Below are 72,089 nucleotides of genomic sequence, written 5' to 3'. Positions count from 1 at the left end.
GTAGTCTATTTTGGGAAGGAGCTTCCCAATTTCGCCAACCAGCCAGGCAGTTCTCCAGCTTTTGCTAATCCTTTCCGCTGGTTGTTGCTGCTGGAGCTTCCTAACCATGTCAATTACCAGCTTCAAGTCCCCCTCAATTTGGAGACTTTTGAAGTTGACCCATAGAGCTATTTCTAGGCCCCGCTTCAGGGCATGCAGCTCGGCTTCATTATTTGAAGCTTCCCCGCAGTCCATCGCGAAGGTTCTTAGAGTGTTACCCTCAGCGTCTCTAAATATTTCTCCAATGCCGGCCTCGCCTGGGTTGTGCTTTGCAGTGCCATCGAAGTTTAATGTTATTAAACCTTGTGGGGGGTGCCTGTACTGGTTGCTTTCGGCCACTGCTTTGGCCAGTTCTTTTCGAGAGCCTCCTCTGGTGACCATAATCTGTCTGACCTCTAGTTTATTCAGGATTGTTTCTTCCGTAGTCAAAACCTGCCAATCTTCATCCTTCCAGCTTTCCGATAGGATTGTTTCCTAAGTGTTTCTAATGAATTGCTCCCAAATTGCTGCGGGGGTTCGGGTTTCTAATTTGAATATGGCCCCATTCTGAGATTTCTAGATATTCTAGAGGAGGAATCCGGCGGAAAGGAGCCATGCACGGTTGACCACCGGGTTCATGTAAGGCTTTTTCAGCCAATTAAGAATGGTGCTTACGATGTTTTGTTGGTTTCTGTGTTGGCGCTCAAACAATTTGCGATGGTTTTCCCACAGGGAGGAGCTGACGGAGCAGCAGTTCATCAAATGTTCCATGGTTTCCTCTTGGGAGCGACATAGGGCGTAGCAGGATGGGCCTTGGCTTCCCTTCCGTAGAATCTGGTCCCAGGTGAGCGCTCTACCGTGTAGAATGGTCCAAATGAAAAAAGAGATTTTAGGCCAGTGCTTGATTTCCCAAAGGTTTTTCCATTGATTTGTTTCTGGTTGATGATTTTGGTTGTTGTTAAGGTGGTAGGCTTCTGCTATTGTGAAATTTCCTTGAATGCGTTTGCCCCATCTGAGAATGTCAGACCCTATTTTCCTTGCTATTTTCCGAGAAGCCATCTCTGTATAGTAGTCTTGCCATCTGTCAGTTTCTGGCGCTCCTTCCTAGTCCTCTTTAAATTTCCAATTGTGCCAGTATCTAGCCTCGTCAGGCTTCCAGAAGTTTCCGACAGTTGAAGCCCCAGCCTGGGACGAGAAGGCAAGGATGACATGGAGGTTGTCTTTTTGTATGAGACGGTCTCGTTGCTGCCAGGATTCCTCCCAGAATCTGGCTTTGTCCCCTGCCCGAATTTCCCAGAAACTATGCTCCCTTATCAGGTCCTTGCTACCTCTCGCCAGGTTCCAGATTGCAGAGCCTCTGGTCTCTGTCGTGCTTCTCAGTCTTTCTTCGATTTCCCCTGCCACGTCGTATTTTCTTTCCCATAGCACCTTCCATAGGTCAGGGCCACCCTGAAGCCACCTCCACCAGAGCTTCGCACCCATAACTTGGTTGAGGACGAAGGGGTCGCGGAGTCCTAGACCGCCATCTTTAGGGCGTCGGCAAAGCCACTCCCATGAGATAAGGGCCCACTTTCTTGTTTTGCTGGTCCCCTGCCAGAGGAATTTTTTGAACAGGGAGACCAGCTTTTGGCTTGTAGTCTTTGGAATTGCTTGGCACAAGAGCTGGTAGTTTGGAATGGCCTACAGAACAACATTCAATAAGGTTATCCAACTTGGAGCATTCAGCGAGCGGTGGGTTCAGTTCTCCATTTTATTTCGGATTTTCTTTATTAGAAGATTCCAGTTGGCCAACGGGAATTGGTGCTCATGTAGCATGATACCCAGGTATTTGGATGGGAAGGATCTCTTATTGAAGCCTAGAGTACGATCCAGGAATCTTTGGGCTGCCAAGGAGGTGTTAAAGAAAAACACTTCCGATTTATCTTTATTGATCTCCATTCTGTAGGCTTTGCTGAATTGAGATAAGGATTTGATAATTCTTTGGGCCTACTTTAGAGTGGCTTGACCGTAAAACATCATGTCATCTACAAATTGCTGGTGGGAGACCGAAATGTCTTCTCCGTAGATTCGGAGGCCTTTTATCTATTCCTTGGAAACCTGAGCCTTAACCAATCTGCCTAGGCCTTCTCCGACTAGGATGAAGAGGAAGGGAGACAGGGGGTCTCCCTGCCTTAGCCCATGAGAGGGAGTGAAAGCTTCAGAGGGGGAGTCGTTTAGGAGAATTGACATGACAGGAGAGCTAACCATGGATAGGATCCATTTTATCAATCTTTGATCAAATCCATAGGCTTTTAGGATACCTGGCAGGTAGTTCCAGCTGAGCCGATCAAACGCCTTGCCTAGGTCAAGTTTGATAAGCATGCCTGGGGCACGGGAGCTTTTAAGGGAATGGATCACTTCCTGGGAAACTATGATGCCATCTGTTATCTGTCGTCCTTTGACAATGCCAGTTTGCTCCGGGGTAATGAGATCCAGTAGGATCGGCTTGAGCCTGTTGACCATGATAGTTGCAAGGATTTTTTAGACAACGTTACATAGGGAGATGGGCCTGAAACCCTATAGTTCATCTGAGCAGCCATACTTTGGTATCAACGCCAGGAAGGTGGCATTCAAGCCTTGGTGCATGCGCTTGGAGCACCTGGATTCCTCCACAAGATTAAGTAGATCATTTCCCATGAAGCTCCAAGTCGCCTGATAAAATTTGATGGTGAAGCCATCGGGCCCCGGGGCCTTATTTTTAGCCATTTTGTTTACCGTTTCCTCCAGTTCATCCTTGGTTATTACCCTGAGAAGGGCCAGGTTTTGATCTCTGGAGACTTTCTTAGGAATATGGTGGCTGATTTTGTCTATTTCCTTGGATCTGTTGATATTTGGTTTGGAGAGAATACCTTTGAAGTGCTCCACCAAGAGGTGTTCTATTTCATCCTGCTGAGTCACTCTGTTTCCCTCCTTGTCTTTCAAGGAGAAGATTCTGTTGCATTGGTGATGGTTCATCATGGCTTTGTGGAAGAATTTGGAGTTTTTGTCTCCTTATTTGAGCCATTGGATTCAGGATTTCTACTTCCAAAGGATTTCCTCCTGTTTTTGCCTTTCCTCTAATTGAGTGATTACTCTGCTTTCCTCCTCTGCCAGATCCTGACTTCGACCTTCCAAGATGATTTGCTGCTAGATTCTTTCCATTATGGACTGGAGTTTGCCCTGCTCCTATTGGATATTGCCAAATTCTTCATTGTTCCACTTTTTTATTTTGCTTTTAATTTCTTTGAGCCTTAGATGAAATGAGTGCATTTTGCTGCGGCCCTCCTTTCCACTTTTTCTGTCCTGCCACTAGCCTCTTACTTTTTCTAGGAATTCAGGGGCTCTGAGCCAAAAGGACTAGAACCGAAAGGGTCTCTTTTTGTTCTAATTATTTAAGGCTATTTCCAACTTTATTGGCCAAGGGTCTGACCCTGTTGAGGGTAGGATAGAGGCTTCATAGAAGATATCCATCCTAATTATGTGCTCTGAGATGAGGAATCTGTCTAGTCTTGAAGCAATCTATTTCGCCCCGCCTCTTCTGTTATTCCATGTGAATTTCCCATTTATGGTTGGGATGTCAACCACTCTTAATTCTATCTGCACTTCTCTAAATCTTTCCATTTCTGGGTCTTCCCTGCTTATTCCACCTTTTTTCTCTTCTCGAGAAGCGATTAAGTTGAAGTCTCCTGCCAGGATCCATCTCTGCTCCTGGTGCAAACTTCGAAGCTTAGTCAGCTGATTGAGGAACAAGTCTCTGTCTGCACGGGTGTGGGGACCATATACAACCGAGATTACCACCCATTCACTTTGTCCTATTATTCTGAATCTCCCAGTGAGGATTCTTGGCATTCCTATCCACCAGTCGACGAGGACTTCAGCTAGGTTCCAGAGAATAGTTATCCCTCCTGCACTTCCTTTGGGGTCTATAGTGACATGTTCGTATCTTGGTTTTATTTTATTGATAATTTCATCCATTTTCTGGCCTGGGATTTTGGTTTCTTGGAGAAGCATAATCTGAGGTTTGTCTTTTTTGAGTCGTGCTGCCAGATATCTCTATATTCCTTTGCTATTTAAGCCTCTGATATTCCACGATGTCAAAATCATTGGTTAACTTGGGAGAGGGTTTGGAACACAACTGATAGCGGGACTACTTTTCCAGTATTGACTAACATTTCTCCCATGAGTTGTATGGAGTCCTTAATGTTTCTTCTTCCTCTTTTTTTCCCCCCCTTTATTTTGTCCATTCTGATCTAGTCTGCTTTCCTTTTGAGTCTCTTGGTTTTCTTCTGTTGAGGCTTTGCATTTTTCTAGTTTGGATTTGTATTGTTGGAAGGTTTTAGTATACAGATTTTTTTGTTCTTCGAGAATAAACCTCTCATCCAAGTTCTTCCATTCATGTAGCAAGTTTTCCAACACTTCCTCTTGTTGTCTTAGGTCCTCCCTACTGGACTCTTGGTCTATCTCCATCTGATCAGTTTGTTCATCTATTTCCTTATCCTGTTTTGGTGTCTCACTCGGGGCTTTTCTTTTAGCTAGATTTCTTTCGCAGTTTTCACTGCAGTCAGAACCTTTATCCTCCTGATTTTCCATGAGTTGATATTCCTCATCTTCCTCTACCTGTAGTATAGCAAAACTGTTTGGTTTCACTATGTCGGGTTGTTTGCCTTTCTCACCTCTTGGAATTTCTCCTAGTCCGGCTCTCTCTTTTTTTTGGGGCTCTCTGTTTTCTTCTTCCTCCCTGGTTATTGGACATTCCTTTGCTAGATGGCCGTGGATATGGCACCTGCGACACCTAAATAGGATGTGTTCATAGTCTATGTTCTGCTGCCAAATGTCTTCATGATATTCAAGCTCTATGGTGTCAGGGATGGGGTTTGCTAGGTTCGTGTAGGCACAGATCCTAGCATACGAGGTGTATCTACCTTTTTTTGTAGTTTCTACTATTTTCACGAAGCTTCCTATTGAGTTGCTTATTCCTTCTAGGTCCTAGAAGTCTATGGGGAGCCCAAATAAGCAGACCTAGACAGGATCAGCCAGAAAGGTTTCTTTGTCAGGGTTATAGCAATCTTCCTAGAAGCGCATGAACAGACCAACATTATTATAAAAATACGGGCCATTATCAAATACCTTTTCTCTATCTTTCAGGTTAAAGAAGATTACCGTAAAGAAGCCTTTCGCTCCCAGCTTGAGCTCGATGTGGCCTTGGGGCTGCCATTTCTGCTGTATCCACTTGGTGAGGTCTCTTTCCGACGGTCCGACTCTGACAAACTTGCAGATAAGGGCATGGTCCCTCATGTAACTTCGGTACTTTTCTAGCTTGTTCGTTGGGATCACATATCTGGGTTTCTCTGATGTACATGGCCGACACTTTCCTCTGCACCCTGATTGCCAGGCAGCTCCTAGCACCGGGCCCGTGTTCTTCCGTTCCTCTGACTCCTAGCTACTATGTCCGTCTCCTGTCGCCGTATCTCAGTAGGAGGGGATCTCTCCCCTCCTGACATCTACTGTCATACCTTTGTTGCTTTGGCCGCTGTCAGTTGTTTCTGGACTGGTCTGTGTCGGTTTTCTACACTTCCTTCACGACTTCCTTAGGTTTTCACCGCCTTGCCGCCATGAGGGTTTGAGTTGCAGAGTGCCCCGAGTAACAAAACTTCACCATAATGCTAATTAGATTGTCAAAATTATATGATATTGTTTTATGGATTTAGAAAAGAGTTTCTATTGTAAAAATAGTTAATTACAGTCGACTAAATAGTGCCTGGTATTGTTTTAAACTTCAACTCCCTGGCATCCAAAGAAGTTATATCTACTACAGATGAACCTAGTAAATAGAAAACGGAGTATAATATTATACCCAGAAATGATTTGCAAGGCTCATATTTATGCTTCATTAATAAAACTGAAATTTATATGAAGGAAATTGTATCCAAAGAAGTTAAAACTGAAATTTATATGAAAGAAATTGTATCCAAAGAAGTTATATCTATTGCAGATGAACCCAGTAAATCTATTTGCAAGACTGATATTTATACTTCGTTAATAAAACTGAAATTTATATGAAAGAAAGAAAGTACTTTAGTTATATGGCATAAATACATAATTTATATATATATATAATTTTGTATTTAAAATAAGTTTATTAAGTTGAGGAGTTTATTTTACAATTAACGCTATTTATTCTTAATCAAAATTGAATTAAAATTTTATACATGTCTATTAAAATAAAAATTATAAAAAATTTAAAAATAAATAAATAAATAATGTTGATTCATAAAAAATTAGCTAGAAAAATCTTTCCCTGCTTATATTAAATCCATATTTAAAATAAATCTAGAATAACATATAAACATCCCATAAACTTCACATTACGATTTAGACTTTCAGGTATACCCAAAACTTCCGATGGGAGATGATCAGATCAAAAAACGTGTTAACTATAACATCTTTGCAAAGGAGAAATGCTAAGAAACAGATTCTGGATATTTATTTTTATGTAAGAAACAACGTAACTCCAAGCATGATTTCCGGGATCACAGATCCCAATACAAAGATTCAAATGTATGTGACACGGAGGATAAAAGCACGACAATTCTTACAGACGAAAAGCAAAAGCGAACATATTTAGTCAATACTTTCTTACGAAATCTAATCTCTTCTTGAAAATTTCTGGAAATGATCACAATGTGTTTAAAGAATCGTTAGCCTGCACTTGTTAGAAAAATGAGGAATTTAATTTTCAGTGACAGAATTCAGCGGAGGGCTATGACTCTAGCGAAGTTACTTTCGAGGACACCGTGAAGTTATTTTACAAACTTGGATTTCAAAGAGCTACTCTAGAGATTTAATAAATACACAGAATTTATTTATGGCTAAAATAAAGTAAAATAAAATAAAAGCTTCACAAATAAAACTTAAGATTGATTTCTAAATTTCGCAAATACATTCACATGAGATTATGACTTATTCACCAAGTAAAAACTAAGGTTTATACTGATTTACATTCAGGCAGAATATAACTGCCCACCAAAAATTCTCCACCATTTTCTCCTCAGACACTTATGCTCATTTTTTCAACTTTCTTACTCTCTAACATATCAAAATGAATTTTACATTCATATTTAACTCAACATACAATTTTACACTTAATTCATGACAGAGCAAAAATAATTAATATGATGTTGTTAAGTATGATCAAAATAGCGCAGATGTTTCTTGAGTGTGAGCAATAGTCATTGAATGAATGCTTGTCCATATTTATTTACCAAACTACATTAACTGTTTTAAATGTCTTTGCTGAGTTTCGGAATCGTTCACACCTCGCTTCAATCTTTCCATCTTCCAACAGAGACGGAAACTGCAAAAATACGTCTCACAAGTATGGCTGCTGTCAGGTTTTTTATTGCGGTGATTGGGATTATTATTTCCAACACTCCCCCTTAATCACAATTGTCATCATTGAAAATTTCCAAACTGTTTCTGAGATAAACAAAACTTTCACCTGCCAATAACTTTGTGAAAATATCAGTAAATTGTTCCTGTGACCTGCAACACAATTTCATCATTGTTAATCAACTCTCTAATAAAAAGGTATTTAGCATCAATATGCTTGGTCCTTTTGTGGAAGACACAAAATTGTTTGGCAATGCAATTGTTGAGGTGTTGTCACAGAAAATAGTTGTTGCTCCCTCTTGGTCATGACAAAGATCTCTCAACATCCTTCTCATCCAAACTTCAAAACACGTTGTTTTTGTTGTTGTGACATATTTAGCTTCTATTGTTGACAATGACATTATTAGCTACTTCTTGGAGGTCCATGAAATGACTCTGGAACCCAAATGAAAAGCATATCCTTATGTGCTCTTTCTGTCATCAACACCGTCTGCCCAATCACTGTCAGTGTAACCAAGCAGCCTAAAATCACTTGTTGTTGTGTACAAAATGTCATACTATTTTATCCCACTGACATATCTTAGAATCATTTTCGCTGCTTGCCAATGTGTCTCCTTGGGTGTCTCCATGAAACTTTGACACCAAAATTACTACATACATTATATCCAGCCTAGTGGCGGTCAAATACATCAAGTTGCCTATCATGCTTTTGTATAATGTTGAATTGACATTGTTGTTGCAATCTTCTTTGCTCAACTTCAACCCTATGACAGTTGGTGTGGACTTGTTGTTTTGCATTTTAAACCTCTCCAAAATTTCTACCACATACTTTGCTTAAGAGATAAAAATGTCATTTTCTGTTTGCTTCACTTCTATGCCCAAAAAATGTCTTAACAATCTCAAGTCAGTGATTTCAAATTCACTCTTCATGCCTTGTTTGGAATCAGCGGTGAGGAAATCATCACTGCCTGTAAAAATCAAATCATCTATATATAAGACGACAATGAGAATCTTACCTTCACTCTCTTTGATGTAGAGAGTAGGCTTACCATCACATTTTTCAAAACCATTGTCCAACAAGTAGGCATCTATCCTGTTGTACCATGCGCATAGTTCTTGCTTTAATCGATAAAGAGCTTTCCTCAACTGATACACTTTGTCTTCTTGGCCTTCAACCTCATAACCAAGAAGTTATGCAACATACACTTCCTCTTTCATAAATCCATTCAAGAACGTTGATTTTGCGTCCATCTCATATACTATCCATTTATGCTACGCGGAAATCGCCACAACTGCACGCACTGTCTCCATCCACGTGACTGGTGCGAACGTCTCCGCATAATCTCTTCCATGTTGCTACTTATATCCTTTGACAACTAGTCTTGCTTTGTGCCTTTCAATCTTTCCCTCAATGTTTCTTTTGGTCTTATAGACACACTTGACTCCAATGACATGTTTTCCTTTCGAAAGGCTCACTAACTCCCATGTGTCATTCCTTTCTACTACTTCTATTTCTTCCTCCATTGACGCAACCCATTTTTCTTCTTTGACTGCATCTTCAAAATGGATTGGGTCATCTACATGACAAAATAATGCAAATAAGAAATTCATACCTGCACTACTATTAACTTCATCTTGCTCATAAATTTCATTTAAATTTCTGAACTTTGGTCTTCTTGTGCTTGCTGAAGATGGGCTTGACATGTCACTTGGTGTCGTGGTTCATGGTGTGCTTGGAGAAGCACTTTCTTGGTTGCGCGAAACTATCCTATTATTTGTTGATGGCGTTGCTTGTTGCCTGCTTTGCTGCACTTGAATAGGAGTAGAGGGAGTCATTGTTAAAGAGTTCCTTGTTGCTGTTAATTCCTCTTTGTCCTCATGTGGTATGTATGCTTTGACATTAACTGTCTTTTCTAAACTTCCATCCCATGCTTCCTCTTCTATGAACTACACCTCTGTTGATTATGACCTTCTTGTTTGATGGATTATAGAGATTGTAGGACTTGGATTCATCACTGTATCCAACAAATATGCATTCCTCCCCCTTGTTGTCCAACTTCTTCCTCGACTCATCTGGGACATGTGCATAGGCCACACATCGAAAAACTCTCATGTGGGTGACACTATGTTTTCTTCCACTCCATGCCTCTTCAGGAACCATGTTTTGGATGCTTTTGGTTGGACATCTATTCAAAATATATGTTGCACATGCGACAGCTTTAGCCCAATAGTCATTTGGCAAATGCTTTACCTTCAACATACTCCTCGCCATCTCCATAACGGTCCTATTCTTCCTTTCTACCACACCATTTTGCTTAGATGTATACCTTGTTGTAAACTGCTTGTGAATTCCATGCTCCCTACAAAAATGAAGGAAATCATTTGAGATGTATTCTCCACCTCTGTCAGTCTTGAGGATTTTTATGTAGTGTCCACTTTTCTTTTCAACAAGAGCCTTGTATTGGTGAAAGCGCTCAAACACTTCAATTTTTTGTTTTAGGAGAAAGACCCATGTCTTCCTTTTGTAGTCATCTACGAAGGTCAATACATAATGGGTGCCACCAATTGATGGTATCTACATAAATCTGAGTGGACAATATCCAAAGGTGCCTTTTCCCTTACTGATTTTCCTACTGAAAATGTCTCTCTATGTTGCTTGCCCAAGATACATCCTTCACATACATTGTCTGGTTTTCTATGAGTGGTAAACCCTTCACCATGCCTTTCCTATGTAGCAAATTCAAACATCCAAAGTTGAGATGTCCAAATCTCAAATGCCATAACCAGTTTTCATCTTTTACCTCTGCATGAAAGTTTACTTGTATGACAGTTGCCTCTTTTCTTCCATCTTCTTGTGAGTTCATAGATAGTTGTGCTTATGCACCTTCTTTCTGAAAATTTGAAATTATTTTTAGGGAAAACATTCTATTGTTTATCATCTGAACCTTTGCAATCGACTGTCTACTTGGAGGCCTATCCAAAATTGTGCACACATCATTTTTGAAGAAAACATTGTAGCTTTTTTGCATGAGCTGTCGAACGCTCATGATATTATGCTTCAGATCGGGGACAAAGTAAACATCTGAGATGTATTTCTTCTCCCACTTCTTTGTTAGGATATTAATTCTTCATTTTCCCATGACAGAGACTTTGCTATCAGTCCACAATGTCACTTAAGATTTCACACTCTCATCTAGATTAGAAAATATTTCTATGTTTCCTTACATGTCATTGCTACACCATGAATATAGATACCACTATGTTTTTCTTGGGCTACATTACAAGCTAAAAACATGCTATCATGGTTCTAATTTTCTCTTGTTAAATTTACAGTTGGTTTGTTACTAATGTCATATTGCTTCTTTCTACATTCAATTGCATAATGACCATAGTTCTTATAGTAATGACATTAGACTTGAGATTTAACATACCTTTGACCTTGTGCTTGATTTTCATTTGCGCCTTGAATTGGATTTTGATTTTTGCCTCTTCCACTTGAGCTTGAAGGGCTGCTTCTTCAACCTCTATGTGGGCTTCTTCCTCTTCCTCTATCATATGATCTTCCGCTACCTCGACCTTGATCAAATTATACTTGTGTCTTGAAGGCATGCTCCAATGAGAAGCTTGATGCTCTATTCTTTCTATGTTCATGAGAAATTAGTGATGCATTAAGCTCATCCATTAAGAATTGTGAGAGATCCTTTGTCTCTTTTATGGCCACAACAATGGCCTCAAACCTTGCTGGCAAAATTCTCAAAACATTCTCAATTATTCTTCTTTCCTCAAGTGTCTCACCATGAGACCTGATTTGAGTAAACATCCCACTTATTAGTGTAAAAAACAAGTCTATATTTTCGGACTCTTTCATACAAAGTGTTTCAAAATCTCTCCTCAACATTTACAGCTTTGTTGTCTTGACTTTTGCTATGACTTGGTAGGCTATCTGGAGGGTGTCCCATGCTTGCTTGGACTTCGTTGTTGCTGCAACCCTTAGAAAAATACTTTTGTGAACTACTTGGAAAATATAAAACAGGGCTTTTGAATCCTTCTTCTTGTTGTCCCTTAACAAATATTTTTCTTGTTGAGATAAGGCATTGTATGATGTTGCATCTGTTAGTTCTTGAAAACCATTCTCCACCAAATCTCAAATGTCTTGAGAACAAAATAGGGTCTTCATTGTAATAGCCCAATAATCATAATTTTTGCCATTAAACTGAGGTATTTGAGGATTAGTCAAGCTTATGCTTGATGTTTCTATTTAGCCTAAAAAGAACTTTCTACCTGTTGATAAATATGCTAAAAACAATATTCCCTCAAAACAATTCTTACTGCTACTAAAAACACTTGTTTTTACACTAACAATATTCAACTCGCTCTGATAGCATGTTAGAAAAATGAGGAATTTAATTTTTGTGGAGGGGCAGAGGGCTATGACTCTCAGGAAGCTACTTTTACGCAACTAGCTTCTCACACCTTGGAGCTGATTTCCCGCAATTACCTTCGCACATCGCAAAGCTATTTCACAAACTTGGATTTCGCAGACTTTGATTTGACGGAGCTATTCCAGAGACTTAATAAATACACAGAATTTACTTATGGCAAAAGAAAGTAAGAACTTGGAGCATCACAAATAAAACTTAGAATTGATTTCTAAATCTAAATACATTCACATGAGAGTGGGGCTCATTCATTAAATAAAAACTAATATTTATATTGATTTACATGCACCCGGAATAACACATAGTAAAACACAGTAACTATGTTTTCATGCCCCCACCAAAAATTTCTCCACCATTTTCTCATATTGATTTACATTCACGCGGAATAACAAAGAGTAAAACTATTTTCACGGGACCACAAAAAATTGCTCCACCATTTTCTCCTTGGAGACTTGCACTCTTTTTTTCATTTCTCTTACTCTCTAACATATCAAAATGAATTTTACATTCATATTTAACTCAATATACAATTTTACATTTAATTCTTGATAGAGCAAAAATAATTAATATGATGTTGAATGCTTTCCTGTATCTATTTACCAAAGTACATTAACTATTTTAAATGTTTTTGCTAAGTTTCGAAATGGTTCATGCCTGGCTTCTGTCCTTCAATCTTCAAACAGAGACACAACATGCAAAAATACGTCTGACAAGTATGGTTGTTGTCACGTTGTTTATTGTGGTGGTTGGGATTATTATTTCGAACACTCCCCCTTAATCACAATTTCCGCCATTGACAATTCCCAAACAGTTTCTAAGATAAACAAAACTTTCACTTGCCAATGACTTTGTGAAAATATCAGCAAATTGTTCCTATGACCTGCAGTACTACAACACAATTTCATCATTGTTAATCAACTCTCTAATAAAATGATATTTAGCATCAATATGCTTGGTCCTTTTATGGAAGACAGAATTTTTTGACAATGCAATTGTTGAGGTGTTGTCACAGAAAATAGTTGTCGCTACCACTTGGTCATGACAAAGATCCCTCAACATCCTTCTCATCCAAACTGCCTAACACGTTGCTGCTTTTGTTGTGACATATTCATGTTCTGCTGTTGAAAGTGACACTATTGGTTGCTTCTTGGAGGCCTATGAAATGGCTCTAGAACCCAAATGAGAAACGTATCCTGACGTGCTCTTTCTATCATCGACACTGCCTGCCCAATCACTATTAGTGTAACCAACCAGCTTGAAATCACTTGTTTCTATGTACAAAACACCATATTGTTTTATCCCATTGACGTACCTTATAATCCTTTTCGTTTCTTGCCAATGTGTCTCCTTGGGTGTCTCCATGAACTTTGACACCAAACTTACTGCATACATCATATCTGGCCTAGTGGCTGTCGAATACATCAAGTTTCTTATCATGTTTTTGTATAATGTTGGATTGACATTGTTGCTGCAATATTCTTTGCTCAACTTCAACCATATGACAGTTGGAGTTGGTGTAGACTTGTTGTTCTGCATTTTAAACCCCTCCAAAATTTATGCCACATACTTTTCTTAAGAGATAAAAATGTCATTTTCTATTTGCTTCACTTCTATGCCCAAAAAATATCTTAACAATCTCAAGTCAGTGATTTCAAATTCACTCTTCATGACTTGTTTGGAATCAATGGTGAGGAAATCATCACTGCCTGTAAAAATAAAATCATCTACATATAAGAAGACAATGAAAATCTTACCTTCGCTCTCTTTGATGTAGAGAGTAGGCTCACCGTCACATTTGTCGAAACCAATGTCCAACAAATACACATCTATTCTGTTGTACCATGCGCGTGGTGCTTGCTTTAATCCATAAAGAGCTTTCCTCAACTGATACACTTTGTCTTCTTGACCTTCAACCTCATAACGAGGCATTTGTGCAACATACACTTCCTCTTTCAGTACTCCATTCAAAAACGTTGATTTTACGTCCATCTAAAACACTATCCATTTATGTTGCGCGGTAATCGCCACAACTGCACACATTGTTTCTGTTAAACACACACATGGTAGAAAGAGTATGAAAGATAAAACATGAGAGTACATTTTTTATTAACAAATGATATACATTTATATTACAAGGCGTGACCATTAGGTTCCACATCCCAAGGTCTCTTGGACTTCCTTGGTCTATTCTGCTTCCACACTAACCCATAGAGGATTAGGTGTCCAACATTCCCCCCCTTAGTCAAAAGGGTTATGCATGAGTCCAAGAAGAGAGTTGTAATACAAAATGTGCAAAAATGCATGGCAACACTAGGCTGAATGTGCTCTCTGAAATGTTGGTATAAATGGCGGTGGTTTAAGGATGACCTCCAACACTGGAACACTTAGTGCAGTTCCCAGAACTCTTCCAAGTCTGGCATGAAGCTCAAGTCTTCTGGTATAGGAAATGCTCCTGATGTTTTGAACAGGGAAACCTTCAACTAATAAAGGGAGGTCTCACCTCGCATAAAAGGAGAACCTCAACCTGAAAAGGGAGGTATCAACCTAAGGGTTTAAGGATGACCAACAACTCTAGAATGCTTAATGCAATTCCTGGAACTCTTCCAAAACTAGCAAGAAGATGAAGTCTTCTGCTAGAGGAAGTGTCCCCAATTCTATTCTTGGAATTCTTCTAAAACTGGCAAGAAGTTGAAGTCTTCTGCTAGAGGAAGTGTCCCAGATTACCAACTGAAGGCATGCTCAGGGACATCTTTGTCTCTGGCTACAACTCTGAATCTGGTATGGTAGGTTGTGGCTCAGGCTCACTTGATGTGGCTTTGAAGCAGATGACCAAAATTTCCTCCCATGTCAGATACAAGGAGAGATGATGGAGAAAAATCAACAATAAGACTATTCAGTACTCTAGAACAAGTTCTAACATGTGACTGGAATATCTTCTTGGTTGTTGATGCCCATTGCCAAGAAGCGATCCATCCAAGATGAATCATTTTTCTTGTAGGAGGTTTGTTTCTGAAGCATCTGTTTGAAGAATGATTGGTTTTATGACAGTGCTTACATGGATGAAGATCAAAACAGTGATCTTTCAAATGGCCAACTCAATCACAGTGTTGGAATTTCACAATCTGTTGTTGTGGAAGAGGGGTAGAATCTAGAACAACTGGAGGTGAACTATCATGAGGAGCAGGTGAACTGTCATGAATGAATCCAGCACTTTGAAATTGAATGGGCTTTGCGTAATCTGGAATATGAAAGGACAAGTCCTTCTCATATCCAACCCCAGTTTTGTGCTTGTTATGGACAAGCTCTTCCCAAGGTTTAATTATTGGCTTGGGAAGTGCAAACTGAACTTCTGCATCTGCATGCAAATATACTTCTAAAATGAGCACAAGATCTGAATCAACTTGCTGCTTTTGGGAGTCTGTTTCAATGTTCTAAACAGAAACAGGTTCAGAATGATGACTCCTCTGATTTAATTCTGCTTGTTGTAGCTGAGATTCAAGTTGCAAAAAATCAATGTTTTCTTGTGCATGTTGTAAAGATGTTTGAATATATTTGAGAGTTTCTTTCCTGACTTTAACTGTGCTTCCACGAGTAGATAATATTAGAGTGCTTAATAACTTCAATAATCCATGAATTTTCTCCATTATTCAAACAATCAAATCAATAAATGATCAAAAATTCACTTGTAGAAACAATAATAGTTTTAGAAAATTAATTTGCCAACTTTTCAACACGAATTAATTTGCACTGCTCATGTTCTCACTTCGCAATGCCTTGTGCCTCAATTTATACACAACAATCCCAATACTGCTGCTTTAACAGAATGTCCAGCTTGACAGGTTTGCTGGCCACAGGCTCTTCTTTTCTAGCAATAGCAAGACCCCAACAGAAATGAGATTAGCTTCTATATTTCATCAACCATACACCATATAACACTAACATCTCTGCACAATAGCCTTCAATGCGAAGTGCTCTCTTTCTCTAGATCTTCACTTCCTTAACAAAGCAAATAAACCACAAGATATTGATAGACTGTTATATGCATATTACAAGCTACTACAGGCACACGAAATATAGAACATGTACAGGAACTCAGCCTCTCATAAACTCATTGCTATAGTCATGTAGAAATCAGATCATAACATCAGTGGCTGTAGTTCAATTCCTTTGATCCTAATATTGCAACACGACTTCTCCAATGGTTAGACAAACTGTCTCCTTTCAATAGACATGGAGTGATGGCAGATGATTTGATCCACTTAAACTCTTGAGACTATCACTGATGCATCTAGAATAATGTGACTCTCTCCCTATTATAACTCAACTCTTGAAACCTTTAGATCTAGAATGACTCGGCCTTTTGAATTACAGTGAGGGCACAAGAATTTCTACTTCATATTCCAGAGAAGTATGCATATATATCAACCTTCAAACAACACCCACATTTAAAACCATCTATACGCAGTCAACAGTATTGTCCTTTTGGCACACATAATACATAATTCAAAACATGGGTTAACGCAGAGCTAGGAGCGCACATGATTTATATTGAATTCAATATATGGTTTTGATAGAATATGTAGTCAACACATGTTATCGACCACCACAAACCTCAACACACTATGCTTTCACAAATTAATTAAAACAGATATTGAACTCATTGCAATATACTTAAAATTATTCTTGGAGAATGCACCATATGCAAGAGCATTTGCAATGCACAACCTTCAAGCTAGAACTTTTTTAAAAGTGTTCTACATACAATGACAACAATGATCCTTTCACAAGTTGAAAGTCCTTTCATTTGCAACGTCGCTCCTTTTACAAGTGAGTCGCTCCATACGCCTACAATGCACAATAGAACTAATGAACCAATGCTCAAATAGGATGTTCAACGTAGCTCCAAGGGATTTGAATGCACAATATAGAGGTTCACGTTTTTTGAATGTATAGAACACACTGGATTTCATAGAGAATCTAATACTATTTTAGGCTAGGTAATCTCTTGCTTTCCTTGTTATAGCTAACAAAACACTTGTCGCTATGAGGAATATCTAATCCTCCATCAAAAGCACCCTTCAGAGCTCTGAAAACACTGTAGTCCTCTCTGAAAACATTGTAGCATGCACTGACTTGTACAACTCTTCTATGTTCTCAGGCTTAATACCTCTCCAAGATATTTGGTGTCAACTTTGGAATAACGTCCACTGCTTTCATGTTCTCATGAATCTGGCTTTCTTTTGTTGCACCAGTAATGACTGTGCTAACATTTGGATTTGATGCACACCACACAATAGCAAGTTGTGCTAGAGGCACATCCAATTCTACTGCAATGGGTTTAAGTCCATTGTTGAAGGCATCAAGGCTTCGCTGAAGAGGCCCAACATGGATTATGTCGATGTCCTGTTCTGCCACAGGCCTGATACCTCTCTTATAATGTTCAGACAATGGTATTGCATACACTATTCAAACACCACCAGCGTGATACCTGGAGCATTCAACAAAGCAGCCACCGCACCAGCGTGATAGTTCAAATGTCCAAAATCGAAAAGATTAGATGAAATACAAAACGAAGCTATCAAGCAAGGAATTGTATCTGCAGTAGGTATGAAAGGATTATAAGGCAGCAGGTAATTATAAATGCCACATCGTAGGTCAGTTGTTCGATCAACAACAGCATCATTATTCCACGCTCACGACATTCACCATATTTCATAAAAAATATATGTAAACAGATTTGTTCGACCAATCATTTACAAATAAAAATACTATTCTAAATCGCTCAACAACACGCCACGGGATCAGAACTCCTGAGAAGCAGATCCAATCTCCCCCTTGTCTTTTCCAGATTTCTTAGGCAAAAGAACCAGGTGAATGTTAGGCAGGACTCCTCCATTGGCAATGGTTACAACACCCAGCAACTTTCTCAGCTCCTCATCATTGCGAACGACAAGTTGAATATGTCTTGGAACTATACGATTCTTCTTGTTATCCCGGGCAACATTACCAACAAGTTCCAAAACCTCAGTAGCCAGATATTCAAGAATAGCGGCAAGGTTCACACCGCAATTGCATCCTCCTACGCAGCCAGATTTCAATATATTTTGACAGCAACCCGTTTGCATCAAACAACTTCTTCAATTCCGATAGCATTTCAACATAGTACAATAGATAAGACTCCTCCAGGTGATGGTAAGACTGGAGAGAAAATCTTCAAAAGAGATGTGCGCAATGTCTTAATTTTGACCATGTCAGAATAATGGACAGAGAGCAGCATTTTGTATGCAGGTGGAGCAGCGACAGGAGCAACGTAGCAGAAGGAACAGGCTAGTGGAATAATAGTGAGTCACAGGGGAATAATGATGCATTCAGGTCAGTGGAAGCGTCAGAGCTGCTAGGATTTTCTATTTGGGTTAGTGTGCGTAGAGAATGCAACTAAAATATGGCTGGTAGGATTTCAAAATAGATAATTTAAGTCGTAGAGGGCTAGGACTACTCACAACAGTGGAAAGGCAGCGCTGATAGAGTAACAAACTCTATTCTAAGAAATGCTCAGAAAAATATAATCAGGAGGAGAGCATTGGTTTACAAAGGCCTGCTCTGATATCATGTCAAACACACACATGGTAGAAAGAGTATGAAAGATAAAACATGAGAGTACAATTTTTATTAACAAATGATATACATTTATAGTACATGGTGCGACCGTTGGGTTCCACATCCCAAGGTCTCTTGGACTTCCTTAGTCTATTCCACTTCCACACTAACCCATAGAGGATTAGGTTTCCAACAATCTCCATCCACGCGACTGACATGAACATCTCCGCGTAATTTCTTCCATGCTACTACTTGTATCTTTTGACAACTAGTCTTGCTTTGTGCCTTTCAATCTTTCCCTCAATGTAGCTTTTGGTCTTATAGACCCACTTGACTCCAATGACATGTTCTTTTGGTCTTATAGACCCACTTGACTCCAATGACATGTTTTCATTTAGGAAGGCTCACTAACTCCCATGTGTCATTCCTCTCTATTGCTTTTATTTCTTCCTCCATTGTTGCAACCCATTTTTCTTCTTTCACTGTGTCTTCAAAGTGGATTGGGTCATCTACATGACAGAATAATGCAAATAAGGAATTTAGACCTGGTTTACATCATTTTTCTTCTTTGACTACATCTTCAAAGTGGATTGGGTCATCTACATGACAAAATAATGCAAATAAGGAATTCAAACCTAGTTTTCATCATAATATTTATGTTCGAGTTGAAGGATCTGTGTAGTTTATCTATCAATAGGTTTTTGGGAATTTATTTTGTTCAAAATTTGCAAAACAAAATCCAATTAGATATTGAAAAATAATTCATCACCGAATTCTACCCAAAAAATGCATCAATTTTCGTCACCACCACATAGAAAAAAGAAGGAGAGTAATGGTTAGATAGCTTTGTTAGACTACGCTTTTTGCGTTGAGGCAGCTATGTTTCATTGTACCTTAATTACTATTGGACAGTCTAGAGCTACCAATGAACCAATTTGATTGATTGATATGATGCAATTCTTTATATTTATTCATTTCCGTTCTTCCATAATATGGTAAAGAGGACTTCATTGATGTACAAGCACAACGAAAAAATTAAAAAAATACTATAACATCAAAATTAATCGAACCGTACATTTGGGCGAAGAATTTCCGTAATAGTAAGTCTGTGTTTTGTAATTTATGATGTTAGGAATTGGATAATCCAACACTCCCCATTAATGGTGGTGTAGAAGGATAATTCAACGTTCCTTGTGTGTTTTGTGGCATGTTCTTAACACTAGCGATGTGTCTGTTTACTAACACCTGTGAGTTTTGGTGTAATGGCAATCGTGACTCTAATAAGTGGTATCAGAGCCAAAGTTCTCGAGTTCGAAACACACCTGGCTCGCGTTGGGGGGGAGACTGTTGGGAATTGGATAATCCAATGCTCCCCGTTAATGGCGGTGTAGAAGGATAATTCAACTCTCCCCATGTATTTCGTGGCATGTGGTAATTCAATGCTCCCCGTGTGTTTTGTGGCATGTGCTTAACATTAGCAATGTGTTTGTTTACTAACACCATATGATACATTGAAAAATATAACAAATTTCAAACTGTAAAAATTTTCCATCTCATAAAAGTCATTACCGAATTCCCACCAAGAAACTAAAAACGTTATCTTGTATTGGATGTTAGCCAAGAAAAAAATCTCATGGAGTTGATAGCAATTGGATTTTCACATAATCAAATGGCAAATCACCGTACCAAACGTTTCTTGAAATTGTTTCCACATATAATTTTAATTCATCTTTCCACATGATATCCCGACATTCTTATAGTTCTGGCTTTTGTCCCTCAATCCTGACGTAGCAAAAAGCAACACCCAGCGGGTCCCCAAAATGATTAATACTCGCAAACGATCTGGTACTAAAGATGTCGCACATGAAGGGCAGAGTTATACCATCATGAGATTCATTCTACTTGAACATAATGAATGCAATCATGTTGGAAGTTGGAGGTTTATAGCAAACCAAATTAGTTGACCAGTAAATTAGTTTACATAAAAAGAAACAACAGTCATCCTGTAATTAGGAGTAGCGATAAATGGGGTTATTAGATTAAGAGGTTCTCGGCGCTATTATATTATACTGAGAAATTCAATCTAAGATGAGTAGTATTAGAGCATACCAGAGTAAAGACTCACAGACAGTTCCAAGTTCCTTCATAACCTGGCCGCATATGAATTCTCATTTGATATAATTAATAATAAAATGTGGAAACACTATAGGGGAGGAGGATAATCATGACGAAAGAGGATTAAAACTACTTACAAACACGTATCTGGTGTTCTTCATTACATTCTGTGTCTGGGAGCTGATGTTTTTGTCGTCGATGTCCAAAGGTTCTTTTTGGACATCATCACGTGATACATGATCACCCAAGCTAATTTGTTTATTGAAGAAGCTTACATTCAAATCCACAAATGGAAGAAAATCGTTGACAATGTCTCCGATAACTCGCGTTTCTCTCAGCCACTGCCTTATTACCTGCCTTAGGTCTCTCTGCATTAGGAACGCTAACATTCGATTTCTATCTTCTAACTCTATTCTTTTGTGCCAAAACGATCCTATATCTAATTCCTCCAGTTTTTCCAGCTCCATATCTCCCGTTGCTTCTCAGGCGGTAACTGCAATATATTCTGTAATCTTTACCGCATTTTTGACTCAAACGATGTCAAGTCCTCTCGTTGGAGCCAAATTAACCACTCCATTTGCCGGTCCCATAGTTGCTGTGTTAGTTGCTCAATTCTTGCACGCTCCATATTTTGCCAAATATAGTCAGGGCACAATGCGAAGAATCAAAACACCCAAGCAGCATGTAAATGAGACTTCCGATGACGGCCATGCTATGCTTTATATATATTTAAAATATACATATATATCTCTTTCTTCTATTTCCATGTCATCATACATTATATATATATATATATATATATATATATATATATATATATATATATATATATATATGAAAAGTATTATTTACAAGATTTTCATTGTAATTTCATCGAATTTCAAAATTATACCATTTATCAAGGTCTTAATGGGCATTCAAAAAATAAAGAATAACTAGGTTTTCAATTTGATTTATACATGTATTAAAGATATACGTTAATACTTTTTATTACATTTATTTGTTTTATATTCTTTATGTATAATTCCTTTCAACATAATCTATCTTATAATGTCATATACAATGAAATGAACCAAATAACTAATATTGCTCATTTCATCTGTCCCTCTTGCAAGAAAACGTAACAACTTTCCCTTTAGATGAAGAAGGCGGTGGGGATGGTAGTGGACTATGTTGTTCTCTAGAAGTTGAAGAACTAGCATATATAGAAGATAGACCACATCCTCTACTCGTGACATGGGTAGGTGGTGTCACCTCATCCTCTTGTTGCTCCTCCTCGTCTAGCCCCTCCACTACATCTCACTCTAACTATTCAAGGGTGGACTCCATGATAGGGCTCTCGGCCTCAACCCTCCATGTAGTAGTGGTGTTAATCCCATCCTAAGAGATGACCTCCACATCAGGTGTCCTCTCATGTTTCTTCACCCACAATAGAAGATTATAGTAGACATAGACCGTTTCATTAAGTCATTGGGACTCTAACATGTAAATGTGTCATAAATTAATAAATTATAAATAACAAATCAATAATTATAAAACAATATTATTTAATGAAATCAAAAAATTAATTTGAATATTTTAACCTATTACACTTCTTGGTGTGTATTTTTTCAAATACATGCTAGTTGCGCTCACATCCCGAGGAGATAAATGTTTGTCTGAGCACTCAAATGGCAAGCCTTTGGAGGTTGGGTGCTCTACTGCCGTAGCTTCTCCACCATGCATCTACAAAAAATAAGATAAACATAATAAAACTAATGAAATTTAAATGTTGAAGCAAAGTATGAAGTTGAAGAGGCAATGAATTTTGAAACAAACTAAAGCTTACCTAGAATTTTAGTCTTCCTATCATGGATAGCCATGTCAAAGCTAAATGTGCCACTTCCCATCCTGTATATCTCTAATTTATTTGGATATTTCTGCACATTATGTTGAAGACGACACCATCTTCTTAACACAAGTGAAGAATCCATCCATGACTTGAACATCAAATAAGAAATCATAGGAGTAGGGAAATGTGGTGTTCAGATAGATCCCTGCAACATGAATGGGACAATAGACTGTATTGTTCCATCACTCATCAATCACTTCCCATAGGAGTTGTTGTTTCTCAAACCCCTCATCCCCCTTATCATCATAATAGATCTGAATGGATTATTTGGTCCTATCCATGGTACCATACAAGTAATCTATTGTGGTATTACCTCTATCAACTAATCGAAGAACCTTTATGAAACGTTCAGTAATGTTACACACCTCCTGCACTCCCACCCAGAAGCTTTCCTAGTATGAAACTAACTTGCATATGACCTCTCCCTCTCGTTTGCAGCTATATGACAAACATGCCACTCCTATGAAAGAAAAATTCTCTTCACATCCCATATAGAATTCAATAGGGATTAAAGAGATATGAAACTAGTGGAAAATCGTGTAATGGTAGGGTGCACCAAATCCTTGTTGTTGGTGAATGTTCTCATCAAATGGAGCACAAATGCATGATTCAACAATATCATTGACAAAATGAAATTTTCCTCTATCCTCCAACATCAAATCAATGCAATGTGTAACACAAGGTGTCCAAAATAAGTTAGGTTGCCTCTCCATAAGCATCTTTCCAACAACGACATAAGTTGTATCATTGTCCATTATGACTTGGATAATATGTTGTGAACCCACCTACTGAATGAACACCTCCGACCATTCGCATAATAATTGTGCATCTTTGATATATTCTGATGCATCAATAGATTTCATAAAATTGTCCCCTTTGGAGAATTAACAAAGAAGTTAATAAGGCTTCTACTCTTCTGATCAGTTCAACCATATGAAAACACATTGCATCCTGTGTGTGCCCATGATCCCCTAAACTCCTCCAATATCTTAGTGTAGTCAACCTTTTCATTTTCAAGAATGCACCCTCTAAATTCATCATATGAAGGAACTTTGAACCTTGGGCCAACAATAGAAATAGCATCAACCGCGTGCTGGAAAAATGGATTGTTCCTCGAAATGCTAAAAGAAATATCACTCCAAAGAAGAAACTTTCCCAACAACTTATCAATTTCTTCCTTCTCCCTTTAATGAGATAGATAGTTGTGCACCAGGTGTGGTTCTAGGAACAAAAAATGATGAGTTAGCTATGGGGTTGGATGTACATGCTGATGGTGAAGTAGAACTAGTACCGCTCTCACTGTCACCTCCTAATCTTGACACTCCACTCCTTATTGTTTGACTCTTCATAGCTTCCATAGAAAAGCTGATTCTCTCTATTTTTTCCAATGACTTTAGGGCTCGTCGGATGATTTATGGATTTGTATTTGAACAAGACCCTACCTCATGTCCAAGAATTTGTGCAAGGTGGTAATTCAATCTGTATACCCCCTTGTCATATGATGCCCACATAAGTTCCAAGTCAAATTTGATTTGTCGAACCCTCCATCAAGTTCACCAATTTCCCACGGACGCTACTTTTTCCTTGGCATGTTTGTAACTTTGTGGAATCTTGAGTTTTAATGTAATATTGAAATTTGAAGTTTGAACTTAAGGCACAAGAACAATTGCAAGTTAAACAAATTAAATTAAATTTACATACACCATTTTGAATTTTTGACAAAAGAAAATAAACCCTCAACTCAATGCAACAATAATGGAAAAAAATACACATTCAAAGCCAAGCAAAAATAATGGAAAAAAATAAGGCACAAGAATAAATTAAACAAATAAAACTAACAATCTAAGATTTTGCATTTTTGACCAAATAAAACCCTCTCCACTAAATGCAACAAAAATGACAAGAACAAAACACTCAAATCCAAAAAAAAATCATAGAAAATAAATGGGTGATAGAAACTCAAAGAAAACCAAGAAAAAAACACAAAAAATGGCGAATTTGATGCCCATACTTGAAAACGACACTCTAAAAAATTGGTCCAAGATATTTTTTTTTAAGGATGTTAAATTCCTTCATTTTTCTCCTCTCTTGCCCTTATATACGAGTTCTCCTCCTCCTTATCTCTCACTCTCGCCCTCTATCTCCAAAATAAACCAAATCATTTAAGTAAAAATCACAACTTTTACCCAATTTTTTTCTTCATGCTAATTCATAGAGTAACTCGGTATCTAAAGAGAATAATAGCCATCAAAATCACTTCTTGTAGTTTTATATAACCTTCCTTACTTATCTTCAAACATATTTTATACGAAAAATATGTTACCACATTTTTATGTCTTTTCGACTTAGTTATGACATCATTTTATAACATATGCATAATAATTATTCTTAACAATATACCTTTCTTCAAGTTTTTTTTACTATTGTAGGATATAAAGGAATTTAGAAATTATTTAAAAAAAAATTTGTTTAATACCTTTTTAATAGTGAAGGTTATATTGATTCATTAATTAAGAACTAATTATTTTACAAATTTTTATTTGAATAACATGTAGACTAATTTTTACCTTTATATTAATATATTATCTTAAATAACTATTTTGCATAATATTATAAATTATTTCCCTCCTTAAGAATTTTAGCAATTTAATATACCTCAACTCTACAATAATATTTTATATTTAACTATCTAATATGCTTACACTCTGCAATAATATTTGATTTGTTTATGTGAATGGTTAATTAAAGGATTTAGCCTCCATGGAAATAACTTCTTTAAAGAATACAATATAATATACCAATCATTTGTCATGCATGAATGGACTTCTATGGTCTACAATTTTTTACATGAATATGAAAAGGAAAGGGAATTGCACATAAAATTTTACATGAATATGAAAAGGGAAGGGAATTGCACATAAAATTTTACATGAATATGAAAAAGGGAAGGGAATTGCGCATAAAATTTTACATGAATATGAACAAGAAGAAATTTACACATAAAATTTTATACGAATATGAAAAAGGAACGAAATTATACATCATGTTTTGAGTACCATTTAAGAAAACCTCTATTTATCACAAGATCTTTAGGTTAGGGTGACAATTTTGACATCCAAGGTATATTTCTTATGAATTATTTTTTTAATTGTTTTTTAGTGATTTCCATATATATAATTAGTTTCTAATTTTGATACTATCTGGAAAAATTAATATCGATACTCCAATTTATCTTATGTTTAAGCATTTAAACAATTTCCTTTCTCGGGAAAAGAAACTACCCCCATGTTGACAAGGTTGGAACCAAAACCAAAGGGGATCTAATTTGAAGTCCCCCACTAGACCTCACACCATTTGGTGTATGAGTGCCATCCTTTACAATGACCTAGTTGCCATTATCTTAGAGATTTTCCTTAGCTCTTGTTGTTTATCACATGAGAGTGTTATGCTTGTAGCTTCAAGAAAGACAGGTGAGTATCTTTGGTGAATGCGTAATGTAACTCTGTGTCTAGGTTTTCTTACTATTAAAAGGGGGAAAGTAAAGTGTGTCTCTTGATGAGAGGGAATAGCCTCAACTCAGGAAGAGACACACACAAACAAAAACAAGGGTATGTCCATCATCCAGCGGAATAGTCCACATCGGATGTGGCATTTGTGAAAACCAAAATTCAAGGGAAAACACCTACACCATCTAACGAACTATTCCACACTTGGGTGATGGATGTTAAAACCAAGAAAACACAAATATGGTTTGTTTAATGTATGACGGAGTAGTCCACATTGGTGGGAAATCAGTGATAAAAAAATACAACATATCTTCAACAATATGAGTATTAAAATAACTGAAGTAGTTCAATTATCTTAGCACAAGTTAAGTAAAGATGCATTACAAACATTTAAAGAATAATCTTAGAAACATATAAAAAATACGTGTGAAAACTTGTTGGGCTGAGATAGGCTTCTAAATCAAGCAAAAGATCTAAGACACACATGTACACCATACATCACTAGTACCAATAGTGGGATGTTGGAGCCACTGCCCGCTCCTGTAAGAACAAACTATAAACTCTCAAGGTTATGTGGGAGGAGCCAAGGTGAAAATTCCTTTGCTCATACAATGAGGGGTTAAATATAGCCAAGGGGAGTAACTAACCCTTGTGACTTTTTGACTTCCCTCATGACTATTTGACTTTCAATGTCTTTTTGACTTTAACTGACTCTTCAACTTCATATGTGGGTCTCTTGGACTTCCACCTTACATTACATTGATTACAACAGGTATGGCCCATATTAATGATGTGGATGAGACAACTGATGACACAAATAGACATGACATGCTAACATGTATTGGTTGATTGTGGTGTCTGTGTCGAGCTTTTGTACTGCTGAGTGATGTTATGCTCTCGATGTAATATGTCTTCACCTCCACATGGAAACGTGCACGTGGTATTTGATGGTCTTGGTCATTGCTTGATGGTGCATGTGAATGTGTCCCTTTCTCTTGCTTTCTCAATGTTCTTCGTGCATTTGTTCGATTGCGAGAAAGTATTCTAGAATGTGCCTCTTCTCCATCCCATTTGTCGTCAAGTCATGTTTCATTGATGTACCTATTATTGCAATCACTCATGACAAGGTGACATCAAATCAAAAAATCTCCCAGTGTAACATGATGCATTATTTTCCATTTCAATGCAGGTAACTGGGAGAGGGACAAGGGACTGAAATTGTGTAGAGAACAACATAGGCCGGGATGCGTGGCTCAGAACACTGTCAGGAAAAACTCTTGAGATATTACTGGGAGGCAGATTCACACAATTCGGGACAACAATGACAGCTACAGGAAAAAACCCTAACTGGGAGGCAGAATTGTGCAGTTTCTGAAAGGAAGGCCAGGCAAGGTGTCAGGGAATTGTTGGGCCAATCTATGAAATTTTTAAGGGGAGCAATAGGAAATGCATCGATCTAGGATCTATGTAGTTTCTCTGGAGAATATAGTGTGGGAAACAGGAGGCACTGGCAAAAAAATCTGAACAAATTTCTAGAGGAGAACAAGATCATGCTACTGGAGCTATTAGTCAAAATTGTGCAATTCTAGGAGACAGTCTAGGTCTAGACATAACTAAGCAATTTCTGGGTTGATTGCTGAGAGAGACATAATGGAAGGTGACAGATAGATCAACACAATTTTCTTAGCGAGAGTAGAGCATTTCAATAGGGAAGATTGCTTGTCAGATCTGTGCAGTTTCTAGGTTGATTGCAGAGAGGGGCAGAAGGGCAGGTGATAGACAACTCTGTGCAATTCCTAGACTGATTGCAGAGTGGGAAAGAAGAGCAGGTGATAGACAACTCTGCGCAATTCCTAGGTTGATTATAGAATGGGGAAGAAAGGTCGGTGATAAGAAACTTTGTGCAATTTCTAGGCTGATTGCAGAGCAGGCCAAAAGAGTAGGTGACTAATAGCTCTGTGTAATTTCTGGTTTGATTGCAAAGTAGGCCAATAGGGAAGCATGCCTAACATATCTATGTAATTTATTGGGACAGTACAGTGATAAGAAGAAAAGGCATGTCCCACATGTCTGTGCAGTTTCTGCAGTCAATACAAGGTAGTCATGCTGGACAAGTTTTACGTAGCTTTGGAGATCAGTATAGCCCTCGGTCACAGCTCAAGTCATTTTTTCTGATTGACCAATGAGAGGCTTGATGGGAGTTCTTGTAGGAAGCACATAGTAGATCGAGTTCTGGGATAGCCTCTATGTAGTTCTCGGAGTCACTGAGCTGGCTCATTTCCATAATTATGTAGTGCAGGCTTTCTAGAGGACAACCTCAAGCTCTGCACAGTTTGGCGCAACAATGCAAGGTCACTTAGATTGGGGTCTAGTTGAAGTAGGGTTGTTTGGTTGAAATTTTTTTAGAAAAGTGACTAAGTGTAAAATCAAGTGTACATGTGCATACATGACAATGTGATCACACACTTGACACGACTCAACGATAAGACACCTCAAACCAACAAGACAACATGTTCTTAGTGAGACTGACTCAAAGGTTAAGAGCGACAAGTGCAAGAGTTGAGATATGTCTTAAAATGACCATGAAAACACTTGCGCGACAGTGTTATGACTTTTTGTGTGAGTACGACCGATGTAAATAGAGCAAAAACATCACATACACACAAAGAAAAACCTTCAAAATTTCTAGAACAAACTCGTAAGCATGACATAACGATTGACATGCCAAAAGATGATCAGTGATCGATCAAGTAAAAAGGGTTTGAAAACTTAACAAGAGCTCATGGGATGAGCCTTACTATTTGTGACTATCAAGGGGAAAAACCAAGGAAGGCTCCAAAATTTGGATGCAGGAAAAATGTTTGGAGGGTGTTGCAGCTGCTACAACACTTGGCAATACACTAGTTGAATACCAACTTCTTTGTTCCCATCCATTTGTAGCATGGGGCCTTGGTAGGAAGTATTGTTTTTTTTTTGTAGGTTACTTTGGCTTCTCCACTTACCCCATGGACAGACATAGTTCACCTTGTACCAACTAAGTCAAACACATCAAAATTTTTAGCTAGATCACGGCGTTTGAAAATCGGGAAGGCTATTTTGTTTCATGATATTAAGATTTGTAGAGTATAAATTTTCATCTCTAGTGCTTCTCTGTTGTCAGTAGGCCTAGATATTACCACGGAAGAGTCACACAGGAACAGAAGAATTACTCCACTGCCAATGAGCTTGGTGAGTACCTCAGTGGAGTTTCCTATTTCATCTCTTTGCACAGGAAGCCTTTCTCTTCTTTTGCCTTTGTATTTATATTTTCTTTAAAGAGGACTGTTCATAGGAACTTATTTATTTTTTAGGCGGAAGAGGGATCCCTACTTATTGAGAGTAGAAGAGGTTGCCCCTTTAGAGAAGCATATAAGACATCTTATTTAGGTTTTCTCCTTTATATTTTCCCCCTCGTCATTCCTACTATTTGGATTAAGCTTGAACACACAGAGTAGAAGACTGAGTAGAGGCATGGGGTTTCCCAGTTTGGACATAGGTTCATGGTTTGACCAGAGCTTCCCTTACATACGGATCATATTTTCCATCAAGGCTTCATCGTCCAACAATTACAACCAAGCACAAAGAATACATACACATGATTGGCTAACATCCACCCTTAAGAACAACTTGGGATAGGATTGAAGGATTTATAAATTTGACACAATAGGAGAAGGAAGGAGGCACTAGAGCCTATCCCCCCTTAGTGAGAACTTCCTGAACTCCAACCATAAATCGAAGTTTAGTGAACTTCGCCTCTGTGAGAGCCTTTGTAAAGATGTCCGCAACTTGATCATCTGTTGAACAATATTACACTTCAATAACATGGTCATGAATGAGCTTTCTGATGAAGTGCATGTGTAGTTCAATGTGTTTGTTGCACTGATGTTGGACTAGATCTTTGCATAGTTGAATGGCACTTTGATTATCACACCAAAGTGTCGCCGAATGCTGCTGCTGAAAGCCAAACTCTGACAGGATCTGACGAAGCCACAAGGCTTCCTTACTATCTTCTATGGCACCTCGATACTATGCTTCTGCTGAAGAAAGAGAAATGGCACCTTGTTTCTTGCAAGCCCATGTAATAGGTCCTGAACCAAGAGTGAACACATAACCTGCAGTAGACTTCCAATCATCAGGGTCACCAACCCAATCAGAATCAGTGAAACCAACCAATAGAGGAGATGCTTCGGCACTGTAATGAATCCCAAACTGAACTATACCTCGAACATAACGAAGTATTCTTTTAGCGGCTTTCCAATGACTTTCACGTGGGTTTTGCATAAACCAAGCAACAAGGCCAACAACAAAGGAAAGGTTAGGACGAGTATGGGTTAGATACAAAAGTTTTCCTACAAGTTGACGGTATAAGGTAGCATCAACTTTAGGAGAAGTACAAGTGACTGAAAGTTTGACTCCAGACTGAAAGGGAGAAGGGGCTGGCTTACAGTCTTCCATGTGAAAATGGCGTAGAATATCACAGGCATACTTGGATTGGGAAAGGGAAATACCTTCCTTGGATTGCAAGACTTGAAGACCAAGAAAATAATGTAAGTGTCCTAAGTCTGTCATTTGAAACTCCCTTTTAAGGCTAGACTTCACATGGTTTATAAGGTTGGGATCACTACCAGTCAGGATAAGATCATCAACATAAAGAACAAGAATGATAAGAGACTTGCCCACTTTCTTGGTGTAGACAGTATTGTCAGAATGACACCTAGAAAAGCCATTTTCTAAAAGAAAGTTATCCATTTTGGCATACCAAGCTCGAGGAGCTTGCTTGAGTCCATAAAGGGATTTCTTAAGCCAACATACAAGGCTAGAGTCTGTTTGTATAAAGCCAATAGGTTTTTCCATATAGATTTCTTCATGCAAGTCCCCATGCAAGAAGGCGGATTTAACATCCATCTGATGGACTTCCCATTTGAAAGAGGCAACAAGGGAAAGAACAAGGTGGATAGATTTCATTTTGGCAATAGGGGAGAAGGTTTCAGTATAGTCAATGCCTTCAACTTGTGAAAAAACATTAGCAACAAGACGAGCTTTATGTTTATCAACTTTCCCATCTAGTCCATACTTGGTTCTGTAAACCCATTTGCATCTAACAAGTTTTCGTCCCTTTGGTAGAGGAAAAATATCCCATGTATCATTTGCCAATAATGAATGATATTCTTCATTCATAGCTGCTTCCCAATATGGATGGCCTGAAGCTTCTGCAAAGGTTTCAGGGTCATAATTCTTTGAAGCTTGAGTCAGTAAAGAAGAGGCTCTCTCGAACTGAGTACATCTACATCGTTGAACTGTAGGATCACCGGCAAGATCACCAGCTGCATCCCGAGTAGCACGGACCCATTTTTGAAGCTGAGGAGCTGAAGGAGGATCCTGAGAAGGTGGGGGAGGATTTTCATCCTCGCTTTCATCATCTGAAGAAGAAATATTTTCAAAAGTAGAAGAGATAGGGAGAGGTGGCACATCCACCGAACTAGGCTCGCAGGCCAATACATTTTCAGCAAACTTTACATCTCTTCTAATGATAACATTTTTGGACTTAAGTGGAATAAGTCTATATCCTTTGACATCTTCAGAATATCCAAAAAAATACATTTTTCACTCTTAGGTTCTAAAGCTTTACGTTTCTCATCTGGAATATGGGCCCATGCTTCACTTCCAAAAACACGAAAGTGACTTACATCTAGTTTGATTGAGATCCATGCTTCTTCTGGAGCGATATTCTTTAAAACCTTAATAGGAGTGCGATTTATTATGTAATTTACACAGTTAATTGCTTCTGCCCAATAATTAAGACTAAGTCCTTTAGATTGAAGCATACAATTAGCCATTTCCTTTAAGGTACGATTCTTCCTTCCAGCTACACCATTTTGTTTTGGAGTATATGGAACAATATGTTGCATTTGAATTCCATTCTCAATGCAAAAGTTGATGAATATGTTTTTAACATACTCTCCTCCATTATCATATCTTAGCTTAAGAATGTGATGTCTAGATTGTTTTTCAACAAATGCCTTAAAGACCAAGAACATGTTAAATACTTCACTCTTGAGTTTTAAGAAGTATACCCAAGTGCATCTGGAGAAACCATCAATGAAAGTTAAGAAATACTTGTAGCCAGAGAATGAAGAAACTGGAAGTGGACCACATAAATCACTATGCACAAGCTGTAAAGGGGATAAGGCGTGTCAAGAGGCACGTTTTTCAAAACTGTCCCGATGATGTTTTCCGAGTACACATCCAGAACAAACACCGTCTCTGCAAGATACCATTAGAAGACCTGTCACCATATTTTATTTACATAGATTCTGAAGAGAGCAATAGTTTAAGTGACCAAATCGCTCATGCCAAAGTTTGCTCACTTCATCATTATGAGCAACAAATACTGAGGGAAGATTTGATGACCCAAATTTGTGAAACTTATACAACCTTGTAGAATCATCAGCAATGCCAGTAGCTAAAATATGTCTAGGATCTCTTAGGTCCTTAATTACAACATCGTGAGGTGAAAATTCAATGATTTTACCTTCACATGAATGGGTTATCTGATATACAGATAGAAGGTTGCAGGATAAGGTTGGAACACATAATACATCATTAAACTGACCATTGTCTAGATGAACAGTTCCAGTCCCTACAACACTAAGAGATCTATCATCACCAACATATATATTTTTAGTGTTACATTCATTTAAAGAAGAAAACATGGCTTTGTTTTTGGCCATGTGATAAGAAGCTCCAGAATCAATGAGCCACTCATGAGAATGAGAAGAAGAAGATACATTTAGTGCATAGCCAGACCGAGATGCTTGACAACCACATGCAGAAAGTGCCATTCCTGAAGATGAAGTTGAAGTTGAAGATTGCTCCAAATGGATGTTATGCTTCTTCATTGCTGCTTCCAAGGCTTCCATCTTCTTGAAGCATTTGGATTCTAAGTGGCCATCTCGATTAAAAAAGTTGCAATGTCTATCAGTCTTCTTCCATTTGTTTTTATTTGTCTTATCATTTTGTTGAAATGATTTTTCATTTTGAGGCTGAAATTGCTTAGGACCCTTGTTTGGTTTAGGACCATTCTTTTTAGGATACAACTTCTTAGGATTCTTTGGATTTGGTTGCTGTTGGGCGGCTAACACTTTCTTAGAAGAGTTTCCAAGATGAAGAAGACCAAGGTGTAAGAGTTTTTCTTGTTCTCTTATTAAAGAATCAAAAAAGGAATCAAAGGAAGGAGACTTGTAGGTTTGTCCTTGAGAAATGAAGGCTTCTCTTGTAGAATGGAAGGTGGAAACAAACACAGAATAGGCTGGTCCCAACTTAGTAAGAATGGAGTAAATAAGGCTACTATCTTCTTTCTTAACCTTAACACCTTCCAAGAGAATTCTAAGGGTCTTGAACTTGGACAAAAATCTTCAATGCAAGAAAAAAAATTGGGGTCCAATGTAAGCAATTCATTTTCAAGTTGATGGGCTTTAAGTTAATTTTTAATTCCAAAGACTTTAGTAATCTGTTTCATTGCTTCATCAGGAGTATCAAGTTCTGCAATATGGAATCTAAGATCTGGAGAAATAGACATCCCTATCAACCCACGTGCTTGGTCTTGCCTATTTTCCCATTTAGCTGCCTTGTCTTCATCTTTCAGTTTGGTCTCTTGGCTTGTGGCTACTCTGTAAAGACCTTTACTTCTAAGTAAATCCACAATGTAGGACCACCATTGGAAGTAGTTAGTGCTGTCAAGAATAACTTGGCATGGAATTTCCATTTAAAAAAAAAACTGAAGCTATAGATGCTGAAGCTAAGTGTTTCAATGGAAAGATCTCGAAAAATTAGGTTGTTTAAAAAAAAAATGGTTTTGAAAATAGCTTCCGGATGAAGAAGTTATGGCTTTTTGAAGAAAATTTGATGAAGTCGTCGATGAAGTGCGGGAATGTGTAGAAATAAAAAATCCGCCCCCACAAAATGGAGACTTGAACCCAAGACCTCTACTCTCATAAATTAGCTTTGCACCAAGTGAGCTATACAAAGAGAGAGAGAGAGAGAGAGAGAGAGAGAGAGGGGGGGGTTGATGCTTTGGGTTGCGTGCTTGCTTTGACAAAGCTCTTTTTCCCTACAAAACAAAAAAAACACAAAACCCAACACAGAAATACAAAAAAAACGAACCTTATGGCTCGAAGTTAGCTTTAGCCGAAAAATAAATATTTTCTAAAACGAACCTTGCGGCTCGAAGTCAGCTTTAGCCGGAAACTAAATATTTTCCTCAATGTTTATGATTTTCCGAGATCACACTAAGGCGCAGCGGAAAAGAGCATACACATGAGAAAAATCCTTCCTTTCTGTTTCTGATTTTCCCATATCACACAGAGTCGCAGGGCAAAGAGCATACACAGAAATGAAAGCTGTAGATCCGATAATAAAAAAAGCTAAATAAACCGAAAACCGAAATAAACAGAGAGAAAATAACTGTAAACTGCAAATAAACACTGTATACCTCCAGATCTTAAAAATGACGCAGCTAGGGCTACCGAAAACCTTTTCGCGTGAAACGAAAGGGGTTCCTCACTGGAACAGATGCTCCCAACGCAACAGAGTAGTCCTCTTGGCCTGAAAGCAGTCAGAAATAGTAGATCTAGGAAACGGTAGTCAAATGCAGTTCTACCAGCTTCAGATTTGGATCACCAACGGACGCGGCCCTCAAATAGCTCTGATACCATGTAGGAATTTACAGGGTAAGTTCCTCAGACAGAACACCAAAGGACACCGCTCACAAATAGATCACAGAACAATACACCAGTACTTTTGACGTGGTTAAAACCCCCAAAGAGGGAAACAGTCCACGGCCTAAGCCAATGCGACCACTTCAGGCAATTTATTAATAAAAGAATGAAAATTTACATAAGCTTCTCTCATGCACGGTTAACCTACAAATGAACCTCCATGCTCTTTAAATAGAGATCATGGACCAATCGGGTGTTAAGCCACGGATCAAGTGTTGGTAATACCGAGGAGAGAATGAACCGTCAGATCACTACATATCGTGACCGTCGAATTGTAAGTTACAAAATGTACATAGTAAAGAAACACACTTTACCTAACTCTATACCTAACTCTATACTAGACCAAGTTGTACTTAACTATTTCCTATGTGTCGGAATATCCTAACACAAAATAGATGCAGCAGACTCAACTTGTCAATTGGCCCTCCCTCTATTGTCAATTTGTTGACAGTGTTGGACCCACCAATAAAGGGGATCTCCCTAGTATGTATTGGGTTGTGTTATATTCTTTCCACGACTAACCGATGTAGTGAACTAGCAGTTAGAGGGGGGGCCGAGCCCCCTCTTTTTTGTGCCGATTGTGCAGTGGGGGGGTCACAGGGGGGTTTGAGGAGAGTAGGTAGCCCCCCTCTACGGGGTCCGGGGTAGTGCCCTAGGAAAAAAAAAATTGGACCCTATCTTATGTTGGGAATACCTACCTATGGTTTTTCGAACCATGTTTTGGATGCTTCGGCATGTATAAATATGTATTGTAACATTGAAAGGAATATAATAAAAAATCAAGCTAGTAGTCCTAGTTTTGGGATATAGGGGAAAATCTTTGTGTTTATGTGTTTTATGTGTTATGCTCTCACATTGTATATTTTCTGTGTTTAAGAATTCGTATGGAGGTAATTTCTGTATGGGGTTAAAACCTACATTTGGTATCAGAGCTATTTTGGCTTCAAGGGGATGCCTTTGTTGCTGTGGGGTTTCGCTCTGGCCTGTGGTAAACCTTGTTCAGTGGGAGATCTACGATATCGATTCTGGTGGTGAAAGAATATGGCGAGAAGTGGAAAGATAGAGATCGAGAAATTTAATGGTCAGAGTTTTGAGTTTTGGAAACTCAAGATGGAGGATTTGTTTGTGGATAAAGATCAGTGGATCACGATAGATCTAGGTACTAAACCAACAGGAGTGTCCATGAAGAATGGAAGAAGTTATATCAAAAGGCAAAGAGCACAATACGATTGTGTGTCTTAGATTCAATATTGTTGAATGTATCAAGGGAAGCTACGACAAAGGATTTGTGGGACAAGTTAGGGAATTTGTACCAACATAAGTCTCTGGTGAATAAATTGTTCCTGCGGAAAAAGCTATATAACTTGAGGATGAAAGATGGAGACTCGGTGACAGAGCATCTGAATGCATTTAATACTATGATAAGTCAGGTAGCATCTGTTGATATTAAAATTTTAGATGAAGATAAGTGCATCAGTTTTTGTATTCCCTACCGGATTCGTGGGATAGCCTGGTTATTGCAATAGGTAGCAATGCAACTGCCATGCAGTTTGATGAAATAGTCTCATCCTTGTTGACCGAGGAGATGAGATGGAAAAATATGGAGAGATAGAATGGTGATGCCTTGTCTGTACGAGGATGGTCCTAGAACATAAACAAAAATAAGTCATCGAGTGGGAGATCTAAATCTAGAGGGAGATCTAAATCTCCCGAAAAACCTGTAAAGCTGGTGTGCTGGAAATGCGGAAAGGAAGGGCACTACAAAAGGGATTGTAAATCTAAAGCTTCTAATAAAGGAAAGGGATTTGATGATGCTTCTTTTGTAGAGGTGAAAACCACCTCAGATAAAGGTGGGGATGTGTACATGACTTCTTCAAGTACACATGTAGATCATGAGGCATGGTTGATTGACTTAGGTGCAACATTTCACTTCACTCCCCATAGAGAGTGGTTCTGCGAGTATGAGAAATATGATGGTGGTGATGTATTCTTGGGGGATGACAGGAAGGCTAGAATCATTGGTCGCAGAAAAGTAAAGTTGAAGTTGCAAGGTGGAAGGGTTAAAACACTTCCGGGTGTTCTGCATATTCCTGCATTAGCTAGAAATATGATTTTTGTAATCAAGCTAGATGATGCAGGTGTAGAAACATTGTTTGAGAAGGATACCTGCAAGATGGTTCGGGGAGCACTAGTATTGATGTGGGGAGTTTGGATTGGGACTCTCTACAAGCTACAAGGTAGCACTATTGTTGATGGGTGCAATAGTTCCGTGGTTCCTGAAAATGGAGTAGAAAATCTAGTGGTCTCTAGAGAGAAGACCATGTTGTAGCATCAAAGGCTTGGACATATTGGAGAGAAGGGTCTTCGAATACTTCATGGTAAAGGTATGGTAGAAGGTATGAGTAATAGCTCTCTCGTTTTTTATTTCTGTGAAAATTGTGTATATGGGAAGAAGAATCAGGTGAGTTTCCCCTCTCGTGGTAAGAGGGCGAAACAGATATTAGAGCTTGTGCATAGTAATGTGTTTGGACCTATGAAGGTTTCGTCACTGGGTAATTCTATGTACTATGTATCATTTATAGATGACTTCTCAAGGAATACATGGATATATTTCCTTAAGAAGAAATTTGAAGTCTTTGACAGGTTTAAAGAATTTAAGGTTCTGGTGGAAAATCAGACAGAGAAGAAGATAAAGGTGTTGAGGTCAGATAATGGTGGAGAGTTTTGCAGGAAGGAATTTGAAGAATTCTGTAAGAAGTGTGGTATAGCACAGCAGAAGACTACTCCATATACACCTCAACAAAATGGAGTTGCAGAAATAATGAACAAGATGTTGATGGAAAGGGCAAGAAGCATGCGCAATGGTGCCATATTAGGACAAGAATTTTCGGCAGAGGCGGTTGAGACTACATGTTACCTGGTCAACAAATCACCTTCATCAGCACTTGAGGATAAGACTCCACAAGAGGTACGGACTGGTAAGAAGCCCCCTCTATCACATCTGAGGGTATTCAGATGTGATGCATATGTACATGTTCGAAAGGTGAAATGAACCAAGTTAGATAGTAAATCTGACAAGTGCATCTTTATTGGGTATAAGGATCGTTTATAAACTTTGGAACCTAGTAACAAGGAAAGTTGTGTACAACCGAGATGTGGTGTTCAGAGAGGTGAAAGATGTTATTAAACATGAAGTCCAACCAAAGGAACCTGAGAAGATAGAGTTTGAGCTAAATGAGGAAGAATCAAACTCTACAGCAGAGGAGGAATCAGAAGATGAAGAGCCACAAACTCTGTGTGTAAGAAGATCAGTTTGAGAAAGAAAGCAGCCAGAAAGGTATATTCCATCTACCTTCTGTTCAAATTTTTCTTTATCTATTACTGATGATGATCCTAGAACTGTGAAGGAAGCAGTAGATTCAGAGGATGGAAAACTCTGGAAAGAGGCCATGGTTGATGAAATGGCATCTTTGCACAAAAATGAGGCTTGGGATCTGGTGGAGTTGCCAGCTGGAAGGAAACCCATTGGCAACAAATGGGTGTTCAAGAAGAAGACAAATGCAGAAGGAAAGGTGTAGAAATACAAAGATCGGTTGGTAGCAAAAGGTTATTCCCAGGTGCTGGGAAGTAAATATTGGTGATATTTTTTCTCCTATTGCCAAGGTAACTTTTGTTAGGTTACTTTTATTTGTTGTTGCTACTTTTGATTTTGAGGTGGAACAGATGGATGTGAAGACAACATTTCTTCATGGGGATCTAGAAGAGGAAATCTACATGAAGCAACCTGAAGGCTTTGCGTTGAAGGGTAAGAAAGAACTGGTATGAAATTTAAAGAAGTCTCTGTATGGGTTAAAAAAGTCACCAAGGATGTGGTATCAGAAATTTGATACATTTATACAAGGAATTGGCTTCACCAGAAGAAAAGCAGATCACTGTGTGTATTTTAAATTAATTGGTGACCGTGTTATTTTTTTTGTATTGTATGTGGATGATATGTTGCTAGTTGGAAATGACAAAAAAATTATCCAGGAATTCAAGACCCAATTGTCGTCCAAATTCGACATGAAAGATCTTGGTGCTGAAAACTATATTTTGGCATGGAAATTAAAAGAGATTGGGAAAAGAGGAAGCTCTATTTAAACCATACGAAGTATGTCGAGACAATAATGTAGAGGTTTAATATGCAGGGGAGTAAACTGGTGAAGGTTCCTATTCATGTAGGTGTATAGTTATCTGTTGAACAATGTCCCAAGACACAAGAAGAGGAAGAGGATATGTCCCGTGTTCCATATGCAAGTGCAGTCGGTAGCCTAATGTATGCAATGATCTGTACTAGACCAGACATTGCACATGCAGTGGGAGTATTGACCAGGTTTATGTCAAAACTAGGGAAGGAGCATTGGACAGTAGTGAAGCAGGTTTTCAAGTATTTGCGTGGCACTAGTGATTATGGTTTGTGCTACCAAGGAAGACTACGATTGGATCGAGTGTTGGATAGTCATGGCTTTGTTCATGCAGACTGGGCTCGAGATCTGGATTAGAGAAGATCTACAAGTGGGTATGTGTTTAACCTATTTGGAGCTACAATCAGTGGATGAGTAAGAAACAATCTGTAGTGGCACTATCAACTACAGAGGCAGAATACATGGCAACCACTCATGCAAGCAAGGAAGCAGTTTGGTTGCAGAGATTGTGTTCAAGTATGGGGTTAGGATAGGGAGCTATAAGGATAGAATGTGACAGCCAAAGTGCAATTTTCTTGGCAAAGAACCCTTCTTATCATTCAAATACAAAGCACATTGATGTTCAGTATCACTTTGTGAGGGATATGATAAAAGACAAAAAGGTGTTGCTGGTAAAGGTGGACACTTTGAATAATATTGCAGATGCATTGACAAAATCTGTGAGCTCTGAGAAGTTATCCTGGTGTAGAGAAACAATGGGCATTTCAGAGGTGGAAAAATTACTAATCTCTCCTGTGGCCTGCTGTGGAAAGAAAACAACAAGTGGGAGAATGTTGGGTTGTGTTATATTCCTTCCATGACTAATTGACATAGTGAACCGGGGGGTTAGAGGGGGGGTGGAGCCCCCCCTTTGTTACGGTGATTGCGCAGCGGGGTGTGACAAGCCCCCTTGTCCAGGGGGTTTGACGAGGCCGAGTAGCCCCCCTCTATAGGGTCTGGGGCAGCGCCCTGGGAAAAAAAAAATTGGACCCTATATTAGGTTGGGTGAACCTACCTATGGTTTTTTGGTCCATGGTTTTGGATGCTTCGGCATGTATAAATATGTATTGTAACATTCAAAGGAATATAATGAAAAATCAAGCTGGTAGTCCCAGTTTTGGGATCCAGGGGAAAATCTCTATGTATATGTGTTTTATGTGTTATGCTCTCACATTTTTTATTTTCTGTGTTTAAGAATTCGTATGCAAGTAATTTCTATACGGGGTTAAAACCTATAGTATGAAGTCCTAACTAGACCTCGCATCGTTTTGTATAGGAGTCCCATCGAGTATGATGGCCCAATTTCCATTATCTTACATATTTTTCATAGCTCTTGTTATTCAGCAAATGAGAGTGTTATGCTTGTAAGTTCAACAAAGCGAGGTGAGTATGACTAGTGAGTGTGTAATGTAACTCTCTGTCCGAGTTCTCTTACTGTCAAAAGGGGGAAAGTAAACCGAGCGTCTTTAGGAGATGGAATAGTCCCAACTCAAGAAGAAATACACACGAAAAACAACAAGGGTCTATCTACCATCCAACGAAATAGTCCACAACAGATACAGAAGTCATGAAAATCAAAGTTCAAGGGGAAACACATACAATGTGCAGCATATTAGTCCAGCTAGGGTTGATGGTCATTAGAACTAAGAAAACACAAATATGATTTGTCTAATGTCTAGCGAAGTAGTCCACACAGATGAGACAATAGTGATAAACAATATAACACATATTCAAAAATATGAGTAGTAAAATAACCGAAGTATTTCAACTATATTAGTACAAGTTAAGCAAACATGCATTACAAATGTTTAAATAATAGTTTTAAAAACAGATACAAAACATGCGTGAAAATTTGCTAGCTTGAGACAAGCTTCTGAATTAAGAAAAAGATTTAAGATACATCTATACACCATACATCACCAATCCCAATAGTAGGACATTGGAGCCACTGATCGCTTCTCAAAGAATAGACTAAAAAATATCAAGGCTATTTGGGAGGAGCCAAGGTGAAAAGTCCTTTTCTCATACAATGAGGGGGTATATATAGCCAAGGAGAGTAATTGACCCTTGTGACTCTTCGACTTCCCTCATGAATGTTTGACTTCCTATGACTTTTCGACTTTACATGACTCTTCAACTTCATATGTGGGTCTCTTGGACTTCCACTTTACATGACATTGATTACCACAAGTATGGCCCATAGTAGTGATGTGGTGCAGACAACTCATGACACTACTGACATGTACTAGCTAACCGTGGTGTCTATGTCAAACTGTTGTACTACTGAGTGACGGTATGCTCTCGGTGTAATATGTCTTCACCTCCGCATGGAAAAGTGTGTGGGCTCTTTGATGGTCTTAGTCTTTTCTTGATGGTGTGTGTGAATGTGTCCCTTTCACTTTCTTGCTCAATGTGCTTCATGCATTAGTTTGACTGCAAGCAAGTCTTCTAGCATGCGCCTCTTCTCCATCCCATTCATCGATGTAATTGTTCCTACAATCACTCATGATGAGAGGACGTCAAATCCAAAAATCTCTAGGTCTAACATGATGCATTGTTTTTTGTTTCGGTGCAGGTGACCAGGAGAGGGAGAAGGGACTAAAACTACGCAGACCACAACAAAGGTTGGGATGCAAGGCTTGGAGCACTATGAGGAAAAAATACGTAGATGTCACTGCGAGGAAGATTCGCACAATCTGGGACAACAATGAAAACTGTGGGGAAAAACTCAAGTGGGAAGGAAGAATTTTGCAGTTTTTGAGAGTGAGGCCAGGCAGGGTGTTGGGGAACTACTGGGCCAATCTGCGCAATTTTCTAGGGGATCACTGGGCAAGTCATCCAACTAGGATTTGTGCAGTTTCTTCGGGGAAGACAATGGGGGCAGTAGGAGGCACTGGCAGAAACATTTGCACAGTTTTCCAGAGGAGGACAAGATCAGGCTGTAGGAGCAGCTAGTCAAAATTTGCGCAATTCTAGGAGACAGTACGGACCCAAACATAACTATGTAATTTTGGGTTGATTGCAAAGTAAGATAGAAGGGCAAGTGACATACATATCTTCACACTTTTCTAAGTGAGAGCAGAGCAGGCTAATAGGGGACCTTGCCTATTAGAGTTGTGTAGTTTATGGGTTGATTGCAGAGTGGGAAAAAAGGGCTAGTGAAAGACAACTCTATGGAATTCCTAGGCTGCTTGCAGGTCAGGGAGTAAGGGCAGGTAATAGACAACTTTGCACAATTCCTAGGCTAATTGCACAGCAGATAAGAAGGGCATGTGACAATCAACTCTACGCAATTACTGGGCTAATTACAGAGCGGGGTAGAATGACAGGTGACAGAAAACTCCGCACAATTTTTGGGTTGATTGTAAAGTAGGCTAGAAGGGCAGGTGATTCACATCTCTATGTAACTTTTGCACTGATTGTAGAGCAGGCCAGTAGGGAAGCCTGCTTGACAGATCTGTGAAATTTTTCGAGATAGTGTAGTAACAGGTAGCAAAGGTTTGTCCCACATATCTATCCAGTTTCTGTAGGCAGTGCAAGGTAGTCATGTTGGATAAGTTCTTCACAGTTTTCGAGATTAGTACAACCCTAGGTTAGAACTCAAGTCATTTTTTTTGGTTGAGTAGCAAGAGACTTGATGGTAGATCTAACAAGAAGCACATACTAGATCAGGTTATGGGACAACCTATGCACAATTATGGCAGTTAGTTTGCTGCCTCATTTCTATAATTTCGTAGTGTAGGCTGTCTAGAGGACAACCTCAAGCTCTGCATAATTCTGGGCAATCATGAAAGGTCACTAAGACCAGGGTCTGGTTGAAGGACGGTTGTCCAAGTGACAGATTTTCAGGAAAATGACTAAGTGTGAAAGCAAGTGTACTTGTGCATACATGAAAATTTGATCAGACACTTTGAATGACTCGATGATAAGACACCTCAAACCAGCAAGACAAGATGTGCTTATTAAGACTAACTCAAAGGTTAAGAGTGACAATTGCAACAGTTGAGATATGTCTTCAAACGACTATGACGACACTTGCGCGATAGTGTTACAAATTTTTCTCTGTGTGTGACAGATGTCGATAGAGAAAAAACATCTCATACATACAAATATAAGCCTTCAAAATTTCCATAACAAACTCACAAGCATGACATGGCGATCAATACGCCAAAAGACGACTGGTGGTTGATCAAGAAAAAAGGGTGTGAAAAATCGACAAGATCTCACGGAATGATCCCAAGTGTTTGCAACCGTTAAGGGGAAAAACTAAGGAAGGCTCCAAAATTTTGATGCACCCAAAAAATTTGAGCGTGTTGTAGCCGCTACAAAACCCCACTAATTCCTAAATGCAAGATTCAAATGGGATTGTAAAATAATGAAAATCATGGATTAATTAGAATTCTTTTGTTTTCTCTTAAATGGGGCAAAGGATATGTAATATGTATTAGTAAGTAAAGAACATTGCCAAATTAATTTGGGAAAAGAAACTAGCCCCATTATTTCCTTAATGTAAAATTCAAATCAAATTGTATAATGATGAAAATCATGGATTAATTAGAATTTTTTTGGTTTCACCTTCAAGGAGTTGATAAGATAGATGAACTTCAAAAGAATGATATTAATTATTTCTATCTCAAAAACAAATTGATTTCCTTAAATCCAATTGATTTCTCTTACATTGAAGATTATACTTAAATTCAAAACACTTAAGACATTACTTACTTGGACAACATAACATACAAAAGAAGGATGACAATATATATAAATTATTCTTGCGAAATTTGGTATCATATATTCTATTTTTATATTTATTTTTCACTCCATAAGAGAAGTTATATAACATGATTACAAAGCAGTCACTATTGAAGCTTATTGTTATTATTTCATTAGAAAACAAGCTAATATCTTCCATCTTTGAATCATCAACACTACATGTCACTACAAGAAAAAGGACATTGGTGAGGGTTGAAAAATTTCACCATAATCTCATTGGTGATGGTCAAAAGAGTCTCCATCACAAAAAATGAACGTCACCAAAGGTAGTGTCACCAAAAGTAGGTGTTGTGGTGACATTCAAGGTTTGTCAACAATAACGATTTATAATGATGGATAGTGACAATCACCATTTCATATTAGAAATGGTGATGGACCTTAACCTCCATCACCAGAAGACTAAACGTCACCAAAGGTGGCATCACCGAAAGTATAGGTGTTGTGGTGACATTTAAGGTTCGTCAATAATAATGATTATAATGATTGATAGTGACTATCACCACTTCATATGAACAATAATTATTTATTATGATGGATCTTTCATGGTCGTCACTATGATGCATATATATGGTGGCATTCATTGACTATCACCAATTCATATTTTGGTGAGGGCCAAAAATTGTCACCATAAACTCATTTTTGATGGTCAAAAGAGCCTCCATCACCAAAAACTAATCGTCTTCATTCCATATGAATATCAGGGCATGATGGAATCAAATCACTAACATCCTTCTTGTAGATAAGGTGCCCTTCCATTGATCTAACACCCTTTAAACAATTAGAATTTAAAAACCTAGATCTTGAAACTTTATAAATTGTAAGTTTTACAACTTTCAATAAATTATAAAACTTTGTAAAGTCTTGGAAAATATTTTCCTAAACAAGAAAAAAAACATCAAAGTTGCAAGTCCCTACCTAATGGTTATGAAAGTTATGAAAATTGGGTGGAGGGAAAAGTAGTTACATATAAGATACACAATATGTTCAGTTAAATACTCAATTAGAAGTGATACTTTGAAGACATTTATAACGTATAAATGACCTATAATTATCAAACCTAAAACCTACAATTACACCAAAGATTTATTTCTCACCTTCTGAATCATGTATAGTATGTTGTGACAACATCAAAATATGGCACAAAAACTTATTTGCATGCCAAAAGGTAAAAAACAACAAGTATATACAATGCAATTATGAATAATGAGCTACATGCTTGAATCCTATTAGCTAGGGGACCTAGAAAACTAATTGGGAGTGCTTCTTGTTGTTAATTAATTGAAGATGTCAAAATACAATGATCAATAAAAATGATCCTAAAATGTAACCATTAAACAAATTTAAAATTGTAAGCACAATTTTGGCTAATATCTGTTACACCAACAAAATATCCAAGAGGAATTCAAACACTTCTAGATCCACACCAAACATGAGTATCCAAAGATGCAATCGCATGGATACAAGGAAAGAAATATCTACCTCTCAATGATAACTATGTCCTCCCACAATTATTTCAACTACCAACAAGGTGTGAAGACAAGAACCTCAAATCTAAAAGAACTACACAATACAAAAATATGCTTCATTGCCCCTCTACCTTTACATAGTAGATCTAGGGGAATAACAAAAAGATCCATAGAGAATATGATTAGAGGGCGAAAAATAATATCGATAAGAAAAAAATTAACCAGCAATGAAATCTACTAATATGAACATGTGTCCACATGTACTCAAAGATTAGAGGAAACAAAGGAACCCAACAAGATTGATTATGCACTTGATAAAATGGCATTTACTTCTTTAGAAAAAAGGAAGAAAATCTCAGCCCATTTTCTATTATCCTATGGAATAAATCGTTTATGTATGGCATTTGGGTTTTGTGCTACACTTTATGCTTACTCTATGACACTAAAATAAGAGTTCCAAAATTTGTTTCTAAATATGTTTGATTTGTTTGAGTTTGGGCCAAAGCTAGTCAAATCATGTCAAGTTCAGTCAAGATGCAGTGATCTTAACTATGTTTGCCTAAGCTAGTCAACAAACTTGACCCAGGATTTTGAAAAGGAAGTTTGATAAAGATGACTGATCTAACATAATTTGACAAATTTCCCCTTTATGTACGTCTCTCAAAGAGAATCTGAACTATCCTCCTCTTACCACAATGTGACTAGATAAGTGAGGCAAATCTGAACCAATAGTAAATATCCACTAAGATATTGCGAGTGAGAGGCATTTATTCTGCTACAAGATACTTGCATATGACTCCACCCATTTTTTTGTGTTGATACATCAATAATTACAAACACAATTTTGTCATCAACGAGGCTTGAACACTGATATGGGAAATTTCGGCATCTCACTTTTACTAACTAGGCAAACCACTATTTCATAATTTATTTTAATTATGGATTTTTATGACAATTTAATATTGGGGATCCAAATAAATAATATTTTCTAGACTTTTCCCAATGTTTCATGGGTCTATGCCTTGTGATTGTTCTCTCCATCGAGATATAAAATTTTGAAAACTCATCTTGCTAGGTAAACTTGACTCAGGATAGAGTCAAAGTTGACCAGGTAAACAATGATGGTTTTGGGGCACATGGTATTTTACACCCATGTTTTTTTGTCTATGGTAGTGCATGTAATGGAGCCTATAAAAGGTTGGGAATACCTCATTGTAATGAAGGCCTGGAGGTGAGCGGCAAAGACTCACTTGGCCGAATTGGCCAGGGTTTTGGCCAATGCTAATGAGATCTCATTGGGTTGGGATTTTCCCCAGATTTTGGGTTTTCACAAATAAATGTTTGTGTTTATGTGTTTATGGTTTTGTTGTGTTTTATTCCTCTCATAAATCTCCATGATTAATCTATCTCTCTCTAATAAATTCTTAGCAATTGGTATTAGAGTTGAAGGTTGGGTTTTGGCTTCAAGAAGATGCTTATGTTGCGAAGGGTTATTTGGCCTGGTGTATGAAGTGATTGCTATAAACTTTATTTCTAAAGATTTGAGATAGCATGGTTGTGAGGCTGCTATGTTATTAGTGGTTGAGTTGTGACCGAGTGATCACAGATTCATTAGAGAGATCAATTTTGAATAACAGATCTTGAAGCCGATCAAATTTGGGCACAAGTAGCTTGTGAGAAAATCCAAGATGTGGCAGGCTTGAGCTACACAAATTCGAGAACCCAAAAATGGTTTCAAGGACATGAAAATGGAGGTTTGAGTTTGTTAGAGCGATGGTATAGTCTCCAAAGAATGTCATTGAATCACTAGTGCCCGTGGAAGATCTGAGATGGGCATGGTTGCAATTGTGAGTTCATGGAGCAGTGAAGGCTCCTAGCATTACTCATCTAATAAGCACCTTGTCACACACGTGTTCGTGCTACCTGCAATAATGTGCAAGATGATCGATGGTTAGTATGGGCTCTCAATGGTAGGATTAATGATCATGTTGACATTGTGAAAGGTGTCATTATAGCCTGGAAAGTTGCACGCAGTCGATCCAATGGGGAGGACGAAATAAGTTAAGCAATACGATGAGATGGTGGCACATGGCATGGAATGAGCAGTACGATCTCAGAGGAGAAAAAGGATATATGCAGCTAGGGTATATCCTTGCTTACATCATGCCCCATAATAGTTTGATCGAGGCATACTTGACAACGTGGATATTCCTCGTGCCAGAGGAGGATTTCAAAGTGAACATCACATGGTATATTGAAGAGGTGTCATTAGGCTTTGGACCTCATTGAATCTCAGCTGCATGAAATGAACGATCATCACAACTACTAATAAAATCATTGAGGGATATTCTTTTATGGTTGGTAAGCCCCCACATAATGTTACAAGGGTAGAAAGGAAGGTGTTGAAAGCATTGGATCCTATTGATCATAAGCATGGGGTAGATTGACATTCAATGATATGCGCTACAAGGGTGTATCCATGATTTAAAATTTGTGACATGGAGGATGATGCTCATGAATGCATTTGAGTATGTTGGGATGATGCTCAATCTTTCGATGTCGAGATGAAGCAAATAAATGTGTACAGACCTAGAATCAATGTTACGAATGTTGAGCTTGTTCCTCAGTTGAATTGGAGGGGGCGGGATAAATCTGAAATGGTGTGAAAGTGGAAGGCTAAGGTCTATTATATGCACCTGTTATGTTGAGTTTTATGTTTAGCATGGTAGATGATAATTATACAGTGATGTTTGATGGGAATTCAAGCAGTTTAGTTTTCAAATCTTTTACTTCTGTATGGAGCAATCAAAAATGAGAGAGGATATGTGCACATGGATTAATTAATTGATCAACCATGTACCCGAAAAGAACACCTAGATAACTAGTGGTTACAATGGCTAGTGACCCATGTAATCTGATAGATGGGTTCTTTTTATATGGACATTGATGTCATATGTACAAAGATAGCAACAAGGGTAAATAAAAAAATGTATTATAACGAAGTCAAATTTTATTACTTGTAAATAGGCATACTATTGTAAGACATGGTATGGCATGTGTACCCCTCGGTAATCACTAGTAAATTCTAGGTTAGACCTAGGTGATAGGGGGTATGTCGGGTTAACTGATACCCAGATTATTAAACTTTGAGGAGGGTAAGGGCTAGAGTGAGTGGGATTTTCTCACTTAGCAGGTTTGGTTAGAGCTAATCAAGGAACCCCAAGTCAATTTTAAGGGGGGAATTGTTAGGTAAACTTGACTCGGGATAGAGTCAAAGTTGACCAGGTAAAAAATGATTGTTTTGGGGGACATGGTATTTTGCGCCCATGGTTTTTTATCCGTGGTATTGCATGTAATGGAGCCTATAAAAGGTTGGGAATACTTCATTGTAATGAAGGCTTGGAGGTGAGCGACGAAGGCCCACTTGACCGGATTGTCTAGAGTTTTGGCCAATGCTAATGAGATCTCATTGGGTTGGGGTTTTCCCAGATAAACATTTGTGTTTATGTGTTCATGGTTGTGGTTGTGTTTTATTCCTATCATAAATCTTCGTGATTAATTTATCTCTCTTGAGTGAATTCTTAATGCATCACTTTGAATAAAAAACGTGTACCATAATATAAATAGGAAACTCGTGTCTTCCAATCCAAAGATTACCCTAACTGAAGATCCATTTCCACATTTTGGCCCAAATATGAAGTTGTACATGTTAATTCGGATTGGTCAGAGAGTTTACAACAACTAAGTAGCCTTTTAAAGGATGTTTCCAATTTGGATTCATGGGGAAGATATTTTGGTTCATTCAACACTAAGAGATAACATTTTTGCCATGTAAATCAACAAAATCTAAATCAATTTTTAAAATTTGGCATATGTTCAAGAATTAGTAACTTTCATAAATACTAAATATCAAGTATTGCATTTTATTAGGTTTCATGTTTTTTGCATCAAACAATGTAAATTAGAGGAATTGTACTCAAGCAGTGTAATTTAGAATAAGAGTGATGAAATAGGTACCATGGAAAATTTGGTGGATGCTTCAAAAATTCAGATGGGCACATTTAAGACCAAATAATTTAATTGAATATGATTCTCTTCTCTTCCATGCATGTTAATACAAATTTATTGTACCGAAATCCCCTTCATAGAAAAACTGACATCTCTAGAAGTGAAACCTTGGTTGGTTCAAGCTATCACCTTACACATTGCTACTTCTCTTTCTTTCCATACATCATTTTCTACATGGTTAGCTTCTTTCCTGCGTGCAATCTCAAAACCAGTCCAAAAGAAAATCCAAGACTATATCAGCCAATTTTTCTTGGTACAACTTCAATACCCCCCAACTTGTAAGATCACCAATTACAACTACGTCATTTTATGCAGAGAAATATTGGCCACCTAAAATGACTTGTTTGGTGGTCCTTAAGGGCACAAAGTGTTACTTCTTCCGGAGACCTTTGGTCTTGGGTCATTACCATGTTTTCTTACATATGAGGAAGATTAGATTTTAATCACTCAAAAATAGTTTAAGGGAAAATATTAAGTAGGAAAGAAATTCAGAAAATTAATTATTAATTAGAATAATATAATTTTCAATTTTGTTTGAAGGTTTAGTTAAAGTGTAATAATGTTACTTAGTAATATTAAATTTTGTGAAAATTTTAATATAATTGGTAAGAGAATGCAATATCATATTCTAAAGGGAGAGTGTCCAAACACATATGACATAATAGTGTTATTTGAGTCTCCTACAATATTCAAACTCAAGATTTTGAGGAAGGAGGAAAGTTTGACCCCTAATAATAAGGTGTAGGATTCAACTTGCTTATTGGTGGTGATGCTAAGATTCCAAGAGATAGTATTTACAATATTTCCTCCCGGGTCATAAATGACCCCCACCCCATGGCATCTACCACCATTAGATTTAATTTATATTCTCCATGAAAGCAAAATTTAAAGCAAGACTGAGAAGACCACCAGCTGATAAAATCAGGAATAGGGTTGAAGCTACTAAGTTATTTTTGATATGGGGGGATGGATAGAACCAAGGAAGATTGAAAAATGTTGAAGCCGCCAAGACTCATAGGGGTCAATGGGGGGAGAGTAGGAATGAGGAAGATAGAATGAATTAAGATGCTCAATGAGGAGATCCATAAATTTAACAACCACCTTCCCCACTAGAGGATTCTCATTTTGAAAAAGGTTTTTGTTGCAACCCATCCACAGATTCCAAAAAACAAACTTAAGGAGGCAAGCTAAAAAAATTTCAACATGGGATTTTCAGTGAAAGAACCTAATTAGTGCTTAGGCCAATGATCCAACTACTCAGGAAAGGATGAAAACAAATGCACTTAATGATTGATTCCTTGTAAAAAAATTGTTAAATAGATCTGGAAAAGGAACAATTAAGGAGATTGAGGTTAGTTTGATAGGTAGAGTTGAGACAAAAAATCTGGACAAACCCAATATGCCTCTTTTTTGGAGATTTTTAGCCATTGGAATTTTACTATAGAAAACCATATAGTAGAAAATGTTCACTTAAGTGAGACAATTAGGATGCCAAATATTCCTCCAAACTCTTGTCTTCAAAGAAATACCAACTTGGGGAAGTTGACACTCATATCCTTATCTAACAATGTCACTAGGTTCCATTATCACAAATCTTTGGACTATCTAGGGATTTGTTTTAACTCTTGGAGAATCCATGCTTGGGATCAACGGTGATTTCATGGTTCAATAAGAAGCAAGGCTCTGTGCCACTTAACTTAGAAAACACACTTAGCTTAGCTTCTTTTACATCCTTTTGTTTTGACTACAAAGTTTTTTGCTCATCCTAGCTGACCTGATTTACATAATTCATTTCCAAAACTAGCACTCGAGACTTCTGTTGAACTGATTGTTTAGTATTCAGTCCATCACTTCGAGGTGCTTGAAATTTCCTTGATATATTTCCAGGAACATAACCATGCATACCAAACCGAGAAACCATGAATTCATGATGTTGTAATCCTATGTTAAGTTAAATATCCATAATGAAGTTCACTTTTAACAGATCACAACCAACCAAAAAACATTAACCAAATAAACAAATATTCTTCCAGAGAATGGTACAACCAAAAAATATCCAAAACAATTACCAACTTTGAATAAATCAAAATTTAATTTCATCTATTTAGAAAAACAACTCATGAACAAACTTGTATTTACAAGACTTGAATACAAGATGAAATGAAGGTGAAAGTTTGAACCATAGGTATTTTTTCAGAAAGTTGTAGTAAAAATGAAAAATACCTGGGTTTTCCTGCCAGGTCATTCCACTGAACACAACTGGATGTTGTGTAGTAGTTTTCACTTCATCTTCAGACTTCAGTGCTTCATCAATCTAAATACCAGGAGGAAGCATTGGAGGAAGGTAATGAACTTCTCAATATCATTCCATAAAATAGAGTACAATGCAAAACTCCCTTAGAGAAATCATATTGTCTGCATCCTGGTCAGACAAATACCAAACCTTCTTTAAAAATTCTACATGATTCACCCAAAAGAACACCAACAATTAAATTTAGGATAGTGTGATGGCAATGTCAGACAAACATTTCCTTCAAAGCATCCATTGAAGGAAGATCTTCTTTATAGATATGTCAATTCTTGCATGGATTTCAATCCTCAAATGATGGAACCAAAATATCTAATGGCTAGTTGTTATGTTATTATTATTGATTGAAACAACATAAAGCACATAATGAAATGAGAATTAATAAATTCACAAGCTGACTAATTTATTATTTCATACAAAATTGAGAACCTTTAGAAAAATTTCAAGTGTCCACTAACATGTCTTTATCAACCTTCAGAAATGTTACATTAAATTTGATTATTAAGAAGCCAACAACCATGAAGATATCGAGTAAAATTGCATAATGACTTAATTAATCCAGCACTTCAGTAAAATGGCATCGAAATAATCATCAAATTTAGATCCTGATTTGTCTCTTCAATACCTCTTGGAAGCTTCTAGCTTAGGAAAAGACCATGAGCTTGTTCACTGATTATTTTACCATCCCTATCAGTTTCAACCTCAAACAAATCCTTGGTATACTTTTGAGCATCAGACTACATCATCCTTGGCAGGGATAGTTGGGTGTTTCCTCCCAGGCATGAAGTTGTTGCACCAACTCTAATAGATAAAGGCACAATTGATGTGCTCTGTGATTTATCTAGTTGATTGTTCTTAGCCGGATATGGAGCAGGTCCATTTCGTGTTGGTACAAGAGCCATAGAAGATGAAACATTGATGATCGAGTACAAAGGATGGTAAGTTACAATCTGTTTATATTGAGAAGGGGTAGTAGAGAAAACATCTACATAAAAAACTGAAAATTAAGAAAAACTATTTCCATCGGAAAACATGCCTTTAACATCACTTAGTCCTGCAAAAAATATGGATTTGATGTTATCTTGCAAGGGCTTTGATGATACAGATGGAATTAACCCTTCTTGAAATGTTGAACTTACTTGCTTGAGACCATCTTTCTTAAGTGATAAGGGATACTTTCCCCCTAATTTTAACACCTTGCATCGTAGAAACATTGCTAATAGGTCCAACAAAAGTTAGGCCAAAAATCCTTGAACTTGGCCACTCCTCCAAACCACTAAAAATTCGTGGCCACTAAATTGTTGTACCAAATCCAAGAATTCCCATGGAATCTCATTACAAAGTGGTTGGTGTTGGAATAGTTGGTGGAGACACAAGTCGTAAAAACTAATTATTTCTTGGAGACACATACGATTGAGTAGTTACCACACTCGGTTGTATTGTGGGACCTCTAATGCCCACTGAGGGCAGAATAAGAGATGGAGTAGCTACGGTGGGGGATGGAATTTGAGGTGTTGTTGGTCCAAAAAATATTTTTCCTCACAATATCTTGTGTCAACTCACAACCACTGTGTGCTAATTTTAATAGCTTTAAAGCATTGTAAAACTATGCACGTCCAAGGAAGCCTATGCCATTTTGATCAGCATGCATCCATATCTATAGAGTGCATAGACATAATTATTAGATAATGAAAAAGGCAGAGAGATCATCCAACTTCAGATCCAACAATGCACGTTTCTGGCACAATTGCAATAGTCAACACATCTTGCTCTTTCTGAAGATCATATTCTATAAGATCTTAAGCTAAGGTCCCAAAATCACACCAATTTAATTACACGCAATCAAAGAATCCTTCAAAGAAGAGAATTTAAACCCTATAAATAAAATGAATTGTCAAATTGAGCATAAAGTGTTTCATTAGTTCTTATGGTAGTTGTGTTATTGTGCACATGTAGATATCAAAGTTTATTGAGTCAGTAATGGGATATGTACCATTGTAAGTTACAGTCTAAAGCTATAACTGATTGAATCATATGATATATATCCAGCTGAAAGATCCAATATATGTCATCATGTTTAGAAATATCACTCAAGGGAAAAAAAGCAAAGAACACCATGCTTTGAGTGCTTTTGAAATCCTTCAATTTAGAATGAATCTCTAATATTCTATGGTACGCTACCAAACTACTATAAGAGTTAAACCTATCCTTAATATAAATTTCATTTCCAATAAGGTAATTGTGCAACTCATTCATTTGAAACTATATTCATGAAAAAACAAAACACAAAGGAATCAGACTCGAGAAATCAAAATAGATAATCAAACACGAAGGGCCAAGCCAAGAAGAATCCACTATTTAAGATACAAGAATAAGGCATTGTTAAAGCTAGCTTGAAAATCTCATTGAAGGGGATGTATTGTCTCTCTATTGACACTATTCCAAGTCTTTGGCCAGTCTAATAAGGTTTCTCTCCCTCAGGGAAATCTTAATTCCATGGTTTATCTACCAAGGGGAGGAAGGTCCCTCTGTTTAATAAGGTATCTTCCTCTTGTGGATCTCCTTACCTTAGTATTAGATCTATATCTGGTAAGTAAGGCAATAATGTCTTTCCTAATGGTCGAGGAATTATGAATATTTGATTTGCGAAAGTAGGCACTTTCTATCCACTATAAGACTCACTAAAAGAATCGAACAAACAAGTTTTTGAATTTTGGACCTCCTGGAACCTCGCTTTGTTACTAAAATATCATTTCTATCTCATTTTCCCTCTAGATAACTATAGGGTCATAGTGTGGAAAGGTCAATCATGGTTTTAGAAAATAGTGTTAAATTTTATTTATTTTATTTAAGTTTCCCTCAAACCAGAGATAATAATTTGGTTGATCTTTCTTTGTAGGTCCTTTAGTAGTGCCTTTAGTTGTTGCTGCAATGCGACTTTTTACCATAAAGGAGCCTCTAATTTTGTCATATTTTATGATCCAGGACTCCATTTTGGACTTGGCTTAGCAACTGTCCTGAATCTTCAGTTGTCTCATAAATTATCCTTAATTTTATAGTTTTAAGAAAAAGCGAGTTCAACATGCATTGCATTTCCCCACTCAACTGAAAGATGAAACCCAACGAAAGAATGACTTTGCTTACCTTTATCCTCAGGGGGGAGGAATAAATTTAATGATGGACTTTTGCAATGATATAGTTATCAGGGAACCCAAATCTTATTATTGGCACTTATCCCAGTGTCCCGATAGGTGGGGTATAGAGGAAAAATACGATCTCCCTTCATTGCATTCCTCCCACCTTAAAAATCAAAATGGGACATAATGAATTTCATAAATACATACTTAGTAGATATATCCTCCCAATCTCTTTCCATCTACTAGTTGTACCTTCTTGAGCCACACTCAACCAATTAGTCAATTTGGGGCATTCATATCCCTACGTATTCTCCACAGGCCTCCATGTGGATCTCTCTATCCCCGCAGTGCTAGCGAAAGGGTTTGGCTATGGTAAGGCCTTCTAGCTAGTTTTCTTAATGTTTGTATTTACATCTATTTTTGCTTGGCCTTACCCTACTCTCATCTCTATGTATTATCAAATTAAACCAACTACAAAATCAAACTTTGTTCTTGTGTGGTATCTCAAAATAATTTCCAAACATAAAATTACAGCATGCTAGTGCAAGGTGATTACTGTTAATTTCCCTTTACATGATGTCAATCTTTTGTCTATGACTTGGAACGATGGCTAATGGGGTGTACTACATTATCAGGGGTTTACACTGTTAGTCAACTTAATTATAACTAATTATGAGAACAAGACAACATTGTTTATATACGAGATTTCTTAAATTAAATATTAGCTTCTTGTATGAATTATAGTGCATTGATAGAAACAAAGATAGTTTCCAACAAAAATAACCCAAAAAGGCACCCAAAATTAGATAAGATGCTTCTTTCAATTCTTTGATGTTGATCTTTTAAGACCTCCACCATCATCATCACTTCCATATTCATCCTCTTACACCTCAAGAACTGCATGTACCACTCTGCCCTTGTTTCTTGAAATATTTTTTATCGGAGTCTCTGCAGCCTTCTCAGAACAAGGACTCATAAGTGGACTAGTTTTGTGAGGCATCAACTCCTCACCACTGTCAACAACTTCCATCATCAACTTGCAATCTTTAAAATCAAACTGAAAAGGAAAAAAATGGTTGTAAGAATCTTCTCCATATGCCATTTCTGTAGTTGTGGGATCATTTTTGGGGACAAAAAGATGTCTTCCATTTTCATCAACATATATTTCAACTATACCATCCTTTACTAAAAATGATAACAAAAATATGTTTTCTATTGTCTCGGAAAATGATATTTTATTTAGAACCAAATTCTCTAATCTAGCTTGTTTCTATTTTCCAAAATGTTAAACATGCTTGCCATATTCTTGTCTATTTCTGATTTTTCATCTTTCAGGGACTCTTTCACTGATTCAGGTCAATTTCTTTCTATCGGCTTAGTCTGTTTTCTCTGTACTATAGCTTTCCTTTGCTTGGGTTCATTATCCATTGGTCCAAGCATAGTGAAAATTCCTATCGCATCCTGGAAAACAGAAGCAGCTAAAATCCCAATATTTCTCCATGATATTTGGGTTTGATCATCATTTCCCTCCAAATACCTACTTGCATATGCCTAGTCACTATATTTTCTTATAATAGCACTAATAAAATCAACTGGAGCATTACCATCATCGTTCTATGATCTCTTAACATTACATAGGAGTGTGGATATGAGATCAAAGAGTGTCTCAGCATATGCATCTTTCTCACAAGGTCCTTGAACAATATTGTGCAAGCCTTCCACTTGTCTAATTATAGCCTCAAATTTTCCAGATTCTACTTACAAAATATTTTCTCTCTCCTCAACAATCAAATTCTTAAGGGCATGATAATGGGACCTTAATATATGACTCTACACCATACTCTGATGGTTAACACTGCATGTAGGAGCTACATATTCCTTCTCTCTCAGGGGCTTATTGTGGCCTTGTTGTATTCATTTTACCCCACAAGAGGAATCTTGCAGTTTTTGACTCAATGTTTCTTCCTCTTTAACTCTAGCTCGGGTACCAATCCTTTTACCCATCCTTTCTATCATGTGCTTTTGGAGTTGAGAGAAATGTATATATTCAACCAAAGCTGGAAGGAAGGGCTTGGAAGTGATATTTACGATTGAAGAACTACTGTGAAATGGAAAGAGATCAAGAAAATATTTGTGTGTTGCATTGAAATGAGGGAGGGCAGGGGGTTGTGATTTTCCCTACCTTGAGAAGTCCGCTTTGTTGTTTTTCTTTTATGTTTTCCCCATTTGGTTTTTACCACTTTTTGTAATTTTGAATTTTTCTTGTGTGGTATGTTACCAAACTTTTATAAGAGTGCAGCCTATATTTAATAAAAATTTCATTTCCAATAAAGTAATTGTGAATTTAGTGCATTTGAAGCTAAATTTGTGAAAAAACAAAACCAAAATAACCTAATTTCAGGTCAACTTCAATGAATCATAATTTTGGGGAAAATATTTAAAATTTAATAGATTGTTTCAAGAAATTGAATTCGAGGAAGGAATTAGAGGAGAGAAAGGGTATCTATGAAAATATTTTCTTGGGTAAATTGGGCCCCTAAAAGAAGACCAAGGCTTTAGAACCACTGATCCTTCCATTGTGGTCTAAATGTGCCCAAAAAATATATGTTGAACAAATTAATGTTTTGTCGGTAATCCATTGAAGAGATCCTCCTCAATTTGTTGATCCCTGAACGCATCCAAATTCAACCATGAAACACTAACTTCTAGTGAATCACTACAACATTTCATGTGAAAATATAGAATAAATTTGTAGCAAAGACATTAGAGTTCAATCAATTCTAAGAACAACAATCGATCTAGAGACCCTAAAGATCGACCCAATGCCCCATACATGTTTCCATATAGTCACAAAGCGTATGGAGATCAATATTGGTGTGGTACCATGCCCAACTATTATTCTGGTATTTCCCTTTTTTTCAACTACTCAACATTCATTGGAATACATTAGCATACCCCTAAGGCAGGAAGAAAACACGACATAATTTAAATTTTTTATTTGGATGATCATTAAATTTCTTAATTATAATTATTTATTTTTTATAAAATTTAAAACATTATATTTTATGAATATTTAAAAATTTATGGAATGTATATTTTCTTATCTTATCGTATATTCATTTCAAAAAATTATATTTTTTATTTTCCAAAATTACAAAATAACTAACCATGTTGTAAGTTGTAATTTTAAACAAATTCAGATTTGGATTTTATATAATTAAACCAAAAAAATATATAAATATTTTTTATTAATGTTTAATTATCTAATATTATGTGTTTCCATGTTATGAAAACAAGTGAGATTTAGTTTTATAATTATATGTCAAAATTTAAAGCTAAAAATTAACTTTTAACAATGTAATATTTTATGACCAATCTCGATGTAGTTCATTGTTATGGTAGTAAAAATGAATCTCATGAGTTCTTCCTTCACATAAATCCTCTGTAATCAATTTGGTTGTAGTTCATTATGATGGTAGTAAAAAATTAATTTCATGAGCCTGGCCCTGTCCACACATTTGTATAGTTCTACTCAAGGAACCATTGATCTTTCTCCATGAATTGGTAATATTGTACCAAGAAGCACCATAATGTATGGCATTTCTATTTCCCACAATTGAAAAAGCACCATCAATGCTTCTATATGATAATTTTTCTTCCATAGTTTTGAACTAAATATGGCAAGGCCTTCCTGTGGCAACAAGAATTTCTCAGACCCTTTCCCCCTATCAAAATATATCTTAGAATTCGTCATGTTGGAGTTTGGTATCCCTAGTAAGCATATAGTAGTGTAGGGGAACACAACCTCAAAGACAATGCAAAGCCAAAGGGATATGTTTTTTCATCTAAGAGGGATTCATTGATTACATAGATGTGGTTTTATAATCTTTTGCATTAATAAAATGTATACCTGAGGTGGAATTCAACCTTAAAAAATACTTTTTTGAATTTTCATACGCAAGGGTTGATTCAACTTTGAATTTTGATACTTTGTGTTTACTCAATTTAATGTCATTACATATAACTAATAATTTGTAAGTCCTTGTCTCATCTAATCTCATTTTATTTCAATTGTGAAGTGACTAAGATATGAACCCCAAATCCTCATAGCTAAGATTTACAAAGTATTCATTGCCTCATTTCCTCTCATTTTACTTCAGTGAAATGGAGCAACTAGGCCTTGAGCCCCAAACCCATACAACTAAGCTTTTCACACTACAAAATGCTCTCTCTACCTGGAATTACACTTGGTTTTGATATATTCTTATTAGAAGAGAAACAATGCCTCACTAAATACCTTACATGTTAACTTATCATTTGATCCCATTACATTTTCCAAGCATTGAGGACATTAATAAAATTTCGAAATTCATTTTTGCACTCATTTGATGTAATCACAATGTTCCATCAATTTCAGTTAAACTCTACAAACAAATGTAAGTAATTATTTTAATTTTTTTCATTTATTCTAAATTAGCAAGTGACAACATTGCAGTTGCATCTTTATTTTTAAAGTACAGTCATCCAAAAAAACTCATCAAAGACTAAAGATAGGTTAAAACCTTCATGGAGTGAAAAATATTGTTGCCATCTTCTAGAATAACGCTACTTTCAGAAGCCTGGTCTATATTTTACCACAAATCCAAGAACCAAAGTGAGAAGCTTATTTTAAATTTTTTAAAACATGATGTATTATCAATTTTTTTAGAGAAGCACACAATACAAAAAAAACTTTTGTATCTAGCATCATTCTAGATAGAGAATAGTACTCATTAGGCTATCTATGACATGAGTAAGAATTTCTACCCACCTACTTTCAAAATCATCATGGATATTTACAAATTAAAAAATGAATTGATTAGGTTACCTAGGACTAACTAAGAGTTATTCCCCACCTTTCCAAACTATCATGTAAATTTAAGCTATAAGATTTCACCAATATCCTTTCTATGATATAAATTGTTACAACTTTCCATTATATTTTTGTATTATATGAGTTGATGTACTTGTAAGGTGCATAAATTCCAAAATAATTGACCAAATACCCATGTTGCCACTAACTTAATTGTTTAACTAAGAGACAAATTTTACTGTAGGAAGCATGCATCAATCAAACACTGATCTACTCGTAGTTTACAAACCCAACCAATTTTGCATACACAAACAAATTCAAGACTACTCCACAATAAAAAAACAATTCTAAAATTATATTCTTCATAAAACATATACCAATGCATAAACAATGAGGAGACAAGAGACACAACCATAGATATGTTACCTAGATATATCAAATCCAACATGAACAAGTAAAAATCCAACATGTTACCATTGATATGTTACCATAGATATGTCAAATCCAACATGAACAAGTAAAAATATGATATTGTGTCCTTACAAGTAAAGAATTAATAATTTTTAATTTATGTTAATCATTTTTAATTTTGTCACTTATTATCTAATTACATATTTTATTCCTAGACTAAATTATTCATTTAAGTTAGTCGCTTTTAGCTGAGTCACTTAATATCTAGTCATATATTTTATCGCTAGACTAAACTAGTAATTTAAGTCGTTTTTAGTTTGGTCACTTAAAATTGGTAAAATTTAGTAGTAATTCACTTAAAATAATTTTGGTGACTAAATTTTTTAGTCACGTAGTCACTAATATCTCATAGTCACTTATATCATACTAGTGAATGTATATGGGGGGGAGGGGGGGCGGCGCTATATTTTTTGCACAATCAAGCTATATTAGCATGATATAACTTAACAAGATATCAACTCAACCATAAATAAGTTCATAATATCCGTGACAATAACTAGCTAACATGTTCACAACATAAACTCATAAACAATTGTCATTCATGCATAACAATCACATATGCACAGTCAGCCTAGATTAGTACAACACACTATCATAATTAGGTTGACTCATACCTGAATATCATAATCATACCCATCTGCATAGGCAAATCCAAATTAGCATGATACATATCAAATCAAGATCTTAGGCTAATAATCCTAATCATCAAGTTACTAACATATAACAATAACAAGTTATATAGCATGCTCATCAACAACATATAACATAATCATCAAGTTATCTAACATAAAACAACAATAACAATGCATACAACCATAGGTTACTATCATTCATGACTATCTAACACGTTCATATGACTACACTATGACCCAAAGAGAGCGTAAACCACTCTGATACCACTTTGTAACACCCTCCTCCTACATCTACCCAAGTAACCAACAAATTAGAGTAAACATGTGACGAGAAGTTACTATGATATGATTCGACTCCCTTTGTGTCAGTTAAGGAAGTGGAACCGATGAAACACATCACATAGACCTTTCACATCAATAACAAAACTCCCAGGAACCATCCCAACCACTCAAGTAACCAACCCCTAAGATCAATTGATGTTTTAGTGCATCAAACCCCCAGACACTCCCTTGATATGGACCAGGGTGTTTCTAGGAGGCTCTGGAAGCTCCCATAACCAGGGCGAGGTAGCTTCTGTGGAATTTTTTCCAGTAGTGTTGTGCCTACGACTCAAGGATTTATGCCACTTTTCTAGGACTAAATCCCAAATCACTACACAGAACTCAATGACAACATCAAAAATGAAATTTCACAGTGGAAAAAAGCCAAATTTGAAAATACATCAATAAGTACTAGACTAGACCCCTACTAGCCATGACATGCATTTCATCATACATATCAAAAACATGAAAGCTATAGGTTTGAACAATAGAACTGACCATATGGGTCTCATATGTATATGAAAAATGCTAAGAAGTAGTGATGCCTAAACACATTAGCTATAATTTCATCTATTAGGAAATAGATACATTGTTCATTCATTTATAAGTAAAAACATGATGAGATCCATACATAGCCACTGTCATAATACATGTTCATAACCAACATAATAACAACATAAATTCCAAGGAAACAACAACTATATAATCCACATATAAATCAATATAATACTCATGAATTAAAAGGGATAAATAACCTCATATTAATGATGCAAAGTCTAACCAGGTTTGGGACTTCCATTAACTACCCGACCATAGACATGGCTGAGCCAAATATCTCTTATGTCAGTCACCCTCGTGACATATTCCAAGCATGAATGTGGGATCTAATGGAAAAATCCATCAAACCCGAGCCGGGGCTTCCAAAGGCTAAACCACCTTAACACATCAAAAAGTGATTCCACCTCATGGTCATACATCACAAACCATCACCATATTCATCTCTACCCAAGCCTTCTAGGGCTCTAGAGCACTTGTTCCAGCCAAGGCTTTCAGGACTAGTAACTCAACCCACAACTGTTGTTGGGCTTCCAGAGCATTTTTCCAACTAGGGCTTCTAGGACTAGTTACTAAACTTTCCAAGGGCTTCCAAATAATTTCTCCAACCAAGTATTCCATGACTAGTAACTCAACCCAAGATGTTACAAGGCTTCCAAAACATTTATCCAACCAAGGCTTGCAGTAACTAGTAACTCAACCCAAGCTTAAGGAAACATGAGAACCAACCATAAAAATAAAGAAATGAACCCACAACGCCATGGCTATTCCCAAAATGGTTAGGCTAGGAAAGTCAACTACCAATCCAAGAAATCCTCCATGCCAATGATATATCATGACCAATAAACCACATGCATATGTCATGCATGCCAAAACTAGTGAGGAAATAATACATCAAACTCAGTGCCTTCAAGCGAAACCCATTGTAGTAGTTGATCCCGATGTCCTCTTGCACTTTCTTACTCTTCCTTTGCCTTCTTTCTCCAAGAATCTAAGTATGCCAGACTCCCCAAGAATGCTCCAAGAAAATTCTAAATGTCCAAGAGTATGAGAGAGAGAGAGAATAGAAGAGAGCTCCAATAAAACCTGTCAAAATCTTGCGAACTGATCTTTAGAAGCCCTTTTATTAATGAGGCCTCTAATTTCTTCAATTTTCCATTATTTTCCTTCATTTTTCTCCTCACATGAAACCTGTGACCTTTCACCTTCCTTTTATCATAATTTACATTATTTTCATAAATAAAATACCAATTAATGCCATTTTCCTTTTAAAAGCATTTTCCATTTCCTTTGCGAATTTCCTTTGCCATAATAAACCGAATTAGCATCCACTAGGATATTTTTCCCGTCATTCAACTTGGAATATGTGTCCCATGACCTTGGTCTTTTTTTTTGTTTTCACATGGTTTTTAAATTAGGGTTGCTACATTCATTCCCTTCATGCACCTGTAGTTGGTGACTGAGACAAACCAATTACTTGTAAACATGAGGTTTAAAATGTTGCATTTCCTTTGGGACTTATTAAGGTGAAGGTATAACTCAATTTAAATAATTTATCATATTCAAAGATTGACATATTGATTGTCATGCTTAGTAGTAGTTAGAATCATGCTATAATCGTAATGAATGATTACTTGTGAAATCTATTATCATACACTACAGTGCTTTTTCATTTTCCTTCTTGATGTTGTCCTCCTCATATTATATCCATCTCAATATTATGTGGTAAATGATTTATGAAAAATGAAATTCCTTTCTCTCAGCCTTCAATTTGAAGAGTAAGATCTAAATCAAAGTTGTGTTAGGATATTAACCTCTATCAAGTATGCATAATTAACAAGGTAAATTGGTGAAGCAACCGCAGGAATTCGAAAATTGGAACCTCTTAAAGCTTCCTTGTATTGTTACATATTTTGTAGAGTGTTTTTCTTTGTATATTGTCAAGGAGGAAAGTTTGTGACCATGTTATATCCAACAATATTTTGAACACAGAGATTATAATATGCCAAGAGAATTTTTAATCCTTAGGGATTTAATTTTAACTAGGGCCTCAATAAATCAATAATAGAAAATTTTCATTCATTAATACAACAGTAAAATGCTTATGTGAGGCACTGATCATATAGAATATTTCTCCAACAACCTATAATGAATCATAATACGCTACAGCTAAATAGTAAATTTATCCAAGAAATAGTGCACGACTATAATTGGACCTAACAATTTTTGCAGTATTTTTCTAAGCAAAGATATCATAACAATAATCCTTACAACATGTCGATTTTCCACTAGGGCCAATATATGAGATATTTTGAGTACGAAAAATGGTTTTTATCAATAAAAAATGTCTACAATAGTAGTTCAAGTATAATGATTCCAAACTACTAAATCGGCTAACCTGTTAGAAGGTCATGTTTCCTAATGATGTCCTTATTTGGCTATTATTTTCCTTCCTATCTTACCTATTGCATATATAATTGACTACGGAGTGATTCCCTGTAGGAAATTGTGTACTTTTCATGATTTCATCTTCGTCTCACCGATTTTTTGTTGATTCCACATTGATCTAGCATAATCAAACCCTAACTTGAAATCCTTAGTTCTCCAACATACTTTAATAGTTTGAAATGTGCCATATATGGATGGAAATATGACTCAAATAAAGTTTTACTAGTCTAAAGTGCATTCCTAGACTCCTCGAGGCATTAGAACATTACATCATTCTTTCTTAGCATCTCATTTTATCCAACAAGTTATTTCAGCAACTTTGGTACCCTAATTTTGGAAGATTCCTTCTCTAATTCCCTTTCTTAGATTGTAGATTGTAATATATGGATGGAAATATGACTCAAATAGATTTCTAGTAGTATAAAGCACTCCCCCAGGTTCCCAATGGTGTTAGATATCTCTTTACTTCTTTTAGGCTTATTTTTCAGCTGATTTTGGTCACCAAGATGTTTCTTGTTGATGGTTTGAGGGTACGTTTGGTGTACTTTTGGTGGCACACATGTGGGATTTTTATTTATGGATATATGCATGATTTACTATTGATTTCTCTACTTGGGATTCATAGTTTCTATGTATTTTCGAGGTAGTTGTACACATGGAATTCTAATGTCCATTCACACACCACATGTAGTTTCTTAGGTACATTGTACAATTGGAAATTGTCTCATGATGACACATCATCACTAATATTTATTGACACATAATCTGAGGCACTTTGGTGTATGTACATCCACTTGTTATCACTCTAGCTCACGCGTGTGGTTGAGAGGGCATCTTTTACATATTTTTTTATTGACCTGGATGATGCGTCCACACATGAAAGTTTTATGGATCAATTGACACATCACACTTGAGATTTATTGCATGTTTTGACCTATTTTTGCGATTTCTTTCACATACAGGATTCACTTGATCGTCATTTCACCCATGTGCTAAGTTGAGGAGGCCAATTATAGACACGCATGTGGGCTAATTTGCGCATAGATAGAGGATGTTTTTTTACAATGACATGATTTTTGAAGACAGTATAGGGGCTCAAACCATAGCTTTGTGGTGATTTTATGTGGTTAGAGATTACTTGTTGACTTGGAGACCCTAACATCCATTCTTGGAGGCCCATTGATGCTTGTATCTCTATTTCCACACTCTTATTTATTGATTATTAGCATTAGATATATATATGTACAAATTTCACACATATGGAGGCTCATTTAATTTTTTCTTAGATAGCGCATCTCAAAAGTAGGTTTTGTTCACCTCGGACTTTAGTTATTGTTGGATATTTGCACATTTAGTCTTACATTATATCTTAGGAGTGATACCCTTCCAGTCTTGCAGTGTAGATTATGTGAATTGGTTCTTTATAAGTGTCTTACTTATTTCCATTTCACTGTAAATTAGGCTATATGGAATGTCTCACCTTAAAATGTGCGCTATTTCCAACTGTTATGAGTTGAATGGACTTGTAATTCAAAATTTTGTAGCATGCTACTCCAACTAATATTTTGGTCAATAGCACCCAAACAAAAATGTGAGCTACTAGATGCTAGTTATTGATTGCATTTTTTGGGGGGCAAGATATTCCCACCCTCGTTGTTTGTTTACCTAAATCTCAGGCATAGTGAAAAGCTTTGGGAATTATTTAGTTGAGATGAACCTGCTATGATAATTAGTGTTGTTTTTATAGTAAGCGTGATCTTTTCTGTAAATAATTTTCAAATTAAAAGGATAAATAACATTATTCATTTCTTTTCCTTCTATTTATATGAAATGGGCCTACTATGTTCCTCTGCTTTTATCTTCTTTTGGTACTGATGTACATGCTATTATTTGTATCTTTGTTGATTTTACTTCAAATAAAATGTTATCTTTTAGAAGAAGATGCCTTTGAAAATCCATTTCCTAATTGAGGGAGGGCCTCATATTTTCCTTGCACATACTTAATATGCAATGTAGGTATCACACTTATAATTTTTTCATTTGTCTCATCCACTACTTCACCTTTATGGGTGTTTGGATTTTGAGCTACGGGATTGTCAATCTTATTTGAATTTTTTTATCTTGATATGTATATTTATTGTCAATGAACAATTAGCAAGGTAGCAAAGAATGTTATATCTAAATATATTTTGTTGGATACCTTACTTTCTAGCTATTTGTTTCACATTGGCAGCGTGCCTAACATAGGATGGGATAAGATAGACTTGTATTTGTTGTAGAAACACATAATTGCTTATGGTGGACAACTTGAACCACTGTAGTAGCATAAACTAGTTCTCTTTTCGCATCACTACAAATTCATTCGTTCATAATCCTTCAAAGTTTATTCTCATTCCTTATTTAACTCCAACCTATTGACTAATATGATCCCATAAAGGGAAGAGTTTCTTTGCATCTACAATAAATAAGAAAAAAAAACCAAAAATAATCAAATGAATTGTCAAAAGCAAGCTTGAACAGAAGAGAATAAAGATAGGTAGATTGATCTAATTGGAATAGGGGGTGAAATAAAAAAATAGTCGAGGTTATGTCCAATCCAAATAGTATCCAACCTGATTCATGTGCATATACTACAAAGATTTCCATATAGGTACTCACAGAGGTTACTACTAGAGTTACTGCTAATCTTCATATGCCATGAGACATAGGAAAAATTAGAAGATTATGACATAAGAGAGATTGGAAGAAGAAATTGTGGTTTTCGAGTTCCCTATTAGGGAAATAGAGGGGGAAGTAACCAGGTATACCTCATCTCTCTCTTATATTGAGTGATTCTTGAATTTGGAGAAGCTTCTAATGTTTTGTATTCAGTGTGTATTTTGAGTTAATTAGGTTATGGTATTATGATGATTCTTCAAATTGTATATGTATTTTTAGCGAGTGAATTATCAACACTAGCAGCACTAAACAGTGAAAGAACATGCAATAAACCAAGCATTGTAGATTTTGTTTTGTTGCTACTATTGTATTTAGGAACAATACAATATTTGTCCAAACATATTGCAACTGTGAGTTACGGAACTCTACTTATGGTATATTTATTATGGAAATGTTTTCAATATTTATCTATCTTTTTTATGCTCCATCATTTGTTTCATTTCTATACACTGGTTTTTATCATTCTTTTTCAATGTTAAAATTAGAAATAATGTTTGAGGGTAATAAACCCAAAATTCTAGTTACATGTATTTGTCTGAGAGATTAAGGATTTGTTTATTCTTTCTTAGTTATTTTGTAAATTTGGTAGTCTAAAGGATTTATAATTACCTCTTTCATTACAATGAGTTTGATGTGGTTGTGAGAAAATGAAATAGTACTTACATGTGCATGGTATATTCAGAACCCAAATGTTGTCTATATTCTATCTTTATAGACCACATGTTTGTATTTGGCATACATGTGGTAAGGACTTAGATTACTTTTGGTTTCTTGTATTTTTTTTCTTCATAGAGGACTCCATACATCTTCTAACCAGGTTTAATTTTCAATAGTGAAAGAGTTAGTTAATTAAAAATTTGGAAAAAAAAAATAGTAAATATAGCTAGTTAATTTAAAAATTAAAGTTCCATTTATGTACTGGGCACTTATGGTGACATGAATTTTTAGCTAGTTTATAGATTATAGATCCTACAATTTTCTTTCCATTATGTGTAGAACATATTTTAAAAATAAATGTCTATGTATGCAATTTCAAGGACAACCAAAATTCACATAATATTTTAAAGGGTGCTACCTCAATGGAAGAGCATCATCCTTAAAAGGGGGAGACTGGTGGTTGGTTCCATTCCACTATGCCCTAATATGAAATAATTAAATGCTTATTCTTTTATTAAATGTTATTAATGGTGATTTATTTCAAAGATGAGATATTTTTTCTAGATTCATTGTTTTATGTTGTCTCTAAATATAATTTGTGTTGTCTCTAGAGAGGCAATAGCTAGAATTAAAGAGATTGTCTCTATGAAGACAATATGTCTTTAATCCCAACTGTTGCCTTTGGAGAGAAATGAAATTTCCTCCTAAGAGACAATAATGCTTGTGATATATATGGTCTTTATAGAGACAATTTTTTAAGACAATAATTTGAGACACTTTCTTAAAGACAATATTTAAGACAATGCACAAGTTTTTTTTGTCTCAAATTAAGACAATTTATCTAAAAATTGTGCCAAAAATTGTCTTAAAACCACCTTTATGTTATAGTGTCTTATTGCTAAACAAAAAATCATGATAAAAATATTTGGTTCAAATTTTCTGCCATACCATGTATATTTACGAAAACAAAAACTAAAACGGTATGACATAATTTTGACTTCAAGCCACTACGGCAAATTTATTTATTACCGTTAAGAAATGCCTATTGCATGAGAAGTTCTTTTTCTATATATTAAATATCTTTTTTCCAATTTATAAGGATGAATTATTACCTAAAGGTAATATTATTTAAAATTATTTAATAATAAGATTTTAAATTATTATAATAATATATTTTATATAAATATAATATATTATTTATGGGAATTTGGAATATTATTCCTTTCCATTACAAATAAATCCAATTAGCACCCATTAAAATAATAAAAATATATCTATAACATCACAATCTTTTTCATAGGTAAGATGTGTACACAAACAAAATTATGATCATCGAAATTTTTATTCAGTGCAACTTTTTCTTTGCCGTTGTCAGCGACTATTTACCTTTTACAAATGTGGAAATCAATACATGTGAACGTTAATTTCTCTCTTGAGAGGATATAGGCAACGGAGAACGGTGTCAATATTGGTATTATGAGTACAATAAAATATTTTAAAAATCTAGCTAACACCGGTGAAGTTAATTTTTTAATTTTGTTTATGTAAGTTAATTTTTTTATTTTGTTGATGTAAATTAGATTTCGGAAATTTATAATAAATTTAAAAAGAGGTCTTGTTTTCTATTCTAACTAAAATAAAAAAACATCTCGAAAGTAGATAAAAATAAATAAAAATAAAAATTATATATTAATGTAGGCAAACTAAAATAAAAAGATATCTTAAAAGTAGATGAAAAAAATAAAATTAAAAATTATATATTAATATAAAGTATATGCAATGTAAATGTAATATATGACAAAGATAATTTCTAAATTTTAATTTCCAATTTAATAAATAATATAATTTTTTACACATCATTATTTTATATAATTAAAAAAAAATTACTACAATATTATCTATTCATAAAATAATAATCACATTTTATTCATTCATTTCATACATAAAAATAAATCATATTACATTAAATTTCCAATAAAACCCAATTTAATAAAAAAAAAAAAAAAATCACAATTTTATATAACTATAATTTTCTGAAAAAAAAAAATTAAAATATTATCTTTCATAAAAAATTAAATACATTATAAAGAGTTTAGACTTTTGTGATCCATACTTGATTGTTAAAGATTTTAGCAAAATCACATAGAGAATCATTTGTCCAAGCGTTTCGAACCAACTAGTGTGGTTCATCGTCACGACAAGTTGAGAAACAAGTCTGAGCGATCCGTTAAATAGAGTATGCAGGTCCTTCAACGGCTATGAAGGACCTGCATACTCTATTTAACGGAACTTGTCCTGACGATGAACCACACTAGTTCGTTCACAGAACTTGTCCTGACGATGAACCACACTAGTTGATTCGAAACGCGTGGACAAATGATTCTCTATGTGATTTTGCTGAAATTTCTAATAATTAAATACATTTTATTCATTCATTAAATAAATGAAATTAAATCATATTACCCTCTATTTCCCATAAAAATATACTTTTGCATTTAAAAAATCTTACATTAAAATATCACAAAAAAATAAATAAATAAAACGTTAAAGAAGTTAAAATAAGAGATTATTGTTTTTACAAAATTGAAATCGTGTAACAAAATTATTTGAGAATAGAATTTTTGTTTGTGATAATTTTCCTTTTATATTTAAAATAACATAACATAAAAATTAAATATCTAACAAACACTAGGATTTTGGATATAGACATGGCCAGCGCATGGACCGATATAGACATGGCCAGCACATGAAGGTCCACATGGGCAAAGTCGTTAATCGTCTATTAAATATTAATAATCTACCAAATATTAATAACTTTATTGTCAATAGAGTAGTCTTGGAATCACCCATATTACAGTTTATGTTAAGTCATAACCAATATTGCGAACCAATACTACGAATCATACAATCGTTCATTACATTTTAAAATTATAATATATTCTTTTAGAGCTTTAGAAAAGGGTTTACATGCTAAAAAATAGTTAATTGCATTGTCAATATTTTCAACTAAATAGTCCATCATATTGTTTTAAAATTTTATGGCTTACTCTGTTGTGTTCAAAGAAGTTGAATCTACTGCAGTTGAACCCAATAATCGGACTATATTATTTTAGGCGGAAATTAGCAGGAAGACTCATATTTATGCTTCATTAATAAAACTAAAATTGACATGAAAGAAACTAAAATTTACATGAAAGAAATTATATTAGTTATGTCATGAAAATAATTAATGTTTGAATAAAATTATATTCCATTTCCGTTTCCATTTCCATATTTATATATATAACATGCTTATATATAAGAAGCCCATGAATAAACATAAAGTTAACTGGGTTTTAGTTATACCATAAACTGCCGAAGAGAGATCAGAACGATATACCTCTCAAGTATAACCTATGCAAGGAGAAATAGTCGCAAATAGTTCCAGAATATTTATTTTTAAGGAACAACGTATGTGCAAACATGATTTCGGTTATCACAGATCCTAGTAGAAAGATTCAAATGTATGCGATACGGACGATAAAAGCAGAACGATTCTTATAGGCTCAAAACAAAACTGAGCATATTTAGTTAATATTTTATTACCAAATATATTGGTTTAAAAAATAATTGTTTATAGAGAAAAATATTATTAGCTTATAATTATATTTAAATTTAATTAATAGATATATTAAAACATAAAATTTATAATAAATTTACAATATGACAAGATTTTTAGTCATGGATATTCACTCCAATTTATCATGAATATTATTAATTTGTGAATATTTTTTGTTACAATACTATTTGTCCATGCCATGGCTTATCAATACCACATGCCTAAAAACATAACTTATTTTGCAAACAAAATATTACATGATTCTTGACCACGGATGTTCACCCCCATTTTACCATGCATATAATTAACTTGTAAATAGTCTTTGTTACAATACCATGCCTTATATATACCACATGCCTAAAACCATAACTTATTTCACAAACAAAATATTTTAATTTAATTTAATTTTACAACATTTTTGTAATTAAATCTAAAAACAAGAAGGTTATAATGACTTTTGGGATATATCTAAACCCTCTATCATCATGACTACTAAAAGTATTCCCATACAAATTAAATCAAGGTTTTAATCAAATTGAAAATTAGAATGGTTTTATATATAAAGATGTGAAATTTATACAATATAAAATTAAGAACTAGCACAGAACCATCTTAACTAAGGATCTAAGCAATGCAAGCAAACAAAGTGACTAACAATAATTGAGGAAAGATAAGGCAATAGTTTTTCATTATTCTATTTTCTTTGACATATTTTATCCAAAATATAGGTTTAATATTTTACAACGGATTTAGTCTTTTTAATTATACTTTCTTAAAAACAATACAATGAGATCAAATTTAGGAGGGAGAGAGGCCAGGAAAAGAGGGGAGAGGGAGTGAGATAGTGACAATGCTAGAGAGAGAGAGATGGGGACAAAGAAAGAGGGAGGTAGGAGAGAGAGGGAGAGAGAGGAAGGAAGAGAGAGGAAGTGAGAGATGGAGTTGGGGGGAGAGAGAGAGGGGTAGGAAAGAACAAAGACGTAGAGAGATAGAGGTGGGGAGAGAGAGAGGAAGTGAAAAGAGATGGAGAGAAAGTCAAGGAGAGAGGAGAGGAAGGAAGAGAGAGAAGAGGA

Source organism: Pinus tabuliformis, chromosome 9, assembly GCF_031772625.1.
Source record: "Pinus tabuliformis cultivar Carrire ecotype Pingquan chromosome 9, CPIR1, whole genome shotgun sequence".
Lineage (NCBI taxonomy): Eukaryota > Viridiplantae > Streptophyta > Pinopsida > Pinales > Pinaceae > Pinus > Pinus tabuliformis.
This window is presented reverse-complemented; position numbering follows the sequence as displayed.